Below are 72,089 nucleotides of genomic sequence, written 5' to 3' on the forward strand. Positions count from 1 at the left end.
TCGACTGCCCGATTACCAAGTATTGGGTGGAGGTGTCGATTGGGAGAGCTAAATAAAGCTTTTTGAATCGACACATCTGCCTAATAGTTCTTTAGGTACTTGCTGTAGGTCTTAGTTTTAGTTATTAGCTTAGTGTTTAATGTAGAAACTAACTAACATAGCTCTTAAATTTTTATTTTTATTTTTTGTACTAACATCTTATGGATCAATGATGGATCTGAAATAAACGAATTTTATTTTATTTTTATTTATTTAACAACTTTATTGGTTTTCTAGGCATTATTTTTAATATTTCAGTATAGTATATGCACCGGAGCACTAAAACTTCACCAATCAATATACATAACACGCAAACACCGAGTAGTCAATAATATTATTACTGGTTAAACTGAGGTAAATTGATGGCGCGTTGATAAATTTAGACTTATTTTATGAAATCACTCGAGCAATTTAATTGGCCATGGTAATTAGCCCACATTATATTACAAATGCAAACAATATTTATCTTTAACAAATTCTTACGCCATTACATTTTAATGTCAAATTTTACTTTGACGTCTCTGACAGTCGCCATTTGAAAAGAATGAAATGAACGAATGATTTTGGGAAAGTAGTCGTCAAACGGTAACAATGTGTGCACGCGTAGTGCACACTTCTGTTACTTCTGTGACCATTTGTGCCTGTTACCAATCGTCCCCATTTGGGTCGCCGCGACTAAACGTCGACCATACTGCGACTAAACATTGAGACCCGAAGACCTGTGTGTACACAAAATAGGAGGATTTGCGTAGGAACGGCGACCGATTATGGTTATATGGGTAGTACCATATAACCCACTCCTTTCTAAAATGTTCCAAGCACACATAAACGTTGAATACTGCAATTCAGTAAAATCTATTAAATATATATGTAAATACGTAAACAAAGGTAGTGATATGGCAGTATTTCAAATAGTCCAAAATAGTGAACAAAATGATAAAAATGATGAGATCCTCATGTACCAAATGGGAAGATACATCAACAGTAACGAAGCAGCGTGGAGGATTTTTAGTTTTCCCATACATGAACGCGAACCAGCTGTGCAACATCTAGCAGTACATTTGGAGAATGGACAGAGAGTTTATTTCACAAAAGACTCGGCTAGAAAAATTGCAACCGAACCACCTCAGAACACAACATTAACAGCTTTTTTCCAACTGTGCCAAACGGATCCATTCGCAAAGACATTACTGTATGCCGACGTCCCTATTTATTATACGTGGGACAAAACAAAGAAAATTTTTCAACGGAGAAAACAAGGAATCTCAGAGGAGGGCCATCCAGAAATCATGAAAACTAACGCAATAGGTCGAGTATACACCGTACATCCAAACAATGCCGAATGTTTCTATCTCCGGATGTTGTTACACGAAATACGGGGACCAACAAGTTTCAAAGATCTCAGGACCATTAACGGCTACTTATGCCAGACGTACAGAGAAGCATGTCAACGCTTAGGATTATTGGAAAACGATAACCACTGGGAATTAACACTACAAGAAGCCACACTCACAGCTTCAGCTGAACAAATTCGAGAGTTATTCGCCATAATTCTAACAACATGTAACCCATCAAACCCAAAACAGCTATGGGACTCTTTCAAAAGGAGTATGAGTGATGATATATTGTACCAAATCCGACAAGCTAATCCAGAACTGACTATAGAATTCAATGACGACATATTCAATGAAACACTCATTCGTTTGGAAGATAAATGTTTAGCAATAAATAAACAAGCCTTAGTAGAACTTGGAATGCCAACACCACAAAGAAATGCTTTCAATGTGCTAAACTACGAAATTACAAAGGAAAAAAGCTATAACGTCAATGAACTACTTGAGTACATTGCTCACAACAAACCACTTCTCAATGACAATCAAAAAAATGTTTACAACGTTATAATGAACCGAATAAATAATAACACTGGTGGAATTATTTACTTGGACGCACCAGGAGGCACCGGTAAAACGTTTCTATTAAATCTACTATTGGCGGAAATACGTGCTACAAAACACATCGCACTGGCACTAGCATCATCCGGCATTGCATCCACACTTATGGAAGGAGGACGAACTGCCCATTCTGCCTTACAACTACCGTTGAATATAGCCGAACAACAATTCCCGGTATGTAAAATCTCAGGAAAATCTGGACGAGGTCAACTTCTAAAACAAGCTAAAATTATCATCTGGGATGAATGCACCATGGCCCATAAAAAATCACTAGAAGCCATGGACAGAACATTACAAGAATTGCGAAAAAACTCTGAAATAATGGGAGGAGCTCTACTCATACTCTCAGGAGACTTTCGACAAACACTTCCAGTTATTCCCAAGTCAACACCAGCAGACGAGATCAATGCATGCTTAAAAAAGTCACATCTCTGGCCACAAGTACAAATACTGCAATTAACAAAAAACATGAGAGTTGAATTATCAAAAGATGAAACAACAGCATGTTTTGCTAAAATACTTTTACAAATAGGCGAAGGTACATATCCTACTGATCAAACGAGCGGCCTCATAGAACTCAATAGTGATTTCTGTAACGTAGCCACCACTGAAAACGAACTAATCGACAAAATTTATCCTGATCTGAGATTTTCAACAGATGTATTGAAACTGGCATTTTTCCTGATATTATGAAACACAGCAAAATTATCCCGCTGTTTAAATCAGGAACGAAATCAGACCCGACCAACTTTAGACCTATTTCAATATTACCAGCGCTAAGTAAGGTCTTTGAGAAGCTTATTCTTAATCAACTGTTGTCTCACTTTAACAGAAATAAATTGCTTGACAATAATCAATTTGGTTTTACCAGAGGTCGTTCAACTACTGATGCCGGTGTGGTACTTCTAAAACACATCTTTGACGCCTGGGAAAGAGCTCAAGATGCTGTTGGAATTTTCTGTGATCTATCAAAGGCCTTTGATTGCGTTGATCACGAGAATTTAAAGAGAAAATTGAGCCACTATGGGGTTAAAGCTGCTGCCCTTGACCTTGTTTCATCGTACCTTTCCGACAGAACTCAGCGAGTTGTTATCAATGGGACTCAATCAGCAGGTTCACCGGTAGCACTTGGAGTGCCTCAAGGTTCAATTCTCGGTCCCTTCCTGTTCTTAGTATACATTAATGATCTACCGAAACTAGTGCAAGATAAACATGATATAGTGTTATTTGCTGACGACACTTCTCTTATATTCAAAGTTGACAGAAAGGAAAGCAGCTTCGATAACATCAACGATGCACTGTCTAGCATAACAGACTGGTTTACGGCGAATAACTTACTTCTAAACGCCAAGAAAACCAAGTGCATCAGATTTGCGCTTCCGAACGTTAAGCAGGTAAATAACAGTAAGATCCAAATGAAAGGTGAAACGCTGGAATTTGAAGATCGAACGGTTTTCCTTGGAGTCACTTTGGATTCAAAACTGCAATGGCATGCACATATAGCCACTTTAGCTGGCAAACTTAGTTCTGCAGCTTACGCAGTAAGGCGAATCAGACAACTAACAAACGTAGAGACGGCCAGGCTGGTATACTTTAGCTACTTCCACAGTGTTATGTCATATGGGATCCTGTTATGGGGAAAAGCTGCAGACATTCAGGCTATTTTTGTGCTGCAAAAACGAGCAGTCCGTTCAATCTACGGATTGGGCGGTCGAGCATCTTTAAGAGAAAAATTCAAAGAGGTGAACATTCTTACCGTTGCCTCTCAATACATATACGAAAATAATTATTATGTATGTTCGGAAAAATATCCACGAATTCAAGCTTAACAGTGACATCCATAACTATAACACAAGGAACAAACATAAACTTGCTGTGACCGCCCACCGTCTCCGTAAGGTTGGTACGTCTTTCGTCGGGAACTGTACACGTTTTTATAACAAAGTACCAACCGATATAGTGGATTTGCCATTTGACAAATTTAAGGCACGCATTAAGCGTTTGTTGTTATGTAAGGCGTACTACACTGTGAAGGATTTTATAGATGATAGGGATGCCTTTAAGGTGGTTGCTTGTCAATAGATGAATGAAGTCGTATATATTTTTTCATTTTCTCTGCATTGTGTAATTAAGCATACTAGTGTTCAATTGACGTATGAGAACATATTCTCGTCTGATTATATTGTTTTTATTTAAGTTTAGTTGTGGACACTTGGAGACCTTATACATCTCCAAGATTATGTGTTTAATGTTTAATGTTTATCTTACTTTAATTTTATTGTATAAATCTATATTTCCTTCCTTTGTAACATACGAGCACAGAATATAGTGTCTTACAGCTATGTTTTATTATTTGAATAAGGACTGTATCGTTAATTATAGGGACAAAACAAACCTCGTCTAAATGTTGACATGTGCATAATTTTGTATTATTATGGTCCGAGAGTATGATCTGAAGGTATTGGTAAGTACTATTTGATATAAGAAGGTCTCATATTTTTTTTATTTTAGGGACTTTATGGTACTTTCATTAAGGTCTAGCAAATAAATTTCGGACAACCCCTAATCTGGCTTAATTTGAGAATATCTCAAAGAATCTTTGTACGATTTAGACAAACAAAGGTTAATATGCTGCCAAAATATATTTTTTAAGAGTCCTCTTCATGGTTGTTCAATTGGGTACTTGCAGAATAAATGCGGTGAATTTATATAATTTAAAAAAACGCATTTTTGAGTAACGTTCCGGATTGCCGTAAATTTTTGATACAAGCAGGATGAGAGAAATAGATAAAAAAAATTAGGCATAGGCCAATGTCTAATAGACATTCATGGTGTTTGAACAGTGCCTAAACCAGATCGATATAAACAGTGTATGATAGTTAAATTCGACATCAAAGTCAGAGTTAGCGTAAGCGCCATGCCATATTCTCTAAATGGCCGCCATACACAGATCATGAACTTTATTTTTTAAAAATAACAGTGGCTAGACTATGTCTAGATATCCTGCTTTGTGGATCATGTGTCGTTGAGGTTCGCACTGTACAATTTTTTTTCGCAATTGTGTCGTCTTGTACGCACTTTGTGAATTTTCTAGTAGCATTTGTCCGAAATCGTAATTGTGGTACTCGGGAGGATTAAGTCAATGCTGTCTAAACCAAATGCTTTACGTCGAGTTTCTAGGACAAAATGCGTACCTTATTATGTGCCTTATTAAGCCCATGTCTTGTTATAAGAAAAAAATATAATAGCAAATAAATACGGCTACTCAAAGTTGTCCCCATATTTAACGATACAGTCTTTATTTAATTTAGCCTGGCAGCTTGAACATGTCATGCACACTTAAAAGTCTTTGCTGCGGTGGCGTCGTTGATCGGGTCGCCACCTTCCCGAATAAAGGTTGAGGGAGGCGATGGCTGAGATACGCGTCATACTCGTGAACGGGTGCCGTCTGTGAAGACCGGTCTGTTTAAGCTTACTGGGGCTGTTATAACTTAGTAACTTTAATTCTAATTTTTATTAAATTAGGACACTTTGTTCGGTTGTCGTTTGTTTCCTTTCTTTTAGTGAATATTTTAAATATATGATTTTGACTCATGGAGACCATATACATCTCTAAGGAGAATTAGATTAAGTAGATATACATTTTATTTTTAGTTGTGACATTTAGAGTCATTTGCACCTCTAAAGTAATTTTAGACTTTTTTTTGTATTTGTACTTTTTATATTAAAATTTAGTGTAGTTCTTGGTTGTAATTCGACATTTAGAGACCTTCTACATCTCTAATTAATTGTATAGAGTTAACTTTAGTTAGAACTTAGAATTAGTATATAATAGTATCAATTGTAATTTCAACTCAATTTTAAATATTTTTTTAAATACCTATGTACATGTGACGTGTAAAAGTGCCCCTGTGGCCTATTTGCTGAATAAATTATTTTGATTTTGATTTTGATTTTAATCCAAATATTATTCAGAACTATACCAACGTAGAGTGGTTATTTCAAAGAGCGATTTTGGCCACTAAAAATAATATTGTTGACGATATCAATTTTAATATTCTAAAGAATATACCTGGTGAAGAGAAAATATATAAATCAATCGACACGATGGTATCCATTGAAGAAAGTGTCAACTTCCCTACTGAATTTCTAAACTCTTTACAAGTACCAGGAATGCCATTACACTGCCTTCGTCTGAAAGTTGGATCTCCAATCATACTACTCAGAAATCTAAACTCCCCAAAACTACGTAATGGAACGAGGATGATCGTAAAACAGTTATCGAATAATATCATTGAAGCTGAACTTATTTCTGGAAAGTGCAAAGGACACACAGTATTTATACCTAGAATACCACTGATCTCTTCTGAATTGCCATTTCAATTTAAAAGATTGCAGTTTCCAATTAAATTAGCCTTCAGTTTCACGATTAACAAAGCGCATCGCAAGGGCAAACTTTAAAATATTGTGGCATCAACCTCAAAGAATCCTGCTTTTCACACGGTCAGCTATATGTAGCTTGCTCAAGAGTAGGAAATTCGAAAAATTTATATATATATATACCCCGGATAATAAAATAAAAAATGTTGTTTATAAACAAGTAGTGTAAATGATGAGAAAATGTTTTCAATAATTTTTTTTACCGTTTACGTCATAGTTTATTTTTTTATTTAAACTACCACGTAATCTCATATCAACTCCCGAGCGAAGCCGGGTATCATAGCTAGTATAATATATAAATACTTATATACATAGAAAACATCCATGACTCAGGAACAAATATCTGTGCTCATCACATAAATAAATGCCCTTACCGGGATTCGAACCCGGGACCCCCGGACCCGGGGATTTAAATTTGATATTGTTAATTAATTATTGATGTATCATTTGTAACTTATTAATAGTCATTAATGCATGTTAGACACTAAGTAATATATAATGCCAATTAGCACGTAAGGTTAATCTGTCAGTGCCGATTGATTGAAATAAATAAATATGAAAAAAATATGAATAGGATGGAACCCGCTTAATATGGTTACGGCAAGCCGAGGCGCTGATTTTCAGTGGGTTCCTGACTTAATAAACTAATCTAAGAACTAAACCAAAACTAAAACGAGTGACAGTACAAACATCAAACGGAATACTGCCACTATAAAAGTAAATTGACAGTAGACACAAGAAGTAATATTAACGTAATAGAATAAATGACAATAGCTATTCGACAACGAAATGTGGTGAAATTATAAGGGCGTGGATGTACGAGCACAAAGCGGATTTAACAGCGTTGTAAGTTGAGAGGAGATAATTTCCTAATTTCCTAGAGTGTACAACCCGCTTGTGTACTTATTTCTTTTTTTTTTGCTTCACTGAATTCGATAGCCTATTTATATTGTTTATTTCGGTTGTTTTATTAATTACAAAAATATTATTGTGATTTTTTTGTGTCATAATAGAAATTGCCTAACTTTTGTAATCTCAATATTCTTTCTATTTATTTTCTTAAGTATGAATATTATTATTTTAAACCAAATCTTGACGTGTAAAATGGCTTTACAAATAAATGAGTATGAGTATTTACAAGTGATGTCGAGGGTTTTTGCCACCATACGATGCCTTACGCCATAGATGCGGTTAAAGAAATGTGTTAAAAAAAAAGGTCAGTAAGTATAGATTTTATTTAGGAAATTAGGCCTTCAACAAACTGGACCGTATATAATTGGAATTAATACCTAAATAATCGTCATAATCTCAAGACTAGGGTAGTAAAAATGAAAACTCGAAATAATACAGGAATATTTTTTTCCCGTCACTAGCTCGGAAACACGTGTTTTGTCCTTTAATACCAGCGGGTAAAAACGCATTTTATCCACTAGTGGATAAAGTAATTTGACCTTGAATATTTCTCATTCATATCATTTTTTCTGCTTTGAAATTGATAAAAGTGAGTGAATCTAGTGATGACGATGATTTACCACCTGTGGAACTACTGGAAGCAGTGATAAACGCGTTTTTTGCGTTGTACTTTCCTCGCTATAGTGAGGGGAAAAGTTTTGTGTTACACTCGGGTGCAAATGTATTTTACTTCTCGTGTGTTAAAAAACTCGCAAGTTCAGGATTCTATTCTCGAACCACTCGCTTCGCTCGTGGTTCAACTATAGAATCCTTTCACTTGCTTGTTTTTCAATTTCACACTCGGCGTTAAAATACAACTTTGCACCCTTGTATAACAAATAAGTATTAGAAATCCTGGAATCAGAACGAATAGAAAATATTTTTATAGTTGTCTAGGACTCTGGACGACTAGTGGATTTTTTTTCAATTCCTCTTTTCACTTACTTTTAGCTATTTGTTTTGTCTTTGTTCATACAAAACTTAATACCTATAAACTACCAAGTACAAACTACGTATTTTGAGCTATAATATGTGACAATCCATCACAGAAAGGCCCTTATGGCAGGTATTGAGTTAGGCACAGATCCTAAATCTGCATTAAATAAGCTATCTAATACAAAAAAAATCATGGCCCTAGGCCACGTACTTTTTTTTAAAAAAATCATCAAGCATACACATGCTAAGTATTGCACTTTTGAGAAAACGTGAAAAGAAGTTTGAAACTCACTTTAAGGGTGTTCCCATTGGAAGTTACATAGATGACGATTGATTGTGTATCTCAAGGTACATTTCTTTAAGAATCAGTTGTGATTGTGTTTCATCGACTTCCAGATCATGAAAAATCGAGCTTTGATTAGGGCAAGTCGCTTATAAGAAAAAAATTAGGAAAACATATTTTTTTGGCTTTTCTTCTAATATGTTGCTATCTGAACTATAGTACATAGTTATATATGTTTCAACTTACATTTAAGGATAGAAATAAAATCCCATGGTTCATTAAATATGTATATTTTAATCAGAATATCACAATTAGAATATTTAACATCTGCTCCTATAATAATAATAATTTTCGTATAGAGACTTCTAAATTATATTTAATCAGTCTACACATTTATAACTAAAGTGTCAGAATTATTCTGCATGTCTTATTTTTTTATTTATAAATTTTTAAAGTTACATAAAAATCACAAATTATTGACTCCCATACATTTGGGAAAAGGGCCCTTATGACCATCACAGATAAAAATTACTCATTGCTAATGTATTTTATTATTTTAGTTACTTATCTTGTATTATAACAGAATACCAAAGAAAAAATGTTATATGAAGTAAACTTAAAATCTTGATCATTAATCAGTAATTCTCATAAAACGTTTATTATAATTATTAATTCACACAGTACCTACCAGATCGATTTGTAATTCTTAATATTTGTTTTTTAATTATTTAAGACACTTAGTATATCGGAAGAAAACACAAGCCGCACAAGTCGACCGAGTGCCGCTCGGTCCGTTCGCCGCGTGAAGAGCGCGGCGTGCGAAGTGTCGCGAGTAAGAGAGAGACAGTGGTAACGGCGCGGCATTTAGTCAAAGGAAGAACATCTTCGCTTTGACACGCCGCCGAGTGAGGTTTGAAACCAGATTGCACTTAGTAGCTACTCACGAGTAAGATTTTTATTTTAAAGTGACGACTAGGTACCTAAATCGGGTAATTTTAAAATTAGGTATCAAAGTACTTCATTGAATCGTACCTATATAACATAAACTAACTTATAAACAAAAGTTGTAAGTAATTACAACATTTTTTTAACAGTTTTCATATTTTCGAACGCGCTCTGGCATAAGGGCCCTTTTCTACTAAACTTTGAGCTGAATTTTAATATAGAAATACTTAACGTACACTACTGAAACCAAGCTACAATTGCACGTCTATTCGTATATTTTACTATTTTGCATAAATTCAAAAATCGATAATTTCGAACGATTTTACAAAAACGTCGATATCTCCGTAACTAGAAACCGCCATAAGGGCCCTTTTGTTATGGATTGTCACATATACCTTTTTTTGTTAGCCTATTTGAGTGTCCCACAGCTGGGCAAAGGCCTCTCCCCTGGCTCTCCATGATGCCCTATTCTCCGTTTCCTCCGGCCAGTTCTTCCGAAAGGCGTCAAGATCGTTTCGCCATCTTTGCCTGGCCCTGCCCGGCCCACGCTTCTTCGTCGGCATCCACTTGGTGGCTATGTTAGCCCACCTATCCGAACGCATGCCATAGACGTGGCCGACCCAGTCCCATATAAGCCTGGCGGTTTTTTGCCAACATCAGCAATGCGAGTTTTGGAGCGCAGCGTAGTGTTTTGGACTAGATCGGTCCTTTTGACACCTAGAATGCTGCGCTCCGTAGCGCGTTGGCAAACCTTCAGGTGGGACTTCTGAATCTCTGTAATATACCTAATTCAAATAATTTCTGGATCAATTATACTAATGTATATCACTTCCTAGAATCCCTTATACATCAATAGTGGTAAATTCCCATCAATATTAAGCTACAAAAAGCGTGCCCTTTTCAATCGAAAATGACATATTATTTTAGTACAACGTAAAGGTCGAAACGTTGTTCTCAATACTGTTTAACATCCTTTGAAGTTTGAGCCAATCACTTACCGGTAAACCTTAGGAAACCTTTGGAACATTAAACGCTACATTATTAAGTATGGGCCGAGGTATGCTGAGTGCTGGGGGCCTTGCACGCTAGTGTGATATAGCCTATCGCGTCGGTACCTACGTCCTTATCGGGGGACGGCTAAGGACGGCCTGACGTGATAGGCTTTATCATGCGAGCGTGCTTGTCCGCATTATCTACATATCAATAACAAAAAAATAAACCGCAAACTGCAAGATGGACTAATTAAAAGTAAATTAAACAGTTCAATAGTACTATCAGCTGCAAAAGTGCATGGCAAATTTATCATAGAATTCATTCATAATTTCTATGAAATGAAATGAAATATTTATTTTTCCAAGTAGGCATATTACAATGCGCTTATGAACGTCAAATAAAGCTACGCCGGCTCTAACCCTACGCCTCAGCCTCGAGAAGATTTCAGTCCCCCCTCAATTGGAGGGGGGTATCCACTATGGGACCGGCAAGAAACTCGGCGGGCCACTTCTTTTCAAAACATTACATCTTATAATTAACATGCATTAAAAAACGAGATACAATTTTATCAGCAAAAGTATTCATAAAAAAAAAAAGAAATATTAAATTAACAGACTAGGTACCTACTCTATGGAAATTCAATTCAATAAATTATACAAAGTGCAAAGCTACTATGATTAATAAGAGATTTTAGAGATGTATAGTCTCTAAGTACATTAAAAAAAAGAAAAAATATACATGACATCTAGATACTATAGACGTCTATAAAGTCCCTTATAGTTTTTTTTTAAGACCCCTTATTCCTTAGAGCGCTCATCAATTTCACGAAACGGCCATCGATAGATGGCGTTGGCGCTCGGTACGCGAGCACCGGTAACTCAACGCGCGTTTCAACGCAGACACGAATAATCTTGATAGTTTTGAATTAAATTGCTAATAACATAATTTTCAATTTTATATGGGGACTCTTTATTTAATTTCATATTCATGGTATGGTAGTAGAAAATAAGGTATATGAATGTAGTAAAAGTATAGTATTAGTCTACATGTACATATATAAATTCAGGTTTCCTAATTGATTGATTCAACAACCAACACCGCTGAGCCGAAACTACGAAAGCTAGAAAGTCGAAATTTGTATAGATTGCATTAACAAAATTTCGAAGAGATAAAAATCGATTATGAAAATTTACACTCCTAGTAGAGGGAAAAAGGGGGTGAAAGTTTGTAGCGGGATCAATTTGTTTTTTTTTTTATTAGGAAAATTTTAGTTAGGAACTTGAAATTAGAGAATAGTTTAATAGTGATTTCTGTTTTTTAGGGTTCCGTAGTCAACTAGGAACTCTTATAGTTTCGCCATGTCTGTCTGTCCATCCGTCCGTCCGTCCGTCCGTCCGTCCGTCCGTCCGTCCGTCCGCGGATAATCTCAGTAGCCGTAAGCACTAGAAAGCTGAAATTTAGTAACAATATGTATATCAATCACGTCAACAAAGTGCAAAAATAAAAAATGGAAAAAAATGTTTTATTAGGGTACCCCCCCCCCTACATGTAAAGTGGGGGCTGATTTTTTTTTCATTCCAACCCCAACGTGTGATATATTTTTGGATAGGTATTTAAAAATGAATAAGGGTTTACTAAGGCAGCGTTCCCACTTATGCGTCGCGTGTCTCGGGGCGCGCAAGGGGCGTCCGCGCCACGCCGCTTAAGTGTAATTCAAAAAACGTCTCCTCAGTACATTTTGTATAGGAAAGACGTAAGACGCGCCCCAGGTGGCGTGGCGGCGGCGGGGCGCGCGCCGCGCCGCTTGGCGGCGCGCCTTACGTCCTTCCTATACAAAATGTACTGAGGAGACGTTTTTTGAATTACACTTAAGCGGCGTGGCGCGGACGCCCCTTGCGCGCCCCGAGACACGCGACGCATAAGTGGGAACGCTGCCTAAGAGTTTTGAATGATTCACGGTTATTTTCATTAGACTTATATTGACCGGGATATAGACCGTGATTACCTTTTTGATTTTTGTCGAGCTCCCGATATTTCGACGCAGTTGCATGCATCATGATCACGGAAAACTGACGAAGGCGGGTGGATGTTAAAGTTGTATAGACAGCGCGCGATCTACCCTCCTTCGCGCGCGTCGGCTGCGTTCACTTTCAGCGTTACCACTGGTCGCGTTCACACTCGATGGTCTGTCCAAATACACTACACTCACAGTGTCACTACGTTTGTTCAATTCTGACTTCACCGGTTTTTTACACAAACAAATCACTGGATTCCATACATTAGATAGTTTGAAGCCATCCTCACGATTGAAATTTTTATATTTGTGAATCTCAATGGCTTCTTTGGCCGGTGAAGTGTTTGGACAGACCATCGAGTCGAGTGTGAACGCGACCAGTGGTAACGCTGAAATTGAACGCAGCAAACGCGCGCGAAGGAGGGTAGATCGCGCGCTGTCTATACAACTTTAACATCCACCCGCCTTCGTCAGTTTTCCGTGATCATGATGCATGCAACTGCGTCGAAATATCGGGAGCTCGACAAAAATCAAAAAGGTAATCACGGTCTATATCCCGGTCAATATAAGTCTAAGGGTTTACTAAGATCGTTTTTTGATAATATTAATATTTTCGGATATTATCACAGTTATAGTGACTTTCATATTTTTATAAGAACAGCATGCACTTACGTCCAGAACAGTGACATTTGGTGCATTGGAACTGCTCATGATGTGTCACTTTTTAACCGTCGCCTCAAATATGAGAGATTTGAGGCGAGGTTCTCAATTCGTCTGTATGTTTATTTATTTTTTTTATTTTTTTATCTTTGTTCCTCGATATCTCCGTTGTTACTGGATCGATTAAAAAAAAATTATTGAATGTATATGAATACAGATAAAAAAAAAGTAGTAGATAAAAAAAAATATCTGTCCCCTCTTTACATGTAGGGGTACCCTAATAAAACATTTATTATTATTAACGACCTTCCACATATTTATAATGAGCCCAAACATGATGGGGTTATGATGAGGAGAATAGCAGTTCTGTTGACCACCTCCTGACTCCATCATGAGAACTTGGACCTCGTCTAGTTCGATGGTGCTCGTCAGCCCAAATCTAATGAGCCCGAACATGATGGGGTTATGATGAGGAGAATAGCAGTTCTGTTGGCCACCTCCTGACTCCATCATGAGACCCTGGACCTCATCTAGTTCGATGGTGCTCGTCAGCCCAAATCTAATGAGCCCAAACATGATGGGGTTATGATGAGGAGAATAGCAGTTCTGTTGACCACATCCTGACTCCATCATGAGACCTTGGACCTCATCTAGTTCGATGGTGCTCGTCAGCCCAAATCTAATGAGCCGGAACATGATGGGGTTATGATGAGGAGAATAGCAGTTCTGTTGGCCACCTCCTGACCCCGTCATGAGACCTTGGACCTCATCTAGTTCGATGGTGCTCGTCAGCCCAAATCTAATGAGCCCAAACATGATGGGGTTATGATGAGGAGAATAGCAGTTCTGTTGACCACCTCCTGACTCCATCATGAGACCCTGGACCTCATCTAGTTCGATGGTGCTCGTCAGCCCAAATCTAATGAGCCCAAACATGATGGGGTTATGATGAGGAGAATAGCAGTTCTGTTGACCACCTCCTGACTCCATCATGAGACCTTGGACCTCATCTAGTTCGATGGTGCTCGTCAGCCCAAATCTAATGAGCCCGAACATGATGGGGTTATGATGAGGAGAATAGCAGTTCTGTTGGCCACCTCCTGACCCCGTCATGAGACCTTGGACCTCATCTAGTTCGATGGTGCTCGTCAGCCCAAATCTAATGAGCCCAAACATGATGGGGTTATGATGAGGAGAATAGCAGTTCTGTTGACCACCTCCTGACTCCATCATGAGACCTTGGACCTCATCTAGATCGATGGTGCTCATCAGCCCAAATCTAATGAGCCCAAACATGGTGGAGTTATGATAAGTAGAATAGCAGTTCTGTTGAACATCTCCTGCCTGACTCCATCATCATGAGAACCAGAACCTCATCCTGGTCCCAAAATATAATAATAATTCAAACTCTCAACAAACTTCACGTATAACTTAAAATCCAAAATCATATGAAAAGCATGTCGAATGCTAAAATTGCATAAGGTGTAAAAAGGATCAAGATTTGTTTAGTCGCAGTTTACGGCACTTCTCGGAACTATCGCGCTGCTTACGAAAGCTAAGTGCGCCGGACGATCAAACGCAGGTCCGTTGTCTTCGAGCGCTCGGCGCAGACTGAGCGGGCTCGCGTTAGCACAGTGTCTTTTATTCGAATTTTAGGTGTTTTAAAACCATATCTATCGACAGAAAGGTATGTCTTATATGTATGATTTTTTTTTTATAGGTCAATAAGAAGTTCTAGTTTAGGATAATATTATTTAAGAGTTACAAAAAATGCAGGAATCGCAGGAAAAATACATAATGTAAACCTCTTTTTATCGAAAAAATGGGGAGGATACGGAAGGTTATTTATCCACCATTTCAAGTAAATCTTAAAATGTCAAAGTATTAGCTAACTCGTACAGGATATAACAAATAGGATTGTGATCATTTATTACCCCAAATAACATTTTTAACAGCACAATCACGATTCTAAACGAGCTATTCCACTACGAAATTTGAAAACGTCTTCCGAAAAAACTGATTTTTCGGAAGTATAAAAAGACATATTTTAAAGTAGTACCAATTGACTTTCTAGCTTAAGATATGTACTTTTAGGAACATTATCATTTTTTTAATAATATAATCATTTATAGTTTCTTTATAATTTTGAATGAAAAAGGTTCTATTTTGCAAAAAACGCTCGTCTTTAGGAATAAGGCCTCTTAATGGCTAAATATCTAAATGTTATGTGACAAATATATGTGACTGAAAATTAAAAATAGGACTTTGTCGGCCTAGGCCTGCAAGATTTGTATGAAATTCCATTATCGACCTCTTATCCTAGCCGCACCTAAAACGTCATGCTTCGCGGTAAATTAATCGAATTTAATTTGTACTTGTACAAGTACGCGGCGGGGACTCAGGAGGTTATATAGTCTAGAGCCAATTTGGCCACAAGTCGTCTCCTTCACGATTTTCGTCGACATCTCTTCTAAATACCTAAAACAGGTATGGATATGTTCCTCGTTCTCTCCAGATTACGAATTGACCTGTTTTAGTTTAAGGAGGGGGGACGGGTCGAGAAAAAGGGGGGGAAAGATGGCGACCGACCATCATAGATATTTATTCACATCTCGAGTCCTATGGCACCAATCTGTTCGTGCGAGGTGTCATTTGAAAGCTTATTAAACTTACTTTAATTGTTTTCAAATAACTATGCTCATAAAAGTAACCGTTTAGGAAATATTTGAAAATATGTGTTTTTTTATCGCGCATGAATTGCACAAGTACTAGTAAAAAATGCGTCTAACTCAATAAACAATAACTTTACCGCAATTGATGTTATTATAAAATTTTCGCGCCTATTCATGCTCTTTCTAAAAATATAAGTTTCATTGGTATATGATAATATATAACCATATAATTAAGAATTTTGTTTGGCAGGGGTTATCCTCCAGGTCGCATAAACGGGCGCTGACCGTAGTAAAGTATTCAATAATTATGTTTTAGGTCTTATTTTACGGATCCATATGTGAGAGGTATCGTTTGAAAGATAATTAAACCTACTATAATTGTTTACACATAACTATAGTATTTAAGGTAGCTGTTTACATAATATTTGAAAATATGTGTTTTTTATCGAGCATGAATCGCACAAGTACTGGTAAAAAATGCTTCTAAGTCAATAAACAATAACGTTACCGCAATTGATGTTATTATAAAATTTACGCGACTATTCATGAGCTTTCTAAAAATATAAGTTTTATTGGTAAGTGATAATATAACCATTAAATTACGAATTTTGTTTCGTAGTGGTCACTCCGCCGGTCGCATAAAAATGAGCGCTGACCGTAGTAAAGTATTCAATATTTTTAAGTTCTTATTTTACGGATCCATATGTAAGAGGTATCATTTGAAAGCAAATTAAACCTACTATAATTATTTTTGAATAACTATAGTTATAAAGGTAGCTGTTCACAAAATATTTGAAAACATGGGTTTTTTTACGAGCACGAGTTGCACATATACAGATAAAAAATGCTTCTAACTTAATAAACCATAACTTTACCGCAATTAATGTTATTATAAAATTTACGCGAAATTTCATGCGCTTTCTAAAAATATAAGTTTTATTGGTGTATGATTATATATGACCAAGTAATTACGAATTTGGTTTAGCAGGTGTCACTGCGCCCTGTCACGATATTGGGTGCTGACGGACGTCGCCAAATTTTCTACGTTACTCAGATCCTATTTTACTGATAAATTTGTGAGAGGTATCATTTGAAAGCATATTGTGCGTACTATCTTTATTTCTAATATTTCAAGTCGAAACTGTAGAAGTTTACAAAATATTTGATTAGTAATATGTGTATTTTACTGTGCATGAATAGCATTGGCATTGATAAGACACGCTTCTAGCTCAATAAATTATAGTTTTCCGCAATTGAAATAATAACAAAATAAACGGAAAATGTATGACTTACACAAAAAATAAGTTTGGTTTGTATTGCATAAACAATTAATTTGAATTTGTTCAGCTCACCTACTGCGCACCATCATATAAATGGATGTCCACCGTCGTTGCCTTTTTTCATGATTTTTCAGATTTTATTTCACTAATCGTATATTCATAATAAATATAATCTATCACGTATCTAATTTACTTATATACTTAATTGATCAGTAAAATAAAATCTGTAAAATGATGAAGAAATTAAGGCAACGGCGGTGGACATCCGTTTATATGACGATTGACCGTGCGCAGTGGGTATGGTGGACAAATTAACATTAATTGTTTAAGCAAATCTAACAAAACTCATTTTTTGTAAAGGCCATACATTTTGCGATTCATTTCGTTATTATATCAATTGCAGAAAAATATAATTTATTGAGCTAGAAGCATGTTTCACTCGTATCAGTGCGAATGCTATTCATATACAGTAAAAATACACATATTGTCAAATATTTTGTAAATTTCTACAATTACGACTAACATTATTAAAAAGTAACGATAGTACGCATAATATGCTTTCAAATGATACCTCTCACAAATTGATCGCTAAAATAGGATCTGAGAAATACATAAAATTAGGCGACGGTTAGCACCTATTTACGTCACGGGGGTGCAGTGACACCTGCTAAACCAAATTCGTAATTACTTGGTTGTATAATATCATACATCAATAAAACTTATATTTTTAGAAAGCATATGAAATGTCCTGTAAATCTTATCATAACATTATTTGCGGTAAAGTTATTGTTTATTGGTCATGCACCAAGATACTGTTGGGGATATTACCAGGTTGATGATGAAAACTATTACTTGTACCATCACATTTACTTTATTCACTTATAACAAACATATTAACAACCAATTTACAATAAATAATTCAAGATTTCTTCACTACTACTCGTCTGTACTCGAACTGGCCACCGTCACTGCTTGTCCGCCATTTTTATAACATTCCAACATGGCGGAAACCCAGTGACTACTATTAGTCAATTGATATTCTTTAATACTTTCATCATAAATGACAGTAAGATAAATCAAAATAAGGCATTAATAAATAATTACTCTAACAGCTCGGCCATCCTGTTCGAGGCGAGACCCTTCGCCAAAACTTAATGTGAAATAATTCAAAAGAAAGACAATATCAGTTTATACAAGAAAAAGATTATAAAAGTGTAGTATAATATGCATTTGAAATAATTCTTAAACAATAGAAATACAAAACATCACTTCACTTCATACCGATACCTTTACCACATAATTACGATATGCTATAAAATGGATTTTTAAATATTTCCATAAATCTTATCAAGAAATATAGGCCCGTGAAAAATAAATATATGAATAACATTAACTTCGATACAATTAAATTAATTACATCTAATTAAATTCATTACATCCAATTGAATTCATTACATCTAATTAAATTATGATAATTAAATTAATTTCACAAGTTATAAACATATTTAAGTAAACAATGCAACACTTCACTTCACACTTCACTCGCGAAACAAGCAAAAAGAACATATTTACACGGTTTTATGACATCACCACCTCATCACACGATTGAATGAAATTCCCGTGCCGCCACGGGCTTCGGCAACATGATGTACCCGTCCGCTGCAACAGCATCATGGGCCACCCAAGCTCTGTCAGCCTGGATAGTGCTGCCGATGCTGCTCATCACGGACGCGGGACATTGCGCCGCCAGACGCAAGCTCGCATACCATGCCAGCGTATGAGGACCCACGGTGGACGATCGAAACAGAGGTATCTTTACCCTGACCCTCTCACCTGGGCACTCCTGGGTCGGAAGTAAATCTACACCCCGACCCTCTCACCTGGGCACTCCTGGGTGGTAAACGAATACCAGACCCTGGCCCTTTCACCTGGACGCTCCTCGGTCCTTGATCTGAAACTTGCAACACTTTCTTTAGGAACATAATTTCGACTGTCTTCGAAATTATGGTACAACGATTATGGTTCGGTAATCAATTCAATAAGTCATAATGTATCGATAGTCGTTATGATTAATTAAATTATTGTCATCGCCTATTAATATACCTACTGTTTATATATACTGAGTAATTATATTCAAGATTTTTCAGATGTATATATCATACACATTTACAGAATCTTTAAATACTCAAATGACCTGCCAATAAAATATCGCGCCTAGTTAATATTTACCATTTGTAACGTAAACATATTATATTACGAAACCATTTAAGACTAATCGCAAGTACACGACTACGGTGTAGGTCCTTATTATTATTATTTTTTTTATCCTGTTATTATTATTATTATTTTAGGTACTAGCTAAGATTGATGCAATAGTATGCCGAAATAGAAAAACTCTTTGTACATATACTATTTAGGTTACAGGTCAACAATAGCGACACCCGTCAGACATTATATACATAATCTCTTTTTTTTTATATATACCGTGTCGTATGAAAAACCAAATACGATATCCGACGTATCTTTATTCGCGCTGATTACAAGCCGCAAGTGGTAAGCAATTCATTTAATTATCAAAAGATCTATTCACACATAAAGCAAGTATATATTTTCTTTTCATGAAGAGCTATCGCGAATTTAAAGACAAAAGATTATTAATGTTTGCTCTCTAGATTTCAAATTGCACATTTTCAATTTATTTCTTTTATCTATGAAAGGGAAACTAGTCGTTAGTAACGATTTTATTTTAAATCTAATAGGTCTCTTCATAACCGATACAAAGTTTAAGTACTTCACTTTTAATATTTTACGAGCTAAACCTGCTAGGTAATAAGTTTTATATGTTATCAATAAAATCTCTTTTTTTGTTACTTTATTCTTGATCACCTAAGACTATAAAACATGTAAAGAACTGGATACACGTATTACACGTAGCCAAAAGATAAATATGTAATTATTGCTGTACTGCTTTATCCAATCAAAAGTCGCAAATAATATACATTCTGATATTAAGGCACAGTCATTTATGTTGTACTTTTATATTAATGTTTCATGTATTTATAAAGGTTGAAATGAAAGTCTTTCACGTTCATCAACGTGCTTAAATGTTATGCACGTATATCCACGCGCTTTGAATCTCGCACGTTCATCCACGCGCTTTAAATCTCGCACGTTCATCCACGCGCTCTAAATCCCGCACGTCCATCCGCGTGCGTCAACCATTTATTCCACAAGATACGATTCATTGTGCAATACCCTGGCTCAAGTCATTATTTTATACTGGGGCCAAAATACTCGAGTTTACGCGTACATATGACTCTATGACCTACATATGACTGACTCTACATATGACTGACTCTACATATGACTGACTCTACATATGACTGACTCTACATATGACTCTATATATGACTACATGTGACCATCACCCATGTCATGTCACATGCACTATAATAAAGCATATCAAGATTGAATCGTTATTCTTAAGAAGCAAACAGATATTACTAATAGTCTGAAACATGTCTTAATGATATTTATTCACACCATAGATGTAATTTTTCGATTTCCCATCGAATTATCACCCATGATCACCATGGTAAAATGCGAAGAATTTTATTTTATACGTTACTTTGATTAAATAATTCTGCCATCACTGGCCATTATAAAATAGTATTCATAAATGTGGTAGCATACCGTCAACAATCAAAATGAGATCAATCAGTCCAATTCGTGAAATAAAACGTTGAAAAACAACACATTTCAATTCGTTGAGTTTTAAAACTTTAAAACGCTAAACATTTTTATAACGAGTTATCATAAAATATCTGAAGATGATTAGAGATACAACTTACTCTCCATTATTCATACCAGGGGTTGGCAACCTTATTATCAAAGTTGTTTATTTAAATTCAGTACTTAACAGAATTAAACTACCCACAATTGCACAACTTCAATTTTAACGGTTAATATAATATGTTAAATTCACTATTAAATATGTATTTGCAAATGAACAGGAATCGTTTTTGTTCAAAATCGTACTTAAAGCATTAAATATCAAAATTAAGAACTGCATTATAATTCTCAGTTTGAATTGAGATCAACTTTTCATAAGTATACATAATTTTTACCAATCTTGTGTTACCGGACACGAGGGATTAAATTATTGAAGTACTTTATGAGAACATATTTTACACAGCGTATTTCATTCAGTATGAATGTTTAATTGTTTATCTGATCTGTATAACTTGATAAGCTCGAATATGTATAATTATATTATAATAACAGAATACAACAGCAGGACAATTGCCTCGTTGGAATAAATTACACCACTTTTCGGAAACAACATAAAATGGCTTGTGTTTAACAACTCGAGGCATCGTTAAATAAAGCAGTCGTTTAATCAGAACTTTATTTCTATTGATAAGATACAAATTTACTTTACTCATAATTCCACGATTTCCTTATGCCAATTAATTTATGAAATTTTACTGTCACAAACTGAATGACGTATCATATGACGGCGCTTATTGTGTATCCAGAATATACTAGTCATATAGTTATCAGATTTATGTGTTTCAATAACTAATGGGCAATGTAATGTTACACACCTTTTGTAAAAAGATTTTTAGGTACAAAAGTAAGTCATCTTTTAAATAAAACAATAATGAGAGCTCATCAATTTATACTGCCATGAGGGTAGATTATCAAACCAGTTTCAGAACATGAAGTTTAATTTTAAGAAATAAATATAATACATGTCTCACTTACCAAAGCAATTTAAATGCACGTTTCGTTAAATAAATCCGTTACATTATTTTGACTAAAAAAAAACCTTACACTTGTGCGGCGTGGCAAAAATCTTATCGATTTTTGTTTCGTCCAACTTCTGAACTGTTGGGGATATTACCAGGTTGATGATGAAAACTATTACTTGTACCATCACATTTACTTTATTCACTTATAACAAACATATTAACAACCAATTTACAATAAATAATTCAAGATTTCTTCACTACTACTCGTCTGTACTCGAACTGGCCACCGTCACTGCTTGTCCGCCATTTTTATAACATTCCAACATGGCGGAAACCCAGTGACTACTATTAGTCAATTGATATTCTTTAATACTTTCATCATAAATGACAGTAAGATAAATCAAAATAAGGCATTAATAAATAATTACTCTAACAATACAATCTTAAAAATTATGAAAACGGCAACGAAAATGGTCATCCATGTATATGACGGTGCGCAGTGAGTATGATGGATAAATTAACATTAATTCTTTATGCAATACTGACAAAACTTATTATTTGAAAAGGTCATACATTTCGCCGTTTATTTTGTTATTATATCAATTGCGGAAAAAATATAATTCATTGAGCTAGAAGCATGTTTTACTCACATCGGTTCCAATGCATATTTTCAAATATTTTGTTAGCTACTACAGTTACAACTAAAATTATTGAGAACCAATGATAGTACGCATAATATGCTTTCAAAAGATTCCTGTTAAATAAAATAGGATCTGAAAAATATAGAAAATTTGGTGACGGTCAGCATCCATACGTGGCCGGGCGCTGTGGCCCCTACTTTACCATATTTGTAATTACTTGGTTATATAATCATACACCAATAAAACTTATGTTATTAGAAAGCACACGAAATTCCGCGTAAATCTTATACTAACATCAATTCCGGAAAGTTGTTGTTTATTGATTAAGAAGCATTTTTTACCAGTAGGTACTTGTGCGACTCATGGTCTATAAAACACATATTTTCAAATATTTTCTAAACAGCTACCTTTATGACTATAGTTATTTATAAAAAAATATAGTGGGTTTAATTAGCTTTGAAACGATACCTCTCGCATATGGATCCGTAAAATAGGACCTCAAAAATATTGAATACTTTACTACGGTCAGCGCCCATATCTGCGACCGGGCAGAGTGACTCCTGCTAAACCAAATTCGTAATTACATGGTAATATATTATCATATACCAATGAAACTTATATTTTTAGAAAGAACATGAATAGACGCGAAAATTTTATAATAACATCAATTGCGGTAAAGTTATTGTTTATTGAGTTAGACGCATTTTTTGTAGTACTTGTGCAATTAATGCGCGATAAAAAAACACATATTTTCAAATATTTCGTAAACGGTTACTTTTATGAGTATAGTTATTTAAAAACAATTAAAGTAGGTTTAATAAGCTTTCAAACGACACCTTGCACGAACAGATTGGTGGCACAGGACTCGAGATGTGAATAAATATCTATGATGGTCGGCCGCCATCTTTCTCCCCCTTTTTCTCAACCCGTCCCCCCCTCCTTAAACTAAAACAGGTCAATTCGTAATCTGGAGATAACGAGGAACACATCCATACCTGTTTTAGGTATTTAGAAGAGATGTCGACGACTTTTTGTAAAAGAGGTCGTTTGGTCCCTGACTAATAAGAAACATAACATCAATATTTCTTAAGTACCATGTTTGAAAAAAAAAAGTACTTATTGAAACTGCAAAGACAGTCAGACAACCTGCATTTTACTATCCCTGTCAGCTGCCAAGAAGTGCTTTCAACATAAAAATTATACTTAATAACAGTCCGAGGAAATATTTTAAAAGCAATTGAATAAAGTGCACTCTCGGCCGGACCAAATCCGTAAAGGGTCGCTTATTCAGGCTGATTTACGTCGGGCTCAATGTGGCAAGACTCATAATAGGCACCGCAAAAAGTCCTTTTCTCATATTTTATATGTGCGTATAAAAGACGCGAAAAATGGCTTCGGAAAATAAGTTTTCTGTTTTTTTTTTTTAAGTAACGTAAGTAAAAATACGTAAACAGACTTTTAACAATCCCGTCCAAGCGCGGATCCAGCTTCGTGCCCAGAGGGGGGTCACGTGGTAAAGGCCCAGGCCCCCGGGGGGGTCACGTGGTCTATTTGTATGGCCAGCCTAGGCTCCAGGGGGGGTCATGACCCCCATGACCTCCCCCCCTGGATCCGCGCATGCCGTATACCTCTACATACAATAGAATGACAAATTGTTAGTTCAAGCACAGAATATACACGGTGTTTCCGGTACCACTCAAAACCTCAGACACCCCAACTGATTTTTATTTTTTTAAACTCATCTAGAGTATTCATCTTTTAATCTGATCGTTACTTTTTTTTTTATTGAATTTTTAATTTTCTGTACAGCTCTACTTGACTTTTAGCTCTACACTCAATAAAATAATTGCTAACTACCATCATAAACCATAAGACTATTTATTTGTGTACGTTACTGCAACGACATAAGGTTTACCAATAGACAGCTAAGATGTCACTGTAAAACACTTTAAAGCTTTGTCACAGTAAACTTCAAATTGGACAGGTAATAGCAGTAAGCAAATAAACTCAATATTCAAAATGACAAGGTTGTAATTAGGTACGAGTTCAATTTGTTATGACTTATGATAAACATTAAGATTAAACTGACAAACAACGTCAAACTAGTAGCGGAAAAAATAATCATCCAAGTAACCGGCCAGTATTAATACCCCTAAATACTGAAAAAAGGTAACCGACCTCTAGCAATGCGATATACACAATGTTGTATTACGAGTACAATAGAATGGGCACGTAAAAAATAACTAATAATACTAATTTAAATAAAAATATTACCCCCATCAAGATATAGCTCAATCGATTCTACTCTCGATTCTGAACAAACTGTTTTCAGGTTTTTAGTGTTAAGTGAAACACGGTGTATAATAGTACAAGTACAGAAGGCTCACTCCTTTGATGTTCACAAAATGCCGCCATTCTAAATTCTTACCTACATTAACAAACGGACCGCACGCGAGCGGCCGACATTGAATTTATTGCGCCGCGCGAAGGTCGTCACTGAATGGGCCGCGAGCTCGCGGCCGCCGACATGTACTTATAGCGCGGCGACAGAATCGCAGAGTGAGCCGCCCCTGGTTCAAGCCAAATCATCTATCAGTCAGTACCATGGACCTCCAACAGGGACTGAGCTCACACTTTTTTTGCCATACTAAATTGAACTTTATCACCGGTGCAGAAAGGCTTTCTTGTCAGACTAGCAAAAGTGTGTCCACATGAGAGTTGGGGCTGGTGTCCCTCTCGCACGTGTGACCAGTGTTAAAGAGATTACTATAGTAGTATTTTTACCTAAGATAACTAAGTTTATAAACTTCCTAAATTATTTTTGTATTATATCGAGGCAAGGGTACCTTGTAACGAATTGGTAAGTCATTATGAAGGCATAAAACCAAACATTTTTCCAATTAAAAAAACCTTTAATAGGGTATTAGTAGATTTGGTAGTAACTTTGAATATTGACTGGTATCCCCAAGTTATGACAGTGATGACGTCATTCAAATGATTTTGACAGTGGCAATAAGTGCGAGAGGGACACCAGTCCCAACTTTACCCTCTCATGTGGACATACTTTTTGGCCTAACTACTCAATCTAGCAATTATCTAAATCTATGGTCAGTACTAGTAAAATACTATTACTTACAGTGTTGCGTACCATTCACAGTAACTTACATAATATATTTAACACAAAATAGTTGTGTACATATTGAAAACACACAGTGTATGGAGTATAGCCGCTGCGAGCATTTTTCATAATTATAATGGCTGATTAAGGGTCCCCCCACATCTAGCGTCTCGCGAGCGTCGCGTCGGGCCAACTGTATGGGCAAAGCCTGACGCCGCGTCGTCATCGCGTCGACGCGACGTCTTTTTCCATACAGTTGGCCCGACGCGACGCTCGCGAGACGCTAGATGTGGGGGGACCCTAAGAATCACCATTTGCCCGACCCCAGATAAACTGGGAACATGGGTAGGACAAAGAAAAGATTAAGAATCACCATTTGATACAAAATATTTCGGTTAATAGCTCATCAAATGGGACTATTTTATGAAAACCGTTTCTACATGTTTAAATAGCCAAAATAATAATAAAACACAACCCGAGCTAAGCCAGCGGTGAATACTGCTCTAGCTACTTTATTTGCCACCACGCAAGATTAGACTTACATATTCCCCGAAACCGCTTACAAAACCTTTTGGTTCGTGCAATAAACTTGGTCAGAGATTAAAAGCTAGTCGAGAAAAACGCTACCCTACCATTGAATTACATACTACTTCGTCAGGACGTGGCATACGAACCGCCAAAAATGCGTCAGTAACTAACACCGCTGTGCACGAATGCGAGCCAAGCGTGCAGTTATGCGGCATTTCGCGCGTTTGATGCAAACACATCGACCAATCGCATTGTAGCGTTCCACCAAGCATCAAGCTAGAAAGTTCTGTCAAAATTAAATGCAAAAATATACCTATGTCAAGCGGTAGAAGTACATGAAACCGATCAAGTTTTAGTGCTACTCTTAGCAATTAAGACGTTGAAAGAAAACGAAATTCTGAGAATCCAGTGACAGCTAGGTTGCCAGCCACAATTGAGCCCACATCCCACAGTCGACTTTTAAAACATCTACAGAGGAAATGATGTGACGAAATTATTTAATATTAATGGGCTTTATTATTGCCACACGCTAGCCGGGACGAAGATGTGGCCTACGATGAAGCGAGGTATGGAATTATGTCTTTTTAATCTCATCGTTTCATATTTTACTAGCTTTTTCCCGCGGCTTTGGCCGCGTACTAAAAGTACCTAATCTCAAACGTTGAACTTTGGACCCCTATTTCACCCCCTTGGGAGGTGAATTTTGAAAACTTCTTTCTTAGTGCTCCTCTACACCTCATAAGGAACCTACGTACCTTTGGAATCTCTAGGACCAGCGGTTTCGGCTGTGCGTTGATATGTCAGTCAGTTTCTTCTTTTATGTATTTAGATATTTTTTTTATACGAATTGCCTTATCCTTGTTTTTGCAATATTTTGTGCCCTCCATGTTGTTACGCACGAAGGCCCCGGGGAGACCCGTCAGCCATAGCAATAACACTTTCTTATCAAGACAACACAACGTGCTACTTCGTACGAACGAGTACGTACTCGCAAACGTGAAAGGAAACGACATCTCTTAACAGCGAGATCCACTCGCATGGGCTGTCAGTGGAATACAAATTAAGAGTGATGTGTTTACTGACGGGCTTTGACGCGCTGGTGTAATTTTACATTAGTTACAGAAGCAGTGTGGTTTTTTGTTTTATGTTCAAGTGTGTTTTTATTTTATTTAAAGGTACAGTCAATATCATAATTTATTCAAACTTATGTGACTAGAACACTTTTTATGATATAGGCAGCAAACGAGCAGACGAACCGCTTGATGGGAAGCAGTCATCAAAAACACTCACGAAATGCTCACGAAACGAAACGCTCGTGGATATCTATAGATCTCTATCGCTCTTGCGTATGGGCGCAACAGAGCCAGACTACCTTTCGCGGCTTTTCGTTTTCGTTTCGCGCTCGGCTACGGCAGCAGGAGAGCAAGTTATGCGTTGCCGACCTTTGATAACCCCACATAAATATTTCCCTGTTGAAGAACCCCATGTCATAGCGCAAGGGTAACACCTCAGAAGGTAAATAGCTTATTTCACAACTTGCACGTTCTGGCACAGAATATTATAATAGTACGTTCTGGGCAATAATGAGCGAGAGCCCCGTTTGTTCCTGGTCTGCCACGTGTCGAGAAAGTGAGGATGAACTTTGTTTCTTTGGCAGGAGGTGACGGAGTGGCACTACGTCAAAAAGTTCTTCAGAACATTCCCCGTTGTAAGACATATCTTTTACGTCGGCCAATTAAGAGCTCTGGGACATATTTTTAATATTGCACTTGACTGTACCAAAGTAGAATTAAACATTATGATTTATTATTATTTTCAACTTACTAATTTGCAATCAGCTCTGATTAAACACTCGATTTATTCCCAGCCATGTACACAGAAGTTTGCGTAACAATTCGTAACTCTTCAAGATCGTTTATTTACAAACTCCCAAATTAACTAACGAACGTTTCCATATTTCAAACAGCAGTGCAAATGGAAGTTGCGAAATCTCATTCCGGTTCGAGTCGGCGGCCGTAAATTTTTGGGGAATTTCCATTGTGGGCCACGCCACGGGCTCAGAATGTTCAGATATGGCTCCTTAACCTCACTAGGAAAGAGGACGACCGGACCCAAACCAGGGTTCATACAAATGAGGACTACAATTTTCCTCTCTGGATATATTATTAACATAAATATGTTGGAGGCTCAGACTAGAGTCTCATTAAAGAAATATACCAAAATATTTTAAAGAATGCAGTCCAGTTGACTGTGATACTTCCAATTCAAATCTAACTGACGGTTCCTCTCAGGATGCCAACTCACCACGGCTATCATTAATGTCATCTTAACCAGCCAGGAACTAATCCATTTAACAGCTGTTCGGGTCATATAAATAACAGACACAGTATCGCAGTCAAACACACTCAAGCATAGACTATTTCCATAGACTATATCTTGACATTCCAACATCCGCAGCCGTCATGCTGCGACAAATAATTGAAGAAATATTTTCACCACACCAACTGGTAATAACTCTCTTTGCTATTCGAAAACAGATAGCAAAATTGCATTTTATCCACAAAAGTGCAAAGTAATTCCTTACAAATTTTTACTTGATGTCTTAAGCTGGCTGGTAGATTTTACCTATAAATGATGATTTTGAATCAGAAATATTGAATAAATTGATGGATTTGATTTAGTTTCATGTTTTATAGTCAGGGTCAATGGTGTAAAAAACGTAGGTAACAATATAGGGCAAAGCTATTGTTAAAACACATCAAATTGCATAAAAATATACTCATCATCATCATCATTTCAGCCATTAATGCCCACTGCTGAGCATAGGCCTCCCTTCGTGTGCTCCACTTATCCCGGTCCTGGGCTAATCTTATCCAGAAGTGCCCCGCAGTTTTTCGAATGTCGTCCACCCAACGAACCAACGGATGCCAGGCGCTTCTTACATCCGATAGCGGCCACCATTCGGTCAACATTTTGGTCCACCGGCCATCACTCTGCCTGGCAACATGTCCCGCCCTATTCCATTTGAATTTGGAAATGACGTCACCCACGTCCCGCACCTTGGTGCGGCGTCGGATCTCGACATTACTCACTCGATCTTGAAATCTACGTATTTCAGCTAAAAATATACTATGTATTTCCATTACTGCCGATATCGAGATAGGAAAATGAGGTTTTCGTTTATACGAAAAGCTGGGTTCGAAGCAGGCGTCCTTTTCCGACTTAACCTCACTTAATCCGCAGGCAAACCATCGCCGGAGTCCATTTTACACGCGATAAACTCGCAAAAGGATTTTTGTCCGGCCGCGGCCCGCGGAGCTATTTGCCCGAAAACATAAATCTGTCGGCAATTGGGCTGTATTTGATCCGTTTTATGAACAGACTTTTAACGGGGCCTGCCGACGTAGCCGAATGGCAATCGACGTCAGACGCTGACAGAAATGCAGTCTTGCTCTGTCGCGCCAATACGCAAGAGCGATGGAGATAGATAGCTACGAAACAGATATTATCGGGAGCGTTTGTGCATTTGGTTACCCTGTAGTCAACTTCATAATGGCTTATGCTTTGTAGCTCTTGCTTTCGCTCTTCTGTAGGGGTGCGATTGAGACAGACTGCGGTTCTATCGCCATGTGCATGTTGACGCTACAATTGTCACTTCGGCTAGGCCAGCTGGACCTGTAGCCAAGTGTGCAATAGTTGACACTGTCGTTTCTTAATTTTCTCCCTCTCTATTGTTCTTTCGTACCTATTGGCGTAAAACCCATTGCGTATCGTTCACGGATAGTCTACAGCCCAGCTGCCCTAGCCGAAATGACAATCATTGTCGTTATGTAGCGATCGAATCGCAGTCAGGCTCTGTCGCGCCACTACAGAAGAGTCAATGGTGCAGTTATCTAGAGGTACTATAAGTTTATGATGACGTAAGCAATAATGTAAGGTTGGCCCAGGACCTCTAACCAAAAGCTGGGGCTTGATAGCCGTTTGCTGGGGGGCATGGTAGGGTACACCTGTATTTCCCATGTCCTCCAAAATAGCACCGAGGTGTAAGACGGGGGGGTTGTTTAGTGGGTAAACTTGGGTAAAGGAGTCCCACATAACCACTCGGGTTCATCCCCATACCCGAGTGGTATGCGTAACAGTATTTTTCCCCTCCAGAAAAAATAAAATAAAGGACCTCTAACCAAACGCGTCCATGACACATAATAATAACACAATGACATGCAACTAGCTGTCGCACCAATACGGAGGAGCAATAGAGATAAAGCTCCGATACGCTAAGGATCCTGAACAATTGTACTTTTGGCAACAGGCCCTGATTGTACAAAGTGGAATTTTACAGCCCCATGGGAAAAACTCGAATTAGCAGTTATGTAAATAAGGCTTACGGAGATTGTAAGCGAAAAAAAAACTGTAACAATAACAGTAAAACATGCTTTATTGCTGGTTGGTGGCCGATTATGTAAATTTAATGAATATATGGCCTGAAAATTTGTTCAAAACAAAGCTCCCAATATATTAAAGCTATAGGCTTTTAGATTTATTACAAAAATTCCAGCTCCTATTTTAAGTACTATGCTTTAAATAGGAATTCCTATCTGCCCTTTCAAGTCACGGTACGGTAACATTACCTAAGCTGAGTACTTTTAGTAATATAACTTTGTACTCAATAGTACCCATAGGTATTACCTTAATAACGAAATTCTTTATTCTTCAATTTAGGCATTAACATAATGATCTTCCACGAACCATATAATATTATAATTTATAATTACCTAGTAGCACCCACTAATATTCTACCACATGCAATAAGTAACCTATAACTACAAACTACAATCAAACAATCTAAGTTAAGAGTCAATCAAATTAAGAAAGAGACATTGGTAGTGAGGAAATGTACTTAGTACCTAGTATGTATTTTATTTATTTTGTACTGTAGGTACCTTTATTTAATTTTATTTACTCTTACTTCGGCCTATAACCTGTAGTCAGTCCAAGCTTAAGTTGACAAGGATTTTGGCTATCTATATCTATATAAGGTGTTAACAAATTAGTCATAGATATTTTTACGGCTGATAGGACTCCGTTCCTGGAGTATATTTATGTATGAAACATCACAAGTTATGTTATATTTTTTTTGAGAAAACTAGGAAACAAATTTGCTACGTTAAAACACCCTGTTAGTGTAATCATTTAATGAAAACTCATTGAACAGGTTTTAGTATCTCTTAACTGTAACATGGCCAGTTTTTCCGCTGAACCATAATGACATTTACTTATAGATACAATTATTGACACGAGTTACATGACAGCTAGTGATAAACGTCTTGTCTAGTTAAATGTATATGGTGATTATTTTTAGACGAAAATTACAATAAATTTTTTGTTCGGTAAATGAAAACAAAAAAATCATATGAAAAGTTTTTTTAATTTCTAGTGGAAGTTAATTGTTTTAATGTTAATTGACGTCCCTTCAATTATCCGTGCCTAATTTGTTAACACCTTATATATTTTAACTTCTGATTAGCAGAAACGTCTGCAATCGATGCCGTTAGGCTTAGAATAAATTTAAAAGTGGAAAATGTCTGCCTTGGAACTCCGGTTGCCGTTTAAGAAGTTTAAGGGGCTACCTTTGAACGCGCCACGCACCGTGCGCCAGTTGCCTGACGGCTCTCGGACGGAGGGGCTGTGCCGCTCGCTGCGCCGAGCCATTTTTTTTCTTAGAATAGAGAAGCGAAACAAAATGAAATTAAATTATCATTTCATTATTACGAGTGTACATTACATAATTCCTGTTTTAGGACAAAAACAAATTATTTCACAATGTACTATGTGACATGTATTGGCGAATTTTGCCCGTCAGTCGCAAGTACAATTTGGCCGTGTGGGTTTCATCACCGCTTACGGCTCTCACTGATCAATGCGGTCCTGGTTTCGAGCCCGGGCAGTGGGATATCTTTTTGTGTTTTTTTTTTCAAAAACGATTAGTTTCTACATTATAAAGGTTTTAATATCTCCCGGTTACAATATTTATGGCAAAATTCATTGTTTCGTATTTTCTCGCTGATGAAAATTATTTGAAGCTTCATATATATGTAAAAGTTTATACAAACGTTGAATTTTATCACAAATATTATACAGGAAGCCTGTATAGTTTACATGTGCTGGCTGTGTAAAAAAAAGCAATAAATAAATATGAAAATGAATACATAATTATTTTATATACATAAAATACACACAAGCTAAAATGCATGTGCCTTGTAAACGAGCGCGCAGGCATGGTTAGATTTGGTTAGGTACCCACAGTACCTACTGCGAGCCGGCACGCGCGCTCGGGTGGGGTCGTTGACCTTGCAACCCCTGCAGGTAGGTTTTAGTTCGCGGCTTCGCGCACTTAGCACGAAATGATATAGGTAACAAGGAAAGGTGATATATAAATAAATTTGAACTATTCTTTATATTATAACGTGACCATAATACGTACCGTATGCCGCAACTAACAAAAATCTAAATTTGTAGATAGGTGTTCGTAGTTTCCGTTAGAATAACGAAATATTTTAAAATTATATAATTATTACGATCAAAGATACGGTACCTAGCATAGAATTTTATCACAAATATTATTCATTTTTAGTTAAAAATATTGTGCCAAATTGTACAGGCTGTAATTTTTATAACAAGTAATATGTTAAAAAATAATGGAACCTGAAAATGTAATATTATATTTCGTTAAATTTTATATAGTTTCAGTTTCAGTTTATTTATTCAAGAACAATTTTTACATCGTGTTTGTTTATACACTTTAATCCTTCCATTCTGTATCCAAAACACTCTTCTCTCACGAGACTATTCAGATGGTACGCGACTGAACTTTGTGCTTCGTCCGCCTCGCCTGTGCGCGCTGTGTGTGTAGGGTGAAGTGGTCGACAGTGGTTCGTTTTTTTTTCAAAGGTCATATCTCCGGAACTATTGCCGAGGGAGTGAGTATAAAGAACAAAATTACAGTAAATGTAATATAGTTTTAGTATGTATTATTGATTTAAAAAAAATAATACTTTCAAACTCAAAGAAACCTAATATGTATTGCACTATGTTATTTTTTTGCTTACCGTTATCCCATGATTAAATATATTGTACATTGATTCGGTTCGGAGGTGGTGTCACCCCTTTTCCAGGCATTGGATACTGCGAATAATTACCCATTTTGATAATTTTAAGCAATATAAATCATCAATAGAATCAAATAAAAGTAAGGCGTAGATAAAAGCTAATAAGTAATAGTTATTTGTTATACAAGGGTGCAAAGTTGAACTTGGCGAGTTTTTCAACACACGAAAAGTAAAATACATTTGCACCCGTTTGTAACACGAAACTTTTCCCCTCCACTATTTATAGCGAGGAAAGTACAACGCAAAAAACGTATGTAGAATAGTATAATCATTTTTTATAAAAGCAAACGTAAAGATATGCAAACAGGTATACGGTCCGCCTGATGGAAAGCGATCACCGTAACCCTGTATACATGTATTCGTCATTATGCTAGATACAATTCCTTGAGAAATCTCTTTCAAAACCTTCTATGTTTTGTGCGCGAGCGTTATCATGGATACTCGCAAGCATCCTATCAGTCATTCTGTGAAATATCCAGTACTGGTGTTAGTCGTCGCTCAAATGGTGTACACCGCTTGTTTGTCTTCTAAAAGCTAAAATATAAATAAGATAAAATGTGAAATTCATGGAATGGGCAGATACATAGCGCGCGCAGGCGGACTAAGCACACATGTCAGTGGCGGGATCCCTTTCTTTCCCATAAACTTATTGTTCATAATTTCGTTAGTCAGAAGTTGTTATTCACATATTTTGTGGTCATAAACATCACTAGTCATAATTTTTGTTACGAATAACGTTTCATGGTTCTAACAATAACAAACCATAATATTGGATATCATAATCTCAAAAGTCATAAAGTTGATGAGTATAAAATTGAAAAGTATAACAATAATTATTCAGAAATATTATTAGGCATATATTTTGAAGCCCTACTGATTTTTCTGCATATAGATTTAATGTCTAAAATTCCTAAAGTATATTATATTTCAGACATACATATAATTACACAGAAAAAAATATAGTAACCCTATTCCTCGGGTAGGTTGTTAGTTTCCTTTGATTCCTTAGAGCGGAAATAGGAGCCCCGAGTAGCGGGGCTCCGTCTACTCATTGGTGGAACTAAATTGTTTTAAAAATAACCCTTTTCCTCGTGTAGGTTCGTTAGTTACCTTAGAGCGGAAATAGGAGGCCCGCGTAGCGGGGCTCCGTCGGTTTATTGGCGGAACAAAATTGTTTCAAAAAGTAACCCTTTACCTCGTGTAGTTAGTTTCCTTTTGCTAGTTATATTTTGTCCTTAAAAGCGGATATAGAAATTGTCAACGTCGGCTCCTTGGCGAGACCAAATGGTTTAATAAGTGCCATGAAAATTTAATAAACACTGAGGAAGTTAGTAAGCCAAATTACAAGTTTCGAAAATGCAGACGAAAAAAACATTGCAACATTTTTTATGGGAAACAATAGAGAACCATTTAATGCTATTAGTGAAGAAACACATGGTTATTAAGGTTCACTATTATCTGGCAGAAACTTTTTACGCATATATTTGATTCGTATAATAGTTCTTGGCAGAAGTCATGTTTGGCAGAAACACCTTACGCAGAATATGCTTTGGCATAAATCATTTCGCAGATTTTTGTAATACCGAATCATCTGTTGTCATAATGTTGATGACCATAATAGTCTTCTAGTCGAACATTTGCTTTTGCAGATAATATTTGTGCATAATATTTAGGTGGCACAAAGTTGCAATTTGCTGTTTGATAGCGAGTTGGATGTGTTGGGGATGCAAGATACCTAACACTCCTCCTCGCTTCGCTCGTCGTCGTACCTAACGGTGACTCTGGGGCAGTTTTTCTCTTATGATAGCGTGTAATAATTCTGCTAATGTAATATTATGCTATAAGATTATTATGGTACATACAATTATGCTAAATCAAAGTCGACCAAAGTAATGTTCTGTAAAACAATATTCTGCCAAATGTGTCTTATGCATGGTAGTAATAATGCCAACTAAATTTTCTGCAAAATTACCATTCGACTGAAAGTGTTTCTGCGAAACATGTTATGCGAAGTGTGTTTCGGACTAAAATTATTCTACCAGATGAGGGTAACCCGGTTATTAATCGTTATGACTTGTGATAAATCCTTAGATCAATTATTCCGAATAAGTTTATTTCCTTCAACATTATGGATTTGTACATCTATGGACTTTGATTATTAGGGCTAATAAATTTTATGACTAACAATACTTATGACTTTCAAAAATCAGAACTACAATTTCTGACGTTTAATTTTATGACTAGTGATAATATGACTAAGAAAAATTATGACGGAAAACGTTATGGATAGTAAAAATCGGACTTAAAAAATTATGGGAACCAATAGAGACCCGTCAGTGGCGCTTCATTTGAATAGCCTCGTGATAGAGGAGCGTTAGAGAGAGAAGAGTGTTTTGAAGACAGAATCGAAGATTTAAAATGTACATAAGTAATAAACAAAATTGATGATGAATTTTGATGTTCTATTCTTTTTTTCACACAGCCAGCCGGCAGCCCATGTGCAGAAAATATTGCTTGTTATAAAAATTACTGCCTGTATAGTTTGGTTCCCTGTATGATATTTGTAACAAAATTCAACGTTTCTATGGTAGGTCGAATCTTTGATCGTAATAATTATCATATAATTTTAAAATGTCTCGTTATTCAAAATGTAACTTATAGGTACTTGAGTTGTACTGTGCGTGCTAAATATGCAGTCTGCCTGTATGCAGTCTTTCGCCGGCTCGGCGCTGCGGACTACCTACCTCGCAACTCGCAAGTCGCAACGCAACCCCAAACACAAGGCACATGCATTAGCTTAAGTGAATATTTATAATAGGTACCTATATTTATTGCTACGCGTTCTGTTTTATTGCAAAAAAAAGATACTTTTTATGTGAACCTACAATTAATTTACATCAGGAAAAACATACAAAACAATGAATCTTGCCATAAATATTGTAAACGGGAGATATAAACCTTTATAATGTAGAAACTTATCGGTTTTGAAAAAAAAAACCAAAAAAATATTCCTCAGGCCAGAATCGAACCCAGACCCATACTAGTACTACACTCAGTCAGTAAGCGGCGTTACAAACCACAGTGCCAAACTCTGCTTATGACTACTGGCCAAAATGCGCTAGTACTTTTCACATTGTACATTGTGAAATAAACAATTTGTTTTAGTACTAAAACAGGAATTATCTAATGATAATTTAGATACATTTTGTTCCGGTTATCGATACGGCCATTGATGATGCCACAGGGCCCTCTGGTTCGAGTTTAAAATTTTATGATACGTCAATACAACAACATTCATATTGATTATTGACAAAAAAATCTTCCATAATACGACAGCATTCCAGCCGCGGGTAACTGAAGGCCTTGGTCACTTTTCTTTAGTTTACTGCATTTATTTCCGTTTATAATATGTTTAGTAGTTTTTCTCGTTAAAAAAATTTTGCATATTTATAGCATTAAAGTGTATTAGTACCCATACATTCGTACAGGCAACTCCTGGCGCTAGTAGCTTATAGTATTGCGATCTAGTACAAGCAACTCCTCCTAGATGGCGACTTGTTATGTATGGTGGTCTTGAATCTCGATCGACGTATCGTATAACAGGGGTGCGGGGAGGGGAAGTAGCGCGATCGAGCAAGGGCATTCAAACGGGGGACCGTCTTAACACTCTTACGGTAGATGTCGCTACGGGTCCCATTGACCTTAGTAGTGGAAAATTTCGCTGGCTTGGTTGAAGTCTTGGTGGCTCAGTTGGCAGAGCGCTGGAGTATCGATCCAGAGGCCGTGAGTTCAAGTCTCACCCAAGGCAGACATTTTCCACTTTTAAATTTACCTTATATATTATTTCTAGTAACTTAAATAGCTTGGTTTGGCTTTATTCAAAATACAGTTTTAAAATCTGTGAAGATATAAAATGTATGAGCTGTAAATGGTGAGAGTTGAAAAACCAGAAAACTCCCTGAAAGCAAAGACATTCCTAAAATTTGCGGCACCTGAAATACATTAGGGTGTAAATAAAAATAACAACAAAACAGATTTTCATGCGAGTTTTCACATAAGTTCCTTCAACTTGGTTACATCCTGCTTATTTTCTTTTTACAAGCACGGATAAGCAAAGTTTATCACTGCTTGTTTGGTAACCCGTCCCGGAAAAATAGACATTCAAATAGGGTTGTTAAATCATTGATGTAAATAGTCGAAAGGTTTCTGGCAAATATTTTATTAGGACACTTTGAATCTATTCGATGTATAAGGTTAAGGGGATAGGAATGCATTAACCTAATAAATAGCTAACAAAGACTCAGCAGCAGCAGTTGTCGTTTCAAAAGCGTAAATGTCAAGGAAAATGTGTGTATTATTTGTTCTCGTATATAGTTAGTCATACATATACTTATAGAAAATTGCGGATTGCACCATACAAACTTGCACCTCCCATTTTAGGGTTACGGGGGGTTATAAAGAGACACAAATATAGCCTATGTCACTCTCCATGCCTTCAACTATGTACATATAATACTTAATATTAGTATGGATGTAAAAACTTACAATCGAAATGCACCCAAGCAAATGCAACAAAAGTATAGTTTTGATACAAAAATGTAAGTTCAGTATGAATTAGTATGGATTTTCGGTATTTAATTGGGTGAATCAACTTTTTCTAGCCGGTTATTGCCATGGTAACGGTCCCCTGAGTCACGCCTGGTTTTATGCAAAATTATGCTACTGAAATTATGCAAGCATGCATTTAGTCCATGTTTGTAGGTGGCAAATTAAGGAAAGGGCTTATTGTTAACACCAGAAAAATGCATGTTTGCAGTTTAAGTAGCACAATTTTGCATAAAACCAGCGTGACTCAGGGGACCGTAACCATGGCAATAACAAGCAAGAAAAATTTGATTCACCCAATTACGTTTGTATAAGTTTCACGCGTAGCTTACTAGTTGATTGTTACATTTGTTTCACACGCCTTTCCACAAAGGGTTTTTTTCACAACAGTAATTATTTTGTAACCCCAGCCCGCCTGACAAAGGGTCACCTGATATGGAACTTGGGTTAAACCTATTCATTTTAACACGAGCCTGGGAAACAAGGCTTCCGTTGACATTTCCTGCGCAAAAAATACGTATAAAATTAGGACCGTTGTTGATTAAGAGAAAAGTCGACTGCTTTTTTTATGTAATATATCTACGGTTATTATCATTTGCACTTTAACATCATCATCATAAGTCACTTATCCTTTTCCCATTATTTGGGTTCGGTGCAGTAGATCCTTAAAATGCGCTGGTAGTCTAGCGGTAAGTACGTGCGACTTTCGTTCCGGAGGTCGCGGGTTCCAACCCCGTCTGAGTTTTTCGGATCCTTCTTCTTCCATTCCTCTCTATCACTCGTCGTTTCCATACTAATACCTTTTACTCTCATAACTATTATTCTTCGCACTGTCCATTCATCTTTTATTAGGCTTTCCACGACCCTTGTATCCATCCACCTTCATATAGATCAAGAGCCCAGGCCCGCCAGACCTTCCTCAAATTCTCAAGGATGAAACTTTGGGACAATGTAGAGTTCACATCGGCGTTTAATGTGTGCATATTTTCTAGTTCGGCCCATCGGCCAATTTTTTGCTATCAAGTGATGAAGGTGAAAAAAAAAAGTGCTTACTTTCCTTAAATTCTCAAGGCTGATTTTTATATATGTGTTAGAGCACGTTGTTACAAATTGGTTATCATCAATGCCAGACCGTTTCCGCCGGCCATAACTTTTACCAGACGCGACAAAGTTGGCAAAAAACGACTCTAACTTACCTCATTTTCTCAAGCCTGATTTTGATATATGATACGCAGGGACCTATAACTAGACCGTTTGTAAGCAGCCAGACCAATCGGATGGACCCACCATCCGCCAGACCGACTTAAAGTTTCGATATGAGCATTAGTAGAATTGAAATATTCCGGGTCTATAAAAGCTAAAAACTTGAATTTTCTACATTAAGCTACGTATATATTGTATACTTGACGTAATAAGCGACTTTCAAAAATTTTACTTCTAAGGAAATAAAAAAATGAAAGTTTATATGTGGTGCAAGATTAATTTTAAGCTATGAATTTTATTTACACTGCGTAAGTACATGTGTATTTTATTATAAATATAACTTTTACCAGACGCGACAAAGTTGGCAAAAAACGACTCTAACTTACCTCATTTTCTCAAGCCTGATTTTGGTATATGATACGCAGGGACCTGTAACCAGACCGTTTGTAAGCAGCCAGACCAATCGGATGGACCCAACCATCCGCCAGACCGACTTAAAGTTTCGATATGAGCATTAGTAGAATTGAAATTACGTCAAGTATACAATATACACGTAGCTTAATGTAGAAAATTCAAGTTTTTAGCTTTTATAGACCCGGAATATTTCAATTCTACTAATGCTCATATCGAAACTTTAAGTCGGTCTGGCGGATGGTTGGGTCCATCCGATTAGTCTGACTGCTTACAAATGGTCTAGTTACAGGTCCCTGCGTATCATATATCAAAATCAGGCTTGAGAAAATGAGGTAAGTTAGAGTCGTTTTTTGCCAACTTTGTCGCGTCCGGTAAAAGTTATATTTATAATAAAATACAGATGTACTTACGCAGTGTAAATAAAATTCATAGCTTAAAATTAATCTTGCACCACATATAAACTTTAATTTTTTTATTTCCTTAGAAGTAAAATTTTTGAAAGTCGCTTATTACGTCAAGTATACAAAATACACCTAGCTTAATGTAGAAAATTCAAGTTTTTAGCTTTTATAGACCCGGAATATTTCAATTCTACTAATGCTCATATCGAAACTTTAAGTCGGTCTGGCGGATGGTTGGGTCCATCCGATTGGTCTGGCTGCTTACAAACGGTCTAGTTACAGGTCCCTGCGTGTCATATATCAAAATCAGGCTTGAGAAAATGAGGTAAGTTAGAGTCGTTTTTTGCCAACTTTGTCGCGTCTGGTAAAAGTTATATTTATAATAAAATACACATGTACTTACGCAGTGTAAATAAAATTCATAGCTTAAAATTAATCTTGCACCACATATAAACTTTAATTTTTTTATTTCCTTAGAAGTAAAATTTTTGAAAGTCGCTTATTACGTCAAGTATACAATATACACGTAGCTTGATGTAGAAAATTCAAGTTTTTAGCTTTTATAGACCCGGAATATTTCAATTCTACTAATGCTCATATCGAAACTTTAAGTCGGTCTGGCGGATGGTTGGGTCCATCCGATTGGTCTGGCTGCTTACAAACGGTCTAGTTACAGGTCCCTGCGTGTCATATATCAAAATCAGGCTTGAGAAAATGAGGTAAGTTAGAGTCGTTTTTTGCCAACTTTGTCGCGTCTGGTAAAAGTTATATTTATAATAAAATACACATGTACTTACGCAGTGTAAATAAAATTCATAGCTTAAAATTAATCTTGCACCACATATAAACTTTCATTTTTTTATTTCCTTAGAAGTAAAATTTTTGAAAGTCGCTTATTACATCAAGTATACAATATACACGTAGCTTAATGTAGAAAATTCAAGTTTTTAGCTTTTATAGACCCAGAATATTTCAATTCTACTAATGCTCATATCGAAACTTTAAGTCGGTCTGGCGGATGGTTGGGTCCATCCGATTGGTCTGGCTGCTTACAAACGGTCTAGTTACAGGTCCCTGCGTATCATATACCAAAATCAGGCTTGAGAAAATGAGGTAAGTTAGAGTCGTTTTTTGCCAACTTTGTCGCGTCTGGTAAAAGTTATGGCCGGCGGAAACGGTCTGGCATTGATGATAACCAATTTGTAACAACGTGCTCTAACACATATATAAAAATCAGCCTTGAGAATTTAAGGAAAGTAAGCACTTTTTTTTTTCACCTTCATCACTTGATAGCAAAAAATTGGCCGATGGGCCGAACTAGAAAATATGCACACATTAAACGCCGATGTGAACTCTACATTGTCCCAAAGTTTCATCCTTGAGAATTTGAGGAAGGTCTGGCGGGCCTGGGCTCTGGGTCTAATATTAAGCCCCCTTTTTTGTAATATTGCTCTCAGGCTTCCTCTTTACTTATACCATAGAGGAATAAGTAAGGGAAAATTTATAACGCCATACATTAGTAAATACAGGTTATTGGTATATTATGTGTCGCAGGGAAATGGCCTAAACAGAGATTTGATCAAATCTCTAAGGGATGTGATCAAATCACGAAAGATGTCAAAATGGCAAATCGATTTTATCATTTCTCTAGAAAATTTCAGTCATTTGACTAAATCCCTGACTCTGTTTAGTGAAATCGCAAAATCGGCCAACAGACACGCCACGTTTTGTCATTTCACTACATTTGTTTAGGGATTTGATAAAATCCCTGAACCACGACAGTAAGTTGACGAAACGAGCTTATAAAGTCAACTATTGGGTTGGTAAGAAAGTAATGAGCGATCGATTGAATTCCACATAAAATTTTTGAGAGAGTTATAGAATCTTCTATGGTCGAAAGTATATAAAGGGCGAGTCGCACAGTTTCTCGTCAGTCATTCACTAGCTGTCGCCGAGCTAATATAAGGAAGAAAATGGACGAATTAAAAGTGCATGTAAGGCATTGCTTACTATATGAATTTCAGTCTGGCCATTCAGCCGCCGAAGCAGTGCGTAATATATGTCAGCGTGTTGCTCCTGAAGTTGTGTCTGAGGCCACGGCGAAACGATGGTTTCAGCGGTTTCGTAGTGGCGACTTTTCATTATCAGATCAACCTAAGTCTGGTCGACCGGTGAAGATTGATGTAGCCAAATTAAAAACCTTAATTGAAGGAGATCCGAGGCTAACGAGTCGTACTCTTGCTACCGAGTTAGGCTGCTCTCATGTCACCATAGAAACACATTTACACGAGTTGGGAAAAAACTACAAATACAGTGTTTGGATACCGCACGAACTTGATAGAGATCAACTAAACCGCCGTGCCGATATCTGCATACAACTTCTGTCTTTTCGCCGCACATTCAACTGGTGGGACCATCTTATTACTGGAGATGAAAAATGGGTCTTATATATAAATCACACACGCAAACGTCAGTGGCTAGCTCCAAACGAAAAAGGAATAGAGGCACTAAAAACAGAGCCTCACCCGAAAAAAGTTATGCTGTCCGTTTGGTGGGATATTCATGGTATTATTCACTGGGAACTCCTACCAAGTGGAATGACTGTTACCGCATCAGTATACTGTAATCAGCTTGAAAATTTAAACCAAAAAATCTGTCAGAATCGTCCACAGCATGCTAAAGTTTTTTTCTTACACGACAATGCTCGCCCACACATTGCAAAAGTGACTCGGCTAAAGCTATTGGAGCTAGGTTGGAAAGTGATACCTCATCCACCGTACTCTCCAGACTTGGCACCTACGGATTACGCATTGTTCAGATCGCTAAGCAATGCCTTGAATGAAAAAAGTTCGATGATCAAGTCCATCTACGACAGTACATAGCTGAGTTTTTTGAATCTAAACCTAAGAACTTCTTCGCCGATGCTATTCATTCTTTACCAGAACGATGGAGACAAGTAGTAGATAACGAAGGCCGTTATATTTTTGATAAATGATTAAAATAATAAATTAAATAAAAATTACAATATTGGTTATGATTCGCTCATTACTTTCTTACCAACCCAATAGTTTTATCATTTCGCTACCAGTCGATACTAGGTGGCAACAGTGTCTTGTCGGCCAAATATTTAATATTAGAACAGTTTACAACTTATATTACAAGCAGAAGGAATTGAAAACAGAATGAATACTATTGTAATATTAGCTAAACATTGGTGAGTATTAGACTCTTCGTTCGTCGCGACATCTGTTGACAAGTAGCAGTACTGATAAATTACACTAGTTGACACGTGATTGTCGCTAGATGTCACTATAACTATGCCTATACAAATAACTGGAGTTACAACTCTTCCCTTACTTATTCCTCTATGCTTATAGAATAGAATAGAATAGAATTGACGCAAATTAGTTCAAGGTTTTGTATTATGTCTCTGAGATGCTTTAGCCAATTTTTAGGATAATTTACAATTTAACTCGATCAGCCGACGTAGATTCGTCGACTCCGGACGCCGACAGAAATGCAGTCTGGCTCTGTCGCTCCAATACGCAAGAGCAATAGAGATAGAGCTGGGGTGGCTAGAGTAGTGCTACCTCGTCAAATTCACGCAAAATAGGCACAAATAGTTGTCGACTTGCGGAAAATGCCCAACAAAACTAACAAGAGATAGATACGAGCTACGAAACAGATATTATCGTGAGCGTTTGTCCATTTGGCTACCCTGCTGATGCTTTTCTGCCATGCCAGTTTGCGTTTCGATTGTTCTGTTGTTATGTTATCAAAGATTGTCACTTCGGCAAGCTCCGGAAGGCACTACAGTCGACACGCATGAATTTAGATCCAATTAGAGCGCCGCAAATACTCGTTTTTAGTGAACGACTATGATTTGCGACGCTTGCAATGGCGACTATGGGTCCTTGGTCATCTGTCACCAAAATGTTTGTTAAAAAGGTGTTGGAACGACTTATTGGTGTCTCGGGGGACCATAGAGCGGGTTCCTTCTTTGCTCAGAGGTTGAGTCTGGCGATGCAAAGGGGAAACGTCGCCAGCATTCTGGGCTCTATGCCGGAAGCAGGAGATCTGAGGGAGGTTTCCTATATTTAATTATATTGTGTTAGTTTTAGTCTTCTAGGAGAAGGTTTAATTTTAAGTTAATTGTATAATTATTGAGTTAATGTATCCTAACTGACGATTTATATTGAATTGCATAAATAATTAGATCCTTATATCGTATGTACCATCCACGAGGACGCGTGCCTTTCGCGTGCGGTTCGTATTGTCATGCCATTAAAGTTTAGACTAGACTTATTTGCACGTCATCACGAATGAAACGACTTATTCCCTCGAAATACTAACACCGCGTAATGGAATATGCCTCAGAATTATTCCATTTATAACAGAAAGTTACTTTGAGGCTAATTCGAGCAGTCGTTCTTATTACTCGTAATACGGTCGGCGTAATTGGTGATCCATCATCATATTTTACTTCATTACTGTAAATACGCGGGAGACCCACTACGAGATGGCAACACGACATCACCAAAACTGCCGGGCCAAATTGGATACAAGTGGCCAAGGATAGAGATACATGGAAGGCTTTGGAGGAGGCCTTCGCCTGTGAAAACGGGGTTCTTGAATAATTTAGTAACTTACATTAATACAAATTAGCAGATAAGAAAACTTGTAAAAAATTCAAGAAATAAAAGTCTTTTTAGGGTTCCGTAGTCAACTAGGAACCCTTATAGTTTCGCCATGTCTGTCTGTCCGTCCGTCCGTCCGTCCGTCCGTCCGTCCGTCCGTCCGTCCGTCCGTCCGTCCGTCCGTCCGTCCGTCCGTCCGCGGATAATCTCAGTAACCGTAAGCACTAGAAAGCTGAAATTTGGTACCAATATGTATATCAATCACGCCAACAAAGTGCAAAAATAAAAAAATGGAAAAAAATGTTTTATTAGGGTACCCCCCCTACATGTAAAGTGGGGGCTGATATTTTTTTTCATTCCAATCCCAACGTGTGATATATTGTTGGATAGGTATTTAAAAATGAATAAGGGTTTACTAAGATCGTTTTTTGATAATATTAATATTTTCGGAAATAATCGCTCCTAAAGGAAAAAAAAGTGCGTCCCCCCCCCTCTAACTTTTGAACCATATGTTTAAAAAATATGAAAAAAATCACAAAAGTGGAACTTTGCAAAGACTTTCTAGGAAAATTGTTTTGAACTTGATAGGTTCAGTAGTTTTTGAGAAAAATACGGAAAACTACGGAACCCTACACTGAGCGTGGCCCGACACGCTCTTGGCCGGTTTTTTTTTTATTTATTTACTGTAAATTCGCACTGAAGGAATGCAAATGAATAGCACAGGAAAAATAATGAAAGACATTTTTAACCCTCGACGCAAAAATGACGGGGTGTTATACGTTTGATGTGTATGTCTATTTGTCTGTCTCTCTGTCAGTCTGTGTGTGTGATGTCTGTGGCATCGTAGATCCCGAACGGATGAACCAATTTAGATTTAGTTTTTTTTTGTTTAAAAGCTGAGTTTGTCGGGAGTGTTCTTAGCCATTTTTCATGAAAATCGGTCCTCTATGTCGCGGTCGGGATTTTTTTCATTTTTTTTTAAATTTGTTTTTGTTATTTGATAATTTAGCAAAGTTCCTTGCTAGTCAAGGAAATGGAAAATGTTTATTTAGACTTTTCTATTTAAATTAGATGCTATTTCAATATGTAGATACTACATACTCACATTACATCACGTATTTGAAATTAATTTTGGGTATCAAAAGGTAACTTCATATTCTCTGATTAACTTGTAGAAAACGCCTTTTAAACACATAAACTTAACCATTTGTCACAAAAAGTTGTATTTTTTATTTGTCGATAAAATAGAAAATACCTGAATAGATAGATATCGTTTCTTCACAGCAAAATATTGACGCTAGTTTAAATTTTCCATTTTCTGTCTAAGTATACTAAATTTACGTTTGTTATACATTTAACTCCCGTGAATATCTTAACTAATGTTAAGACATTCACCCGTATTAGATTTACACAATGTACAATTCCTATATCGACACGTTTATTGACACACACACCGTGTCTCAATTGAATTGAGACAGTTTAATTTTTCTTAAGTACACAATGGAACAAAGCGAACAAGACCGTTTTAATCTCCCCAATTCGTGAAACACTTCAAAGTGAACTCGAAGTGTGTTATTCCTTTGACTTAGTGAACTAACGTCTCAAACAACACTAACCAACCATTTTATTGGTTATCATTTATATACTTAGTCTTAGTATTCAAAAAGTACTATCAGCTGCAAAAGTGCACTGAGAGAAATTTTCATTGTGAATTTAACAAGTTCGACTTGTTGCGGTTTATCCGTTTGAATCAGCCAAACGTATGTTTAAAACAATATGTGTCAGGTTGTTTTTATAAAATCGACTTGTTGATTCAAATATATTGCCGATTCAAATGACAAGTAGCTTGTTGTTTGAACCAAAGAGCACGTAGGCGCTATTTTAACCAAAAAACTTGTTGAACGAACATGAAAACTGGTTGTATTTTCTCTCAGTGTGCATGGAGAAATTATGAATGAATTCATTGATAAATTCGCCATCCACTTTTGCAGCTGATCGCACATACTTATTAGAACAATTGAGTATACATCTTCAGTAATTGATATTATATATCTTAAAACCACAACGAAACAAAAAAATTACCACAAAAAAAAAACGGTCAATGAAAGAAATAAGCTTGCGTGTTTTAAGCGACACCCGAGACATTCAATCATCAAGTGTTGATATAGAAAGAAAAACATGTTTCGGGTCACGATTTTAATTTTACTCTGTATAATTGAATGATTCCGTTTTCACCATGGCCAACAGCTGTGACCGCTTGTCGCGACACCCATCGCCCGCCCCAAGCGTAACGCACTGCGTGCGTCTTGTGCGCGACTGACGAGCATTGTGTAAGGCCAGGGGCCCGTTTCTTGAAAGGTACAAGCCTTGTATTACAAGTGCGCGACCTGTCAAATCGTATGGGTTGTCATGGAAACACACTTGTAATACAAGGCTTGTACCTTTCGAGAAACGGGCCCCTGAGGGCACGCTCGTGTCAGGCGTGCAGCGGGGCGGAGCATGCGGCGTGCATATCAAACAATTAAAGCTCATACAAGCGTCCTGACTCGATGCTACATAAGGCGCGCTCCCGCTCCGTCCCGCTGTACGCCCCACCGAACGCTTCGCTCCAAGCGCCCATTCAGGCCTCAGACTTAGGCGAGCGTTTGATCTGCAATTGGAACAATAGACCAGGATCAAGAAAAATGGAACGAGCCGAGTGTAAATCCCCGGATAAATTCTTTATCTTACGAAACATGCTCGAAAAATACATTGTGCTCTTAATGTATAAGTTTCCTACACGTATCGTCAACAAAAGACTAAAAGCTTCTCGGTGATTACTTGTAAGACAGAGCTCTTTTTGCTTTAAAGCGATGGCAAGTCGGGGATTTCTTACAGAACATTAACTGAACTCATACTTGAAGGAATGGAATTTGCTCGTATTTCATTCTGGAACATTCGATCTAGGTCGTTTTCTTTAAGCGTTGCACCCATTAGAGCATTAAGAGTTTTGAATGATTCACGGTTATTTTCATTAGACTTATATTGACTGGGATATAGACCGTGATTACCTTTTTGATTTTTGTCGAGCTCCCGATATTTCGACGCAGTTGCATGCATCATGATCACGGAAAACTGACGAAGGCGGGTGGATGTTAAAGTTGTATAGACAGCGCGCGATCTACCCTCCTTCTAGCTGTCTATACAACTTTAACATCCACCCGCCTTCGTCAGTTTTCCGTGATCATGATGCATGCAACTGCGTCGAAATATCGGGAGCTCGACAAAAATCAAAAAAGGTAATCACGGTCTATATCCCGGTCAATATAAGTCATTAGAGCATTATTTGAATGAATGCAATGGGATACAAAATTATAGGTAATGGTTACAGTTACGGTGTTCTTATTTCAATTTAATTCCATACAAATCGTTTAAAAACTTTTCTTTGCTTATGTTATAGATAAGTACCTAATTTGTTATTTTTCCCATACGGTCCCGGTTAAGAATTTCACCATCCCCTTTTCTCCTTGTAAAATCGTCTATTGGATTTGGGTTCTTGGGTACTTTACCCAAAGAGGTATGATTATGTTTTATAGTACTTAATTTCATTTTAATACAATCACATCAACTTATTTCAATAGTTACTATTCATTAATTAAATAGCTTAAAACTCATTATATCAATTGTTACCTTCATTCGTTGCATTGACCGTGGCCAATCCGCAAAACAAATTGCTTTATGGCCAATTGAGAATAACCTTTTTGTTATTTCTGAAAATCTCTGTTCTTTTTATGAACCCGCGCAATTATTAATGGCAGTAAAACACAAACGATGTAAAAGCCATAAAAAAGAATAATTGTAAAATATTGCAGACTATTATTAAAGTGATCGTAAATTTCAAATTTATTAATTTCATTGGAAATATTAAACTTTTAAAGGTACTTGATCAACTAAAACTACGATGTCATTTCTGTTAATATTCGTTTCTACTTTAAGAACTCCTTCCTCCTTTTGTTTTCATGTATTTTTCTTCTAATTTATAATTAAAAAATATATTAACACATTTAACACATTGTTACATGTTTTCATTATTTTACGCTATAATACAATTTAGTTTTGCAAAAACTATCACTGAAATCATCCCAGGTGCAAAATACTATAGTGAATTTACACCAAATTCAAGAATTATAATTGGCGCCCAACGTGTGGCGAAAACTAAATTTTTTTTTGGCCCCACGTTGGGAGCCTGTTACATTACTTGAATGTAGTTATTTGACGTTGTTCAAAACTAAAATGTGCCCTGAATTAGCATGAAAGAAAAGCGAAAGTAAATACAATTAATGTGTCTGCATCTATTATATTTACTAACAAAAATAAAAAAGAATACCGTATATTTTTATTAACATTTATATGTATGTATACCTGCCAATAAAGTCACTAAAATTATCCATTAAAAATATAATATTAAACTTAATATATTAAATATAATTTTATTATATAAAACTGTTAAACATTTTAATCTATCAGAACCTTATTGCCACTTCACCTAGGCAACGAAGTGAGCGAGCGTAAATCAGGGCCAGTTTTAGACAAGCGTCACACAGAGAGGTCATCTATAACATTCCACGTCAAACGCATTTGCTCGGCTGTCAACGAGACGGCTCCACGAGATTTATCCATTGGGGCGTGGACATAAGCTCCAATTAGTGTAGTCACTGATTTCGATTCTATGAAACTATCATATGAGTGAATGGGATATCATAGACTAAAAAATATATAGACAGGTTTCAAGTAGGATCTAAGTAGTATTATGTCATCCTGTACACTGGCGTTTCCAGAAATTGGGACCCACACAATTAACGTCAGTTGTTAACAAAAAGTTAACTCGCGTTAACAGGCATAAGCTCCCAATTAGTGTAGCCACTGATTCAGATTCTATGAAACGGACATATGAATGAATAAGCTGTATCATTGACATAGATAAAAATATAAACGGAAGATTATAAGTGGGATCTAAATAACATTAGGTCACCCTGTAAACTAGCATGACGCATATCATAGGTATACTGAGAAGACAGTTATAGCTAGATAGCTACTCTCTACCCAATCTTTAAACAGTACCGCTTTTTTTCTCCAACTTTATGATAATTATATGATTTTTTGATGAGCAACTGACTATATACGAGTAGTCATACTTGTTGTCATGATGACGTCAGATACTCGTCATCTAAGGGTGTCTACAATTTATGGGCTATATTGAAATCTGATTGGCATGAGATATAATTGGACCATCTGCCAGTGAATTTTGGAGTCACAATAACAAATTAGGCCATAACTAAGTATTTACTATAATATATGTTATATATGTTATGTTATTTTAAAATCCAATTTCAATTTAATAAATCAGGTAGAAATATAAAAAGTAACTGAATTGACCGTGACGGCACTCAAATATATTTCATATTAATTCCATATTAGCAAGTCGTTCAAATTCGTTTTGACAGTTCTTAAAAAGAAGCTGATTTGACTAGGAGGCAAGTAGCCAATTGGCGTCACTGGTCTGAATTAAGTTGGAAATGAAAACGAGTTTTTGGCGAATGCGAGTTGTTTGTTCGAAGCTGACTACTAGGTGCTAAGAATTGGACAGAGGTAAATACTAGTTCAAAATCGAACGAGAACTCAGTTGTAATCACTTAATAGGATTATCACTAAGAGTTACAGCGTACCTGAGCAATTCCCGAATAGTTTGTACATTTGGATCACGTCTCCGATTTTGATAAAAATTGGTAGGCTGATAGAGTCCATGATGCTGAGTAAGATCCACTAGGTTTCCCAAAATGTCCTAGGTTGTTTGCATGAAACCTTCCTTTTTTGTTACCAGATTTCTATACATTTTCGGCAACAAAAAAGGAAAGTTTCATACAATCAACCTAGGACATTTTGGGAAACCTAGTGGATCTTACTGGGGCCCGTTTCTCGAAAGGTACAAGCCTTGTATTACAAGTGCGCGAACTGTCAAATCGTATGGGTTGTCATGAAAACACACTTGTAATACAAGGCTCGTACCTTTCGAGAAATGGGCCACAGGTTGTTAATTTTTAAGTTAAGTTAATTGAACTTATCGACCCAGAAATAGGCGCAGAATCGTCAGTGTCAAGTGTCAATGTCACTGTGATGAATTGAGCCAGATTATGAAAATATCATGCAAATTGTGTGTCACATCAGTGAGCAATTTCACCAGTGACATTACAGAGTGCCACTAGGCTTAGAATAAAGACTTTTAGGCTACGTAGATGTCGCTATGGGTCCCATTGACCTTAGTGGTGGAAAATTTCGCTGGCTTGGTTGCAGTCTTGGTAGCTCGGTTGGCAGAGCGCTGGAGTATCGATCCAGTGGCCGTGAGTTCAAGTCTCACCCAAGGCAGACATTTTCCACTTTTAAATTTATTCTTACATTGTTGAACAGGCAATGAACGGCGAAGTGCCGCTGTCGGGCGACAATTATTGTCATTATTATGAAATAGGCCAAAGATTCTACGAATATCAAGTACGAATAGGTAAACAGAAGCTTTTAAAATAAAAGCCGTTCGCAACCCACTCGGAACAATACCGCGAACCATAATACAAACATTCGCGAGCTCGGGGCGTAATTAAGGAAAATCTCTTTCGGTATATCAAACGTTACGTCAGTCTAATTACCGCTAAACATAGACATAGAAAAAATATAGAGCGAGGGTATTTAGCAGGATTTAAATGATCTTATGTCGTCTCATAGGTACACTCACACAAAACTCTCGAAAAAAAATTTTTTTTTCAGTCAATGATTATTTAAGTTACTCGTAAAAATGTTCATATTTAAGTTTAGCTATAAATGTATATATTCCTGAAAAGGTAAAGTCTCAGTGTAACTGAATGTGTAATTGTATATTTCGACCTGCAATGTAACCTGATTCTTATTATACTTACAATAAAAACTTTGAAACTTGAAGTGACAACGGTGGACGGATCGTGTAAAAGAGGATATAATAAAGAAAGAAACGAGTGTTAAGGTGACAAAAGATAGAGGAGAATGGAAGAGGAATACGCGTTGTACCGACCCCACATAACATGGGAATAATGTAAGGTATTTAAAAGAATGTTACCAAAAAAATTGTTAATTTTTGCAGTTACAAAATTTGCCGGTTAACCAACCAAATACAAAAACCCAGCGGACTTATCACTGAGCAACCTGTCTTTAACTTTCTTATTTGGTTGTGTTATATGTTAAGTGACCCTCAACTAGCGTAAGGAGCCTTTTGAGGGTAAGTAGATTTTGTTTACACTTTTAAAATGCCAAAAGATACAGGAAGAAGAAAAATATACTCAAAATGACAAAAATCTGCTCCACTGATCGAAGATCGAGTAGACTGGGGTACCACTTTATCTCCTTTATGAAAAGAATATAAGATCTTGGTGAGCAACTGGCTATCTATAGGCTAGCTATCAGTCATAATTATACTGTCGTAATGGAAAATGGTGCCATGATGCCCATGATGACGCCACATACCCGTTATCTAGGGGTTTCTACAATATATGCCGGTAAACGACACGTCGTTTCCAGAGCAACAATTTTCACTTGTAAAATGTCTTACGACACGATTCTGTGGTATTCCAAGAGGCAGGAGAAATAAAGGAAAAGTCGTAATGTTAATTGGTATTTGTATCATATTCAACATTTCTATAATGTTATTAAGGTGTATCTACGGGTCTGTTTGATGTTTAAAAGACAAGAGTGGTACCACACTCCGTCTAATAAAAAAGCTCACCTCTGTCGTGTTTTAATTTATGGTCACTCGTTTTGAGTTACTTTTTTTTGCATATTTGTGTCTGTTTGTCTGTCTGTGTGTGTGTCTGTCTGTGGCATCGTAGCTCCCGAACGGATGAACCGATTTAGTTTTTTTTGTTTGAAAGCTGAGTTACTCGGGAGTGTTCTTAGCCATCATGTTTCATGAAAATCGAAATGAAAATCGGTTCACTATGTCGGGGGTTTTTTCAAAATTTTTGTTCTTCTCTGTTTGACCTAAATGTTGACTAGTAACTAGAGAATGCCATGTAGCATTAAGTCCGCCTTTTTTGCTAAATATTTTTACTGTGCAGTAAAGTAAAATAAATGAATACATTAGGTACGTCACTAATCAGGACATTATCTACTGTACCATTTTAATTTCGATAGACTTTTCTTTTTTTTTTCTTTTTTTTTTCGTTATAAGAAAAGAAAACTTACAATAAAGTTTTGTACTTATTTGCGAAACTGCACAGCAGTTTGTTGGCAGAAAATTATTCTATCCTCCACCATTTATGTTTAACCACTTATTTTGTATTTTGTACTTGATTTCCATCTTGCCTAATGACTCTAATGAGTCGACACATTCAGAGCAAAGACGGTTTCTCAATAGCTATGCAAGCATGATATTTAATAACCCGGTTCGTTTCGCATGTCGAGTGTGCCTAATGCACGGAAAAGCGGATGCGCTTTGATAACGATTTAATGCACTAGCTATTTGTCATGGTTAGTTCGCTGGAAACCAGGAAAGGAGGATTCTTGTACATGTATGTACATGGTTTTGTTGGTTGGTTTTTCGTATTTCGAGATTTAGAAATGAATATGGAGGAATGAGATCTACCCACTTTGCTCTTCGACAATCCACAAGAGGCTTTTAGCAGTTGGTGTGGTACAAAACATATTCCTATATTTTCGAGTAAAAAGGCTGTGTAATATGGGCAGATAGATGATTAAAAGAGTTCCAAGGAATAAAAATATGTAACCTCACAAATTACTCGTCAACTTTACATCTAAACACGACGCCATTTTTACCCGACTACGGCAACGCAAAAGGAGGTTTATTACCCGACTACGGCATCGCAAAAGGAGGGTTATGATTTTGACCGGTATGTATGTATGTATGTATGTATGTTCATCTGTTCCCTCATAACTTCTAAAGTACTCGTTAGAATTTGACAAACGATATGTCATTCGAATCGTCTTAATCGTCCGCTGGTTATAGGCTATATGACGTCACCGCAAACGAAACATGGCGCCCTCTAGAGGTCATAAAGTAACGAAGCAAAAAAATAAAATGAAGTAAGGATGACATGTTGTATATCATTTGAAAGGGCTTAATTAGCACATTTCAAATATGTACATACTGTTAGCTTTTATTTCCAGCATTACTTGATTACACCGGATAATTCACTAATTTCTCGGAAAAATTGACTATTTGCAAATCCGCAAGCGCTCTGCCATAGTTCCATGCATTATCCGACTGCGGTTACACAAGAACAAGAAGAAGAAGAAGATGTACTTACCTTAAAGTTTATAATTGTGGCATACGACCACGGTTATCTTCGGAATCTCTGCAAGTATTTATAAAATTTACAAACTTATTATAACATTGAGTTTATGTATTGAAAAGAATACACAGCTGTGAATTTCATGCATGATAATTTCATAAAACAATTCTATCTTGTTTCATACTTTTTAGAGCACATTTTATAGTAGTCGGGTTTTAGTTTGTGAACTTATTTTTATCTTATTGACAACGTGCATGATGAAGTGACGCTGATTATCACAAATATAACTAATCTTAATTTTAGAACTAAACGGGACTTAATCGCGTAAACACTTACACTTACATTTATTTCAACCAGAATGAGGGGCAGGGAATTTCATCTTAATGGCACCCAGTAATTAGCAAATGTAAGCGTGAAAAACACCAGGGACACACTGACTGATATCGTCAGTGTTGTGTGTAGGCAAAGTGATAACCTTAGCGCAAAAGTGAATAATCAAGAACAAGTGCGGGTAGTTTGAAAAACTCGCGCGGTTAGAAGATGTTGATGCAATTCCTCGCCTACGCAAGGTGTTACCAAATAAGTCACAGATATTTTGAGGGACGTTAATTAACATCCAAACAATTAACTTCCACTAGAAATTAAAAAAAAAAACTTTTAATGTGATTTTTTTGTTTTCATTCACCGAAATTCGATCAAAAAATTTATTGTAATTTTCATCTATAAATAATCACCATGTACTATCAGCTGCAAAAGTGGATGGCGAATTTATCAATGAATTCATTCATAATTTCTCCATGCACTTTTGCAGCTGATAGTACCTGACAAGCATCTTTCATGTCAACAATGGTATGTATTAAATATCACTGTGGTTCAGCGGAAATAATGGCCAGTTACTGTTAAGGTGGCTCGCTTTCCATACAAAAAACATCTACCATTTATTTAGTCACCGCACACTACAACTAAATAAAAATATGCGCATACATCTACTATACATTATCCGTCGTCGCGGTAGTGAATGAAATCCATTGTTTCATACAGAAATCATGGCCAAATCCATGTGAATTTTTTATTAATTTTACGTAAATGTGCGTGCCAAATTTTGTGTACAGACACAGAGCCGTCATATTTCGCGCATTTTTAATTGACATTGTCATCAGTGACACTTGGCTCTTGACAAGTAATTATTAAAGATATTGGTTTAGTTAACTCAAGCAGACTCAGAAATAATGACGCATTTTGTCAATAAAGATACATATTGTATATTTCGGCACTGCTAATGTAAATCGAAATGGCGTCTTGGTCAAATGCACCGATTATGAAGCAGGAGATCCTGAGTTCCATCCCGCAGTTTTTTTTAATCATTTGAACTTTTTTGGATTTTTTTTTTATATTTTTTAAATGGAATATTTGACTATTACTATATTGCTTTCCTATTTTTTTTATTTTCATACAAAAATACAATACAATCCTTTATTATGCCTTTGTTGATAAAATAAAATATTACACGTCTGGTATAATACATTATACATAGGTCATAGTGTGGGCATAGTATTTACTGAGCTGGTTGACCTATGTTATTGTTCTGTGAATGTTTTTCTTCAACAACTAAATGGTTATACCTATACAAGAATATAATAGCAAGAATATGGGTAGCTTTTGCACATTGTAATTTTTCCTCAGTCACCCGTTGACCACGAACGCTGTAAAGTGTTCGAAACATCGGGATGAATTTTAAACTCATTATACGCGATTTAATCCATTTTCATAGTTTTTATTTCATGAGTAACTATCGCGGTAACTGAAGACAATATTAACTAAATGGTTACAAATAATAATTATCATCAAATTATCATCAATATAATCTGGTCCAGGCAGGCAATTATGGTCGCGCGATAAATGATAAAACATCTGGCCGTCCCTATAATCGCACTTACTAATAGTGCGACAGGGACGGCCTGATATTTTATCGTCTATCGCGCGACCATGCTACCCGTGCTGTACTAGCTTTTGCCCGCGGCTTCGCTTGCGTTAGAAAGAGACAAAAGTAGCATATGTCACTCTCCATCCCTTCAACTATCTCCACTTAAAAAACATGTCAATCCGTCGCTCCGTTTGGCCGTGAAAGACGGACAAACAAACAAATACACATTATCTTTGGTGAAACAAAGAATTCTTCCACTTCAGATTATAGAGTAACCAGCTTTTCCCATTTATAATAAACTAGCTTTTGACCGCGGCTTCGCTCGCGTAAGAAAGAGACAAAAAGTAGCCTATGTCACTCTCCATCCCTTCAACTAAATCCCCTTAAATAATCACGTCAATTCGTCGCTCCGGTTTTGCCGTGAAAGACGGACAAACAAACAGACACACACCCTTTCCCATTTGTAATATTAGTATGGATTTGACATTATTATTTATATTTAAATAATTATATATGTATAGCCCAATTTCGTCTGGAACAGCGTGTTATGTAATGGCGTCGTTGGTGTACAGTCGTCTGTCACGCCGTGAAGGTGCGTTCGATTCCCAGGATTCTATAAACTTTTTGTATTTTTTTGGATATAAATTTCGTAGTTTTTATTGACCGAGCAAGAATGGAGAGCCGAAGGTATCAATTTTATCTTAGAGAACATATTGATTTTTTTATTGTCATTTTGATTTTCTATTTATTAAGTTGAGATATAAAACAACTTTTAATACCCTCGCTAAATATAATATTTTATCGAAATTACTCCTTAGATAAAAAAAGTCCACTTGAGTTTTTAAAGCATTACGTTACTCAGTTAACTATTGCATTTTCATTTACTAATTTAAGATTTCAAAAGCGATTGGAATACCCTTGCTCCATCGAAAATAAACAATTAGAAAAAAAAATCATTCGAATCGTAGTTTAGAAACTAAAATTTATCTATAGATTTTGGAATTTTTTAAAATATCAGATTAGGATAATTATGTTAGAAATTCTGAGTTTGACGAACCCAAAAATTATTACCATGTAAGAGAATAGGTTTTTAATCTTTTTTGTGGAAAACGCTCAGTAACTACTGTACGAGTACATATACATTTATGTATAATAATAAAACAAAAAATAGTGTCTCATAGTGTTGTGTTCCTGCCGGTGAGTAAGGCTGCCAGAGCTCAACGAGGGTGCGGGGTGCTGACGACGGGAGGACTTACGGAACTAATTTGTTCCGTCTATTATCCTTTGAGTCGTCGGCAACCCAATCCCTCCTTTGAACTTGTACACTCCTTTTTGCTATGCACACGCAGCAAAGGGGAGTGTACAAGTTTCTAATGGGGCGGCAACGCGCATGCGACACTCTTTGAGTTGCAGGCGTCCATAGGTTACGGTGACCGCTTTTCATCAGGCGGACCATATGCTTGTTTGCCACCGACGTAGTATAAAAAAAAAAAGAGAAAAAGTCCTGGATTCGAACCCAGTACTTCCATGTAAATCATGCGATGGCACGTATTTACCGCAAGGCTATTTAAACAAGCTGTCGCCGCGTGAAATTATCGACTAGAAGGAATACAAAAACACTGTTTGTATGTGTGAGTGGTACTTAAAAATAGTGTAAAATAGTAAATTTATCTACATTAAGGGGATTAACGTTACAATGAGAAGTTGAATGTTTGTTGTAATACGTCAATTTTAATATTAAATGTTCGCGAAGCATAATTGAAAGTATATAAATGCCTGTACGACTCCACAAAAAAAATAAGACTGGTAATTTGCAGATTAACGCCATCTAACGCAGCCTGAGCTTCGGGTAACCTAGGCGAGCCACCTTAAGAGATACTACAACCTGTTCAACGAGTTTTCATTAAATGATCATACTAACAGAGTGTTTTATCGTTGCAAATTTGTTTTTTTGATGTTTCAATTCAAACATAAATAAACTCCTGGAACGAAGTACAATCAACCGTAAAAACATCCGTGACAAATTTACCATATTAGTGACTAATATGGTAACACCTTATATATTATAAGATTTATAAGAAATAACATAGAAAAACCTACAATGTGAGGACAGCAGTCGTACTCGTGCATAATATCAAATAATATAATTATAGCGAATACAGATACATAATTCAAAATTCCGTACAATTTGTTGCAGCTAGTCAAAAATAAATTTACCTACGACCAGTTTAACAAAAACGATTGAAAAGATGTTATCTGAGGCAATAGAACAAATTATGTATCGTGTATAATGCACACAATTTAAACTTTATTAAAAAATGTTATTCTTTTGCGGATATGAATTTCCGGCTAAAATATAAGGGTGATTTTACAGTGAGCGTCTTTTTATAAAACCCGGATTTTTATTAATAATTAAAAATATAAAAGTTAAGATTACTATCTAAAGACGTCGAACATACTAGTTATTCTATAAACCTAAACTATTATTGTCGCTCCAAAGCTATAAAATAGTTATTTGTTATACAAGGGGGCAAAGTTGTATTTTAACGCCGAGTGTGGAATTGAAAAATGAGCAAGTGAAAGGATTCTATAGTTGAACCACGAGCGAAGCGAGTGGTTCGAGAATAGAATCCTGAACTTGCGAGTTTTTTTACAAACGAGAAGTAAAATACATTTGCACCCGAGTGTAACACAAAACTTTTCCCCTCACTACAGCGAGGAAACTACAACGCTAAAAATGCGTTTAATACTGCTTCCAGTAGTTCCACAGGTGGTAAATCATCATTATTACTAGATTCACCTACTTTTATCAACTTAAAAGCAGTTAAATTGACTTTATTCAAGGTCAAATTACTTTACCCACTAGTGGATAAAATGCGTTTTTACCCGCTGGTATTAAAGGACAAAACACGTGTTTCCGAGCTAGTGAGGGGAAAAAATATATTTTAAAAGTAGGTACACGTTCTTTATGCCAAAAATAAATAAGCTATTGTATTTTCGTGGATTCCTTATTGTTTCTTTATATTGTGTAATAAATAGTAAACAGTGAAATACTTTTGGACCATTCAATATGCATTAAATCAATGAAAATCTTATTTAAATATATTATTCTTTTAACTACTTACTTACTAGTTAAAATTATTAATTATGCTATACTTATGCTGCTTCTTCCCCAGTAATAAGTTTCAATATGTAGAGATATTTATAGACGTGACTGTACAATCCAGGGTATGAAATGAAACGCGCGTAGATATCTAGCTCTATCGCTCTTGTGTATTGGCGCGACAGAGCCAGACTACCTTTCACGGCGTTTCGTTTTCATTTCGCGTCGTAGAAGAGTTTCTTTTTTTTTCGCCACTTTCATGAAATGTGATATTTTTAAAAAAAAAATGCTATTTCGACTCAGAATCACTAGCTTTTTCAATCCTAGTAGTTGAAAAAATTAACCCATACGATTTTTTCTCATTTTGTTACCATTTCCGTTCATGTTGTGTTGGGTAACAAAAGAGAAAAGTAACAAAAATGTATGGAAATTCTGGGACACTTTTTGTCTCCCAGTGAGATTGAAAGTACTCGTGATACTGAGTACAATAATTGACCTAAAATCCCTAAAAAAATTAAAATAAAAAAAATGACAAAAAAATAAGAAATGCTCAGAAATGCCATTCGGCTACGGGGCCAGTTCTCATAACGTATCGCTATCACAGTACATGGAAGAAACGCTGCCACCATAATATGCATCATGCCACAAAATGCTGAATTAGGTGTTCCTTGTACCTAAGTTTGTTCTAATAACTTACATAAAATATATTTTATTTAAAACTCCAAGTAAATATTTACAACACAAATAGTTTAAATGTTAAACTAATTCTACACTCGTATCTGTATCTAAACCTACGTGCCGCATTTGCGCGGCCAAATGTTTGCGGTCAGCATGTGAACGTGCCCTAAGAATACAAATGAATGTCCGTAATTTACACACGTGTATCGGTGTGGCATCGGTGCACTGTCCACTAAGATGCTTAACTGTGCAGCAACCTTTTTACTTTTATTTTGTGGCGGGGTTTTGGTGAAGGTAGGTATTGATTTTATTTTAAAAGTACAGAATAGGCTACTTGATCCTTTTTTAAAGTCTGTCTTATATGATTAAGTACTATCCAGTTAACCCAAAATTAAATATTACCATATTACCATATTTTATTATAACCTAAAAACAGCAAAAAATATTTTTAAAGTATAACGTAATCAGGCGAAAAAAGTCATGTTAATCTATAGACTATCTGTGCATCAAGTCATTATATTCTAAATCAACATATTATGACTTTTAATTTAATTATGTCAGTGATTGTTTTGACATGAAGTAAGTTCGAATTCGATGACGTCACTTCATCGCTGACGACGTTTTCGGTGGCCAAAATAAAATAAAAATTACACACATTTTTAATTGAAAATACGTATAGTCATCATACCCAAAATCTATAATAATATTGTTTCTTTTATGTCAAATACTACAGAAGACAATCATTTATTGTGCCAAATTCGATATGAGTCTAGTAGAGAAGTTTGTAAAATTACGAATGTTTTCATACAAAGTTCTCGGTATCGTTTTTCACCTATTAGGGACAATTTCTATGGTACTGTAGTGTGTGTACCACACCTTACCCACACATGTGCATAGCTTAGTATATATTGGCATGTACTTGTTATTTAAGACACATTAAACGTATACTCCATACGAAGTAGTTATCATTTACGCTCCACATCACATGGCGATCCTGCCAGTGCGGCCTCGAGCTGCACTGGCAGCGCGCTGCGCCAGCCAGTATTACTGACCGTGAACTTTCGTAAATAAATATTTGGAACTCTAAGTGAATGAAAAGGACTATTATATATTTATAGTGACAGTGAAAAGTTTCAAGAGAATAAATAGAACTTACGGATTGGTGTTATGGGACTAATATATCAAATATATGAGTATCATATAGTGAAAGTGAAAAGATTACAGAGACTAAATCGAAAGTTACGGATTGGTGCTTATTGCAAATAAAAAAAAATATGTGCAGTGTGGACTAAATTACATTTCTAATATCTACTTAATAGACTCATGTTATCAGGAGATTTTGAAAATAAATCATTTTTTTTTCGAATAAACGAAAGTGGCAAGTTGTAAGTTGTAAGGACGTTGCAGCTGGGAGATTGTTCGCGTCACGGACCCCGGGCGTGGCCTTGCCGACGTTGGACGCGAGGACGAGGAGACTGGACACGAAGGCCTGGTCCCGCCACACAACGGTCATGGAATGGTCGTAATCTAAACTAGGTGGTTATATGGTTTTAGTTAATAAGTATAAGCAGTTGATTGACAGTTTCTTCTTATGTTTAAAATAAATATGAAGCGTGTTATATGCATTATTTTCATTAGATAACTATTTTAAATTTCGTTTTTTGAGTAGGTAATAAAAATTAAGTTTCAAAATTGTGCCTATGTGTACGTAATATTAGCAATTTCTATTATTTACGGAAATTAAGTTTAATAATATTGCGATGTAGGAATACAATGCATATGCAAATTAAATATTATGTGGAATCTAATTAAATGCTGCATGCTTGATGACGAAATAGTAATATGGTTAAAAGTACGGCACGTTTTAATATTACATCATTCGATCTCTACTTTGCATTCAGTAATTCAAATTGGTAAACTTAACAAATGATTTCGTGCACTTGGATACAACATTCGTCATAGCGTACAGGTGGGCCGCGTCATCCGCGACACGTGTTCACATATAAGGGATCGGTATGTAGCTTCTGTTATTACGTCTCGAATTTCAGTTTCAACATAATGCATTATTAATGTATTGTGCAATAATTTAGATTACTTCAAAATTATCGTATTTAACTTGGCAATTGCATATAATTATAATCTTACCGACTTTTGACCATATTAAACTGAAAATTGGTATTTAGAACTAGATTGTTAAGAAATAATAATGTACCTACTTGAATGTTTCAGATTTTTTTCTCGGAATTGACTATAATATGTTTTACGGATTTAACAATGTGTGGAAAATAAATATATTTAAGATCTAATAAGAGATAAAAAGTTGGATTATTTTAAATTGGTGTAAAATGGATATGGAATTTGTTGGTATATGAAAAGTTTTTGTTATTTAGGTATAGGAGTGTCAAGTTTTGTTTTATTTTGCGACGGATTTTATGGCTAGAGGTTTTATTAATGTTGGTAATTTTATGTACTTATAAGTAAAGGGTGGAATAGAAAAGAATGGTTTGTGTTTTGAAATTAGGTATGTGCGCGAGATTTTGGAAGTCGAGTAAACTGAAGCAGGTATGTTTTTCAAAGAGCGACTGGTCTGATCAACCAAGGGTTGTTGAAATTCTTATTTGTTGAAGTTTTATGGTGTTGGTTTAATTGTGGTTGGTAATTGAATGTTTTCTTTTAATGAGTGTTACTGAATCGATATACTTATAAATATGCCTATCGTATCATCGGCAGCCCGAGAGGGGTCATGAGCGATATGGTATAGCAAGGGTACGCCAGGGTACAAGGCAGGTAGGGAATCCTTGGAGATCTGATCATGATTTGATCGAGCATCAATCGTGAAGACTCCTTGGACACATGGAAGGTTATTATGTAAGGACGTGTTAAAAGAACTGCCTGTGTGAGTTAATATATTGTATGTGTGCGCGCTTAAAAATAAATATCCTTGTATCCTGAGCAAATAAATAAATAAATATATAGTAAGGTCGGCCGGCCAGGTAAGTAAATGCGTTGTGTACCCTTGCCATAAAAAAGAGAAGCACGCTTTAGATGCACAACTATATACAATGTTATTATTATAATAAACAAAATGAAGACGTCTATCAATTAAAAATAATACTTGCAAGTCAGTAAATTATGAAATAAGAAATATGATTGTTCCCAGGTACCCAGGGTTGGAATTATATACTCTTAACGTACGTTGAATTTGGATTTAAAATGTATCGACGGATACTTATTTGTCTGTGGAAATGAAATATATACATACTTAGTGATGGTTTTAAGGTTTTTTTTAAGTCTATGATGTTATTCGTAGTCTTTTCTGCTTAGTTTTATATAAATAGGTATATTGTTTAACACACGTTTCGTCATCAACGCCGTCATAAAAGTAACTGTATAACCTATAAGTTGTATAACCTTTATAAAAATACATGGGTACCCACCCATGGTAATAACTATTGTATGGTGCCTTAGCGTATAATGGAAATTTGTGTTTATTTTAGACAAAATTTGTATAACTTGTAATTTTCATTTATTGAAAAATGTATGAGTAACTCTTTAAATTGAATTTATTAATCAGCAAATATTCTTTCTTTCAACTTCAAAGTGTTTTTACTGTACCTACCTAATACTTGTATAAAAAAAAGATTTAATTTTGTATAATACATACTTTCACTAAGAGCTTTTGCTTACATTAGATAGTCTTCCTTACTTTTTACTTTGTGTAATTCATTTTTTTTTTAATTTCGAAAAAAAAAATATTCCTCATAGTATAGAACAATTTTTTTTTTCTCTGAGGGGGAAGGTGTAGTGTGTGTACCACACCTTACCCACACATGTGCATAGCTTAGTATATATTGGCATGTACTTGTTATTTAAGACACATTAAACGTATACTCCATACGAAGTAGTTATCATTTACGCTCCACATCACAGTACCTATTCGATGAGTTGATAACAATTTCATTACAGTCTTTTATTCATACGTCAAATTACATATCAATCCAGCGATCGTCATCCGTTGAGAACATTGTTTTACATCCTATTCATAAGATAATGTTCTCAATGGTAAATAACATTCATAAGAATTCGGTCGTGATTTTTTTTATTTCCATCAGGCAGAGTTCCAACAGCAGCAAGCAAAAATCGTATACACAAATCCGAAGTACGTGAAGTCTGCTTCGGTATTTACCACCCGGAGTAGCCGTTCTTCGCCATACGCGACCGATATGAACATCACCTTAATCTCTGCTTTAGGAAATAATGTTACTGTAAGTTACTTCTGCTTAATGACAATGTTACTGTAAGTTACTTCTGCTTAATGACGTATTCGAATCATGTTTGTACGGTGCGAATAAGATGTTACCGTGATATGATTAGATTTAGTAAATTTTCTATCATTTTGGTACAGCATTGTCACGTTAAAGGCAAATTTATGTCTCAATGTAGTTAGAATAGTTAATCAGGGTTATTAACAGTAATATGAGCCAGCAATTGGTCACCTACGTAGAATTTTTTGGAATACACTGCTTTATTTCTATCAAACTGCACCAAAATTGCTAGAAAATATAGGTACATTGTCTTGGATATATTATGATACCAAACTTACCCACACATCTCATCTCTTTTTATTTATTTTAATTTTAATATCAAGAATTCTTTTGGGCATAATCTATATTGGCATAATTCACCTTTCGCATAATCTGTTATGGCATATTTTTATTTGTCCGAATATATTTCATGCATAAAGGTTATTCTCCAAATGGTTTCTATGCATAAATTATTTCTGCATAACATGGTTTAGTCGAAATTTACCACGCAGAAATTTTATCATAGGTACTACTACATTAATGTTGCTACTATATTAATGTTGCAGTTCTAACCTAACTTAACCGAAATTCTTGACAAAATGTTGTATTTGTTGAGGTCGCATTTCTAACCTAACCAAACCGAATTTCTTGACAGCATTAAGTATGGGTGCATATTCTTGATTTTAAGAAATATGCCAAATACAATACATTATGCAATATAACAGAATTATGCGAACTTATTTTCGGACAAAGTAATATTCGTATTATTTTAGATTATGACATGACAAATAAGTTTTCGGCCATATTAATATTCGGTGAAAATCGATTATGCGAAAATCGTTTCGGACGATTAAAGTTATGCCAAATAGAGGGAACCCCTACTACCTACCTATTTGATATGGAATATTCAAGTTTGATACTGTTATTTTCCTGTAAATCAATTCATTGTTGTCAGTTAATTAAATTTCATATTTAATTAATCGAGATTCATTTCCTCAATTGACAGGTCAAGATAATGTACTACAAAGTGAAAGAGAAATCAGACGCCATGGTACTCGAGCTCAAGACTTGTGATATGATAAATATGAAGTGGGCGAAGGAGTGGATGGAGAAATATTCTAACATGACGGTTGATAAATGCCCTTTGAAACCGGTAAGGAAGGGAAATTAGGGGGGATGAAGGGGAATTAGGGGGACGACCGGTCTGGCTCAGTCGTTAGTGATCCTGCCTGCTAAGACGCGGTCCTGGGTTCGAATCCCGGTAAGGGCATTTATTTGTGTGATGAGCACACATATTTGTTCCCGAGTCATGGATGTTTTCTATGTATATAAGTATTTAAGTAGGTATGTATAATCGTCGCTTAGCACCCATAGTACAAGCTTGCTAAGTTGATCTGTGTAAGGCGTCCCCAATAAAAAACAAAAAAAAAATAGAACTAAGTTTCGTAAGACTTACCCCCGTACGTAGGTACTTGTACAAGTACAATTAAATTCGAGTTTTGAACTCTCATAGAAAAGAAAGTTCCAAGTTAAAAATTGGAAATGGTCTCCTAACTAACTCGAAACATGTCGCAATAGTCGTAAAAAAAAAAACACCGACATAGTAGACCGATTTTCATGAAACATAGCTAAGAACACTCCCGACTAATTCAGCTTTCAAACAAAATAACTAAATCTAAATCGATTCAACCGTTCGGGAGCTACGATGCCACAGACAAGCAAACAAACAAACAGACAGACAGACACGTCAAACTTATAACACCCCGCCATTTTTGCGTCGGGGGTTAAAAATAACGAGAATAGGTACAGCCGCAGATATTTCCAATCTTGATCGTACTTTAATGAAACGTTTACCTATTTCAGGGGACCTTCCGGATCACTGGATTCGAACTGCCGCCGAAAAACTTCCCATTGCTAGTTCTGGCCGACAAGCCCAGTGACTACGAATCCAGCATTAGGCTTGTGCCGTTTCGTTCGTTGATCGGAGCGCTCCGATCTCGTTCAATCGTTCCCACGAACTAGTTCGCTCTTTTAGGTCTTTTTCTCATTTAGTTCAGCCAGACCAGCGACCACTGCGGTCGGAAAGATCAAAACGAATGGGACCGAATAGTGTCAAAATGATACGAATAGTCCACAGATAGTAACATTCCGGGCCGAAAGGTTGTAAGTAACCGAAGTTTAATATGAAAACTTGACTTTTTTTGTTGCTCTGCTAAGTAGCTCTCGCTCTCGGTCGGCGCAGTCACACATTCGTTCTCGATCCAAACCGCTCGCGCTCGCCGAACCTATACTGAACTAAATGAGCAAAGACCGATTCTCAGAGCACGGAAAGATTCAGTTCATTTCGGTCATTGATGGGATTTTATTCCTAACAGTTCATAGTTCGTGAACGACACAAGCCTATCCAGCATGCTCTTGTATGCCACAAAGACTAGGGAGCATATTATGGAGCTTGACATAGGTTTGACTTATAAAGCTATACCAAAGTCAAAACGAAACAAGAATTAAGATTATAATTGTTTTCATGAAAGAATTGAAAGGCACTACAGAAAAAGTGGGAAGGCATAAATCCAATTTAAAGGTTATTATTTACTCACGTCTGTTTCCCAGAGGGGTGGGCAGAGATCTCGGATTTCCATTTGCTACGATTCTGGCTAACCAATTTCGCTCCACTCACTTTCATAAAGTTCCTCATAGGTGCTCGTCGGTGTCTAGTACATAGGTTTTTGATGATGATGATGATGATTATATCCTGTTGTCCCTCATCAGGGGCATAGGGCTTTTAGGAAGTATTTCCACTGTTCCCGGTCCGACGAGGCCTCCTCCAGGCGCGCCCAGCGGTTCACTATTATGTGGCAGAAACTTTTTACACATATATTTGATTCGTATAATAGTTCTTGGCAGAAGTCAAGTTTGGCAGAAACACCTTACGCAGAATATGCTTTGGCACAAATCATTTCGCAGATTTTTGTAATACCGAATCGTCTGCTGTCATAATGTTGATGAGCATAATAATCTTCTAGTCGAACAATACATTTGCAGATAATATTTGTGCATAATATTTAGGCGGCATAAAGCTGCAATTTGCTATTTGATAGCGAGTTGGATGTGTTGGGGATGAAAGATACCTAACACTCCTCCTCGCTTCGCTCGTCGTCGTATCTAACGGTGACTCTGGGGCAGTTTTCCTTTTTTGATAGCGAGTAATAATTCTACTAATGTAATATTATGCTATAAGATTATTATGGTACATACAATTATGCTAAATCAAAGTCGGCCAAAGTAATATTCTGTAAAACAATATTCTGCCAAATGTGTCTTATGCGTGGTAGTAATAATGCCAACTAAGTTTTCTGCAAAATTACCATTCGACAGAAAGTGTTTCTGCGAAACATGTTATGCGAAGTGTGTTTCGGACTAAAATTATTCTGCCAGATGAGGGTAACCCCACGCCCACTGAGCCAGCCTCCTTTTCCACCGTGCGCCTCCAGGTAGTTCGCGGGCGACCTCTCCCCCTTGATGTGGGAATATTCCAAGGCAACCCTTGCTTGGACAGGTGGTTGTTTGGCCTTCGTAAGATATGTCCTATCCAGCGCCATAGGTATGCATAGGTTTTTATTTAATTACAATATTTTTGGAAATTTCACAGCTGCATTTTAAGTTTTTAAGAATAAATTACGCATTTTTTTTATGTTAAAACCTAAATAAATTACACATACTTAATTATGAAAGAAAAAGTGACCAAGGCCTCCAGTGCCTGAGGCTGGAATTCTTTCATATGTGTAATTTATTTCGGTTTTAATTAGCATTTCTTATGCTCGTTAGTATGAACATACGTAATTAATACGCATGCGTTCAGCTTTCCGGCGCTTAAGCGTGTTCATACTAAAGAGCGATATCTCATACTTAAGATGAGAGCCTTGGCAAAGAGTACCATTTTGTACCTTTTGGCGTAGAAACTCTAAGTCCATAGGGTCCCAGCGCGAACAAATTTTTCACTGAAATCGCGAAACGTCTGGTTGAGGTAACTGGTGACCAAAGAGCTGGCGACTTCTCACAACATTGCGATACAGCAAGGAAATGGCGTCAGCATCCTTGGTACAATGCCTCAAGGGCCTATTTGAGATATAAGCTAGCTTTTAAGTTTAGTCCTAGTTTCTTATATTAATAATTATATGTACAAAGATGAGAATCAATGTGAATAGATCTAACCTCAAACGATGCGATGCATACCTAATACCTACCCAGTGTACGTAGCCGACTGCACAAACGCTCACGATAATAATATATCTTTTGTAGCTATCTCTCGCTCTTGCGTATTGGCGCGACAGAGCCAGATTGCATTGCTGTCGGCGTCTGGCGTCCACGATAGGCATTCGGCTACGCCGGCAATGTTTGCTGTAGAAAAGACATAACCCAAGTACATTTATTATTCCCCTTTGAACACGTATACGAGCACGTTCGCTTCCAGTAGTTTCACAGTCACTATCAAAGGATAATGATAAAAATAAACGGAGAAATACAGAAAGGTTCCCTCAAGTGTACGTTTTTTAATCTTGTGCTACAATGAGGAGGTTACGAAGTCGTTCACTGATGTAGCAAAGCGAATAATAAATAGTACATTACGATATAAGGGTCGCCCCACATCTAGCGTCTCGCGAGCGTAGCGTCGGACCAACTGCAAAGCCTGACGCCGCGTCGGCGCGACGTCGACGCGGCGTCATTTTTCATACAGTTGGCCCGACGCTACGCTCGCAAGACGTTAGATGTGGGGGGACCCTAAGTGTGAAAAAGAAAAAATTGAACAAGTGCTGTGAAATTCTAGTTGGCGATTTTAAATCGACACGCATCCTATTGACTTTACAGACGTTTATTCCAAAATTTGCAACCGAAACTTTAATAAAATCAAAGTGTATGAATTTCATTCTTGATCAAAGCGCATTGAGCTTTGACGTGTGACTCTAACAAGCTTCTCAAAGGCATGACCCGGTTTCTGCTCAATAATATCCACAACAAATACCCCCTCTACTTATTTTACAACCTAACCTCAAAATTAAAATGTTGAAAAAAAAAACCCCGAAGTAGTGGACCGATTTTCATGAAACATGGCTAAGAACACTCTCGACTAATTTCAACTTTCAGACAAAACAAACTAAATCTAAATCGGTCCCGTTTGGGAGCTGCGATGCCACAGACAGACACACACACAGACAGACAAACAGACACGTCAAATTTATAACACCCCGTCGTTTTTGCGTCGGGGGTTTTAAGGGTAAGCAGAGCACATGACATTGCTCAAGTTTCGGTTCAATGGGGTTTAAAGAAAATTATTTCGTGGTATTGTAGCGAAAGCACATCCACAAATACCGCCCGTATTACCTTAATTAAATACATAAACATGCAATGAAATTGCTGGTGTATAATTATATCCAGCCAAATATAACCAGTGAACCGGGAATATATCCGGCCGTTGGCTCTAAATAACTTCATACTATATGAAACGAAGCAAGACTATTTTGATATACCCATATATTGTTCGTTATGGGTGTTGGACACAGTTTTACGTCGATATGAAGTAAAGTTCAGCGGGGCAATTGGGACTAATCCATTTTTTCCATTATTACAGTATGATGCTGAGTTCTATAATTATGTATCCACTGAACACGCCTAACATATACAACCATATACTCTATTTACATTAACATATACTAACATAGACGACCGGTCTGGCTCAGTCGGTAGTGACCCTGCCTGCTCAGTCGCGGTCCTTGGTTCGAATCCCGGTAAGGGCATTTATTTGTGTGATGAGCACAGATATTTGTTCCTAAGTCCTGGGTGTTTTCTATGTATATAAGTATGTAATATTTATCTATTTAAGTATGTACGAGTATATCATCGCTTAGCACCCATAGTACAAGCTTTGCTTAGTTTGGGGCTAAGTTGATCTGTGTAAGGTGTCCCCAATATTTATTATTTATTAATGCAAACATTGTAAAACATGGAAAAAATGGACCAGTTACATTTGCCCCCCAGTCGAGATTTGCCCCGCTGTACCTTATTGAAATACATAATTCTTTAATAGGTAATATTATTTCGGTAGACTTAAAATAATACTCTTATGGACATGAAACATGAAATAAAACTTAATCGGCTCCTTTTTTTTTTCTTTACGATATGCCATTTAATTTCAGCAATAGTACATTACATCAGAGGCCGGGAAAATGAGGATTTCCGGCCAAGTGGGTATATACGGCCGAGCGAGCGTGCGAGCGAGGCCGGATAGGGATACGAGGCCGGGAATCCGTTTTCACGCCGAGGCATGTATAGTGCTTTTCTCAAACATACAATGAAATAAAAAAAATGCTCTACAGGACAATATTTTATAAAAAAAAGTTACTTTGCAGGCCTAGGCCTGAAAAATAATATGAAATCCCTTTACAGTCCTCTCGAGTTGTTGCGCCCAAAAAGCGATACTTCCCAGCCCATTTTAAGGAACGTAAAGACAATAAATATTTCATTGCATGTTTGAGAAAAATACAATTAAAGTATGTGAGTATTTTGTAAAATAATTTGTTTTATTCCCAATGTTGCACATTGCGCACACATTCTATAATTAACAATCATTCAATTGAAAAAGGTATTATTGAAATTCATAATTATGAAATACAAACAAGTTTTGAATAACATCATTTAAAATAGGTTTTTTTTCTGACCGGCTGGTAATTACTTCTTATGTATATAATTTTGATGCACTAAATTGCTAATGCAAAGCGTTATCTTTTGATATCTGATCTGCTTACAAAATTAGTTTTTGCATAATAATTTTAGTTTAATATGTGGACCATTTTCAATCAGAAATAGTACATTATACTGTTTTAAATTGACACGAGTTACGAATTTTCTTTTCGCACGTGTATCATATGATGTTTTCCAGTATGTGCACTTATGATATGGATATAAATAGATCATTTTTGATGAATACTTTTGCATGTCAAATTGTCTCTTGTTATGCATGTTAATTATATGTAATGTTTTGAAAAGAAGTGGCCCGCCGAGTTTCTTGCCGATCCCATAATGGATACACCCTCCAACTGAGGGGGACTGAAATATTCTCGAGGCTGAGGCGTAGGGTTAGAGCCGGCGTGGCTTTATTTGACGTTCATAATATGCGCATTGTAATATGCCTACTTGAAAAATATTTTTGTTTCATTTTCATAACCCATTAGCACCCATAGACAAGCTTTGCTTAGTTTGGGGCTAAGTTGATCTGTGTAAAGTGTCCCAATATTTATTTATAACCATATTTTTTTGCTTTTATTTGATATAAGACACCAAAACTTGTGAGCATCGTCGTTTTAAGCTTTATTTGATGAGACTGTAGCTCTGGATAATATCACTGAAATATTTTTCGAACATTCTGCAGATACTACACGTACAAGAAACTTTCTCAGTACTTTCAGAGAGTTCCAAACTTTTGTTCCTAATTAGGTTAATAGATTTCGCTTAATTAGTTAGCAGAATGATAATCTAGCGTGTGCGGTGTTCGTGTATTTTAGTTATTTATGTGGCTAAAACTAAACTGAAATACCTACATCTAAGCTCCAACCAAGACATTTTGACGTTTTAAGAAACGTTACCGTTGTTCTTGAAACTGGTGATTTTTAACCCCCGACGCAAAAACGACGGGGTGTTATAAGTTTGACGTGTTTGTTTGTCTGTCTGTATGTGTATGTGTCTGTCTGTCTGTGGCATCATAGCTCCCGAAGGGATGAACCGATTATGATTTTTTTTTGCTTGAAAGCTGAATCAGTCGGGAGTGTTCTTAGCCATGTTTCATGAAAAACGGTTTACAATGTCAGGGTTTTTTTTTTCAAAATTATAATTGTGTGGTTAGGTTATATTGACACTGGAGATTATTTCAATAAATATTTTAACTTTAAACTTTTAAATAATGCGATATATAATTTGTTTGTCGTGCTCAAACCTAATATTGAAAAAATTTCTAACCACAGTTTAGTTTTAGTCGCAGGACAATACATATAATAAATAGGTATATATGTTGCAGCATTACGATCTAAACGACCCCTTTGGTCTGAAAAGCGAGCTAATTACATATTTTAATATACCTAGTCATTACGCA

General features: G+C 36.4%; 1 protein-coding gene across 1 annotated transcript; it reads left to right on the forward strand.

Moving 5' to 3' along the window:
* The first annotated feature begins 1,815 nt into the window (after positions 1-1,815).
* Positions 1,816-49,307, forward strand: LOC125234228. Its single transcript, XM_048140436.1, has 3 exons — positions 1,816-2,628; positions 5,953-6,240; positions 49,162-49,307. Exons 1-3 carry the CDS (start codon positions 1,941-1,943, stop codon positions 49,305-49,307), a joined length of 1,122 nt encoding a protein of 373 aa, XP_047996393.1. The 5' UTR covers positions 1,816-1,940.
* The last annotated feature ends 22,782 nt before the right edge of the window (positions 49,308-72,089 follow it).

The sequence above is a fragment of the Leguminivora glycinivorella genome, chromosome 15, assembly GCF_023078275.1.
Source record: "Leguminivora glycinivorella isolate SPB_JAAS2020 chromosome 15, LegGlyc_1.1, whole genome shotgun sequence".
NCBI classification, from domain to species: Eukaryota; Metazoa; Arthropoda; class Insecta; order Lepidoptera; family Tortricidae; genus Leguminivora; species Leguminivora glycinivorella.

Bases quoted from the DNA above. Each gene is read 5' to 3' on its own strand.
- LOC125234228 (XM_048140436.1), top strand. From the start codon at position 1,941: ATGAACCGAATAAATAATAACACTGGTGGAATTATTTACTTGGACGCA. The intron at 2,629-5,952 runs CTGATCTGAGAT...TTGATTTTAATC, and splicing joins ACTAATCGACAAAATTTATC to CAAATATTATTCAGAACTAT. The intron at 6,241-49,161 runs GTAATGGAACGA...CACTTCACCTAG, and splicing joins TCTAAACTCCCCAAAACTAC to GCAACGAAGTGAGCGAGCGT.